Consider the following 72,089-nt stretch of genomic DNA (forward strand, 5'->3'; position numbering starts at 1 on the left):
ATGTCTATGGATATTCTTGTTTGTTCCTTGTGGGACTAACCCATGTAGGTATTGAAAGTGCAACTCACTCCAAAGGATTGCTTCAAATGATCTACATCAACATTGAGCATCCACATCTTCAACACCTACATGAAGTCATCATCGACAAAACTCAAGGTTAGTTCATCCCTCTAAGGGGGGATCTCACATCTAGGGGGAGCTTAACTCTAAGAATTGAGTCAAAGCAACTCTAATGATGTGAACACATCAATGCATTATGTAAAAGTGGTAACCCCACTTAAGATTAAACGATGAGTATGACCTATGATCAAATGTTCTCATTTGACTCCTAAGTCAATATACTCATATATAGATGACTTAGTCATCGCCAATTGTTTGATAGATGCTAGAATTGGTTGTGCATGCTTTTCCACATATTTCATTTGCCATTTTATTGTGTGAGCATGTTGGTTGCATATTTTACTCATTCGAGGACATCCACTTGTTGTTTTGATTGATTGGTTTCTTTTTCTTTTGCCAAGTGGATGGACAAGAATGCCTAACCTTCTCTAGCTATATATGATTTTCTCGTCATAAACTCTATTCATGCTACATCACAAAATTTGATCAAGTCAGATTCGAACCACTCTATGTGAGGATCACTCGGAGTCCCCGATTCGTCATAGACTTAAACTTCCAAAACTTCTTTGTGCTTTTCAGTCTGACCGATTCTTCCATTTCGGTCATACCGAGATCACTAAGTCGATCTAGGTTTTCAATCTCGGTGCAACCGATTTGAATTTTTCGGTCAGACCGAGTTGCTGTAACTGTCAACAGTTATGCATCTCGGTGCCACCGAGTCGTTCCACTCGGTCACACCGACAGTGTCGGGCTATATATTCACACGGGCAAAAATTTGGAAACCTTTCTCCAAACCTCTTCACCCGCGCATAGCTCGCTCTGCCTTCTAGGTCTCCGGATCATCGACTTCATCGCCAGCCGCCTCCTGTCGCTGGTCTCCGCCGCCGTCAACGGATTTCATCTCCGCCGCTGCCGCCGTAGCGAGTTCATCGCCGAACTAGGGTATGAACTCGATCACAGTGCTATCCTCGTCTGATTCTCAACACATTGTGTTCATTATGATTCTTGCCATGATTGAAACACCTCTATCCAGTCAAAACAATCCTTAGAATAGATGCGATTTGAAAATTTAGGGTTAGGTTTCCGCCGAAACCATCTCGGACCCACCGAGTTGAAAAACTCGGTCCCACCGATTCGGCTAACGCCATTGCATTAGTAACTCTCGGTCTGACCAAGAATTGCTAATCGATGTGACCGATTTTAGAACTTTGTGAAACCCTAGCAGTCTCGGTGCCACCGAACTGTGACTCGGTCTGACCGGGTTCACTAGTTAGGTTCCAAAACTGCTTCGGTATCACCGAGTTTGAAAATCGGTTGATACGAAATGCTTTCTGTGGAAAACTAGAACCAAGTTTTTGAATCATTCTTTTGCAAAAATCTCTGCATTTTGTGATGCTCATCCACTCTATCTCATCTATAACTATTCACAGGGTTAGCAGTCAGTGTTTGCAGCATGTCAGACCAAAGTGACAGCCAGAACAAGTCAGAAGAGCAGATTCACATGAGTGAGGGCACTAGTCCCTCTAGCACTTCAGATGATGGCAGCAGAAGCACTCCTAGCAATTTGCCTAAAGCAGCCACAAGAGCCAGAAGGAAGAAAACCTCAGAATCTGAGGATGAAGACTATGTGGCAGTAGAGGATGATGCCACTTCCAAGAAGAAGGTGGTCAAGAAAGAATATGGTTCAGCTGCAGCTACTAAGCCAGTAGTGCAGAAGAAGGCACCTGCAAGAAGGATTCCCACTTCCATACCCAGGAAGGTTGCCACAGGAGAAACCATGAAGTTTACTATTGAGTCAGAAGATGAAGCTGCTGGTCAAGACAAAAAGAAAAAGAGAGTCAGGACCACTACTGCCAAAGTTCTTGGTAATCCCTCTATGAGGAGAGACTCTGAAGAAGAGGAAGAAGAGTTTGTTGCACCAGCACCCAAGGCACAAAAGCTGATGGGTGATGCTATAAAGTCAGGGGCTGCAACGTCAAAGCCCAAAGTAGCACCCAAAGCTGCCCCCAAGCCCAAGAATGCACCTAAGAGGAATAGCAGGATTATACCAGCTGCTGAGAAGAACAAGGCCCCAGTGCCTAAATTTGCTGCTGAGGAAGATGATGAAGGACAAGTCCCGAGGAAGCTCAAACCCAAGATTCCAGACCACAATGATGCTCATCATGTGGCTGAGAACATGAAGATCAGGAGAGACTCAGGGTTGAGGCTATGGAGAGAGTCAGATCCATATGCCACCAGGAGAAGGACTGTTGTTGATTACAGGTTTTACACAAAGGAACAACAGGATTTCTATGAGACAATCTTGTTGGACAAGAAGCCTATAGTGTGTGATATGAGGTGGGTCGACTGGACCTACATGAAGGAGAATGAAGAACATTATCATGGAGTGTATGATAGCTCTCGTGCATGTGGAGTTGCAGACTTTGTTGGGAAGAAGCTCACAAACTGGAATGATGAGCTCATTATGCAATTCTACTCCACAGCACATTTCTATCCAGAAGGCAGGATAGTTTGGATGTCTGAAGGTACGAGATACCAATAAACTATTGAGGAATGGGCCAATCTGATCAATGCCCCAAAGGAGAGTGAAGATGACTTGGACATTTATGCCAAGAAAAAGATGGATCACAATTCTATGTCACATATGTACAAGGAGATCCCACACAAAGCTCTTGAGACTTTCAAGTTTGGGTCAGTCCATTTTCTTCTGTCAGGGATGCCAACGATCAACTGGATCCTAAGGCACACTCTTTTGCCCAAGTTAGGTGACCACAACATGATTAGAGGGAATGCAATTAATTTGCTACACATATTTGATGTGCCACAGAAATTCAAGGTCATGAGCCTCATGGTTGAGACTATCAAGAGGACAGCAGCAGACCAAAAGAGAAGTTGTAGATGTTGGGGAACGTTGCAGAAAACAAAAAAATTTCCTACTCGTTTCACCAAGATCATCTAGGAGTTCATCTAGCAACGAGTGATTAGATGCATCTACATACCTTTGTAGATCGCGAGCGGAAGCGTTCAAAAGAACGGTGATGATGTAGTCGTACTCGACGTGATCCAAATCACCGATGACCAGCGCCGAACGGACGGCACCTCCGCGTTCAACACACGTACGGAACAGCCACGTCTCCTCCTTCTTGATCCAGCAAGGGAGGGAGGAGAGGTTGAGGGAGATGGCACCAGCAGCAGCACGACGGCATGGTGTTGATGGAGCTGCAGTACTCCGGCAGAGCTTCGCTAAGCACTATGGAGGTGGAGGAGGTGTTGGGGAGGGAGAAGGAGGCAACCAAAGGCCAAGGCGTTCAGGTATGAAGTCCCTCCTCTCCCCCACTATATATAGGGGTGCCAAGGGGGGGTGGCCGGCCCTAGGAGATCCAATCTCCTAGGGGGTGCGGCGGCCAAGGGGGGTTTCCCTCCCCCCCAAGGCACCTAGGAGGTGCCTTACCCTCCTAGGACTCTTGCCCCCTTAAACCCTAGGCGCATGGGCCTATGTGGGGCTGGTGCCCTTGGCCCATTAGGCCAAGGCGCACCCCCTTACAGCCCATGTGGCCCCCCGGGACAGGTGGACCCACCCGGTGGACCCCCGGGACCCTTCCGGTGGTCCCGGTACAATACCGATAACCCCGAAACTTGTCCCGATGCCCGAAACAGGACTTCCCATATATAAATCTTTACCTCCGGACCATTCCGGAACTCCTCGTGACGTCCGGGATCTCATCCGGGACTCCGAACAACATTCGGGTTACTGCATATACATATCCCTACAACCCTAGCGTAACCGAACCTTAAGTGTGTAGACCCTACGGGTTCGGGAGACAAGCAGACATGACCGAGACGACTCTCCGGTCAATAACCAACAGCGGGATCTGGATACCCATGTTGGCTCCCACATGCTCCACGATGATCTCATCGGATGAACCACGATGTCGAGGATTCAATCAACCCCGTACGCTATTCCCTTTGTCTATCGATATGTTACTTGCCCGAGATTCGATCGTCGGTATCCCAATACCTCGTTCAATCTCGTTACCGGCAAGTCACTTTACTCGTACCGTAATGCATGATCCCGTGACCAGACACTTGGTCACTCTGAGCTCATTATGATGATGCATTACCGAGTGGGCCCAGTGATACCTCTCCGTCATACGGAGTGACAAATCCCAGTCTTGATCCATGTCACCCAACAGACACTTTCGGAGATACCCGTAGTCTACCTTTATAGTCACCCAGTTACGTTGTGACGTTTGGCATACCCAAAGCACTCCTACGGTATCCGGGAGTTACACGATCTCATGGTCTAAGGAAAAGATACTTGACATTGGAAAACTCTAGCAAACGAACTATACGATCTTGTGCTATGTTTAGGATTGGGTCTTGTCCATCACATCATTCTCCTAATGATGTGATCTCGTTATCAATGACATCCAGTGTCCATAGTCAGGAAACCATGACTATCTGTTGATCAACGAGCTAGTCAACTAGAGGCTCACTAGGGACATGTTGGTGTCTGTTATTCACACATGTATTACGATTTCCGGATAACACAATTATAGCATGAATAAAGACAATTATCATGAACAAGGAAATATAATAATAATGCTTTTATTATTGCCTCTAGGGCATATTTCCAACAGTCTCCCACTTGCACTAGAGTCAATAATCTAGTTACATTGTGATGAATCGAACACCCATGGAATTCTGGTGTTGATCATGTTTTGCTCTAGGGAGAGGTTTAGTCAACGGATCTGCTACATTCAGGTCCGTATGTACTTTACAAATCTCTATGTCTCCATCTTGAACATTTTCACGAATGGAGTTGAAGCGACGCTTGATGTGCCTTGTCTTCTTGTGAAACCTGGGCTCCTTGGCAAGTGCAATAGCTCCAGTGTTGTCACAGAAGAGCTTGATCGGCCCCGACGCATTGGGTATGACTCCTAGGTCGGTGATGAACTCCTTCACCCATATTGCTTCATGTGCTGCCTCCGAGGCTGCCATGTACTCCGCTTCACATGTAGATCCCGCCACGACGCTTTGCTTGCAACTGCACCAGCTTACTGCCCCACCATTCAAAATATACACGTATCCGGTTTGTGACTTAGAGTCATCCAGATCTGTGTCGAAGCTAGCGTCGACGTAACCCTTTACGACGAGCTCTTCGTCACCTCCATAAACGAGAAACATTTCCTTAGTCCTTTTCAGGTACTTCAGGATATTCTTGACCGCTGTCCAGTGTTCCTTGCCGGGATTACTTTGGTACCTTCCTACCAAACTTACGGCAAGGTTTACATCAGGTCTGGTACACAGCATGGCATACATAATAGAACCTATGGCTGAGGCATAGGGGATGACGCTCATCTCTTCTATATCTTCTGCCGTGGTCGGACATTGAGCTGAGCTCAATTTCATACCTTGCAACACAGGCAAGAACCCCTTCTTGGATTGATCCATATTGAACTTCTTCAATATCTTATCAAGGTATGTGCTTTGTGAAAGACCTATGAGGCGTCTCGATCTATCTCTATAGATTTTGATGCCTAATATATAAGCAGCTTCTCCAAGGTCCTTCATTGAAAAACTTTTATTCAAGTAGGCCTTGATGCTGTCCAAGAGTTCTATATCATTTCCCATCAAAAGTATGTCATCTACATATAATATGAGAAATGCTACAGAGCTCCCACTCACTTTCTTGTAAACGCAGGCTTCTCCATAAGTCTGTGTAAACCCAAACGCTTTGATCATCTCATCAAAGCGAATGTTCCAACTCCGAGATGCTTGCACCAGCCCATAAATCGAGCGTTGGAGCTTGCACACTTTGTCAGCATTCTTAGGATCGACAAAACCTTCCGGCTGCATCATATACAATTCTTCCTTAAGGAAACCATTAAGGAATGCCGTTTTGACGTCCATTTGCCATATTTCGTAATCATAGAATGCGGCAATTGCTAACATGATTCGGACGGACTTCAGCTTCGCTACCGGTGAGAAAGTCTCATCGTAGTCAACCCCTTGAACTTGTCGATAACCCTTAGCGACAAGCCGAGCTTTATAGATGGTCACATTACCATCCGCGTCTGTCTTCTTCTTAAAGATCCATTTATTTTCTATGGCTCGCCGCTCAACGGGCAAGTCAGTCAAAGTCCATACTTTGTTTTCATACATGGATCCTATCTCGGATTTCATGGCTTCTAGCCATTTGTCGGAATCCGGGCCCGCCATCGCTTCTTCATAGTTCGAAGGTTCACCGTTGTCTAACAGCATGATTTCCAAGACAGGGTTGCCGTACCACTCTGGTGCGGAACGTGTCCTTGTGGACCTTCGAATTTCAGTAGGAGCTTGATCAGAAGTATCTTGATCATTATCATTAACTTCCTCTCTAGTCGGTGCTGGCACCTCAGGAACATTTTCTTGAGTTGCGCCATTTTCCGGTTCAAGAGGCAATACTTCATCAAGCTCTACTTTCCTCCCACTTACTTCTTTCGAGAGAAACTCTTTCTCCAGAAAGGACCCATTCTTGGCAACAAAGATCTTGCCTTCGGATCTGAGGTAGAAGGTGTACCCAATAGTTTCTTTTGGGTACCCTATGAAGACGCATTTTTCCGATTTGGGTTCGAGCTTTTCAGGTTGAAGTTTCTTGACATAAGCATCGCATCCCCAAACTTTTAGAAACGACAGCTTAGGTTTCTTCCCAAACCATAATTCATACGGTGTCGTCTCAACGGATTTCGACGGAGCCCTATTTAAAGTGAATGCGGCAGTCTCTAAAGCATAGCCCCAAAAAGAAAGCGGTAAATCGGTAAGAGACATCATAGATCGCACCATATCTAACAGAGTGCGATTACGACGTTCGGACACACCATTACGCTGAGGTGTTCCAGGCGGCGTGAGTTGTGAAACTATTCCACATTTTCTTAAGTGTGCCCCAAACTCGTGACTCAAGTATTCTCCTCCACGATCTGATCGCAGAAACTTGATTTTCCTGTCACGTTGATTTTCAACCTCACTCTGAAATTCCTTGAACTTTTCAAAGGTTTCAGACTTGTGTTTCATTAAGTAGATATACCCATACCTACTTAAATCATCAGTGAGGGTGAGAACATAACGATAGCCACCGCGAGCCTCAACACTCATTGGACCGCACACATCGGTATGTATGATTTCCAATAAGTCGGTTGCTCGCTCCATTGTTCCTGAGAACGGAGTCTTGGTCATTTTACCCATAAGGCATGGTTCGCACGTGTCAAATGATTCATAATCAAGAGACTCTAAAAGTCCATCAGCATGGAGCTTCTTCATGCGTTTGACACCTATGTGACCAAGGCGGCAGTGCCACAAGTATGTGGGACTATCATTATCAACCTTACTTCTTTTGGTACTCACATTATGAACATGTGTAGCATCACGTTCGAGATTCATAAAGAATAAACCATTCACCATAGGAGCATGACCATAAAACATATCTCTCATAAAAATGGAACAACCATTATTCTCAGATTTAAAAGAGTAGCCATCTCGAATTAAACGAGATCCCGATACAATGTTCATGCTCAAAGCTGGCACTAAATAACAATTATTAAGGTTTAAAACTAATCCCGAAGGGAGATGCAGAGGTAGCGTGCCGACGGCGATCACATTGACCTTGGAACCATTCCCGACGCGCATCGTCACCTCGTCCTTTGCCAGTTTCCGCTTATTCCGCAGCCCCTGCTTTGAGTTACAAATGTGAGCAACTGCACCGGTATCAAATACCCAGGAGCCACTACGGGCACTAGTAAGGTACACATCAATTACATGTATATCACATATACCTTTTGTTTTGCCGGCCTTCTTATCCGCTAAGTACTTAGGGCAGTTCCGCTTCCAGTGACCGCTTCCCTTGCAATAAAAGCACTCAGTCTCGGGCTTGGGTCCATTCTTTGGCTTCTTCCCGGCAGCTTGCTTGCCGGGCGCGGCAACCTCCTTGCCGTCCTTCTTGAAGTTCTTTTTACCCTTGCCTTTCTTGAACTTAGTGGTTTTATTGACCATCAACACTTGATGTTCCTTCCTGACTTCTACCTCTGCTGATTTCAGCATAGCAAATACTTCAGGAATGGTCTTTTCCATCCCCTGCATATTGAAGTTCATCACAAAGCTCTTGTAGCTTGGTGGAAGCGACTGGAGGATTCTGTCAATGACCGCATCATCCGGGAGATTAACTCCCAGCTGAGTCAAGCGGTTATGCAACCCAGACATAGTGAGTATGTGCTCACTGACAGAACTGTTTTCCTCCATCTTACAGCTGAAGAATTTGTCGGAGACTTCATATCTCTCGACCCGGGCATGAGCTTGGAAAACCATTTTCAGCTCTTCGAACATCTCATATGCTCCATGTCTCTCAAAACGCTTTTGGAGCCCCGGCTCTAGGCTGTAAAGCATGCCGCACTGAACGAGGGAGTAGTCATCGAAACGTGCCTGCCAAGCGTTCATAACGTCTTGTTCCGCAGGGAGAACGGGTGCGTCACCAAGCGGTGCTTGTAGGACATAATCTTTCTTGGCAGCTATGAGGATGATCCTCAGGTTCCGGACCCAGTCCGTATAGTTGCTGCCATCGTCTTTCAGCTTAGTTTTCTCTAGGAACGCGTTGAAGTTGAGGACTACGTTGGCCATTTGATCTACAAGACATATTGCAAAGATTTTAGACTAAGTTCATGATAATTAAGTTCAACTAATCAAATTATTAGTGAACTCCCACTTAGATTAGACATCCCTCTAGTCATCTAAGTATTACATGATCCGAGTTAAACTAGACCGTGTCCGATCATCACGTGAGACGGACTAGTCAACATCGGTGAACATCTTCATGTTGATCGTATCTTCTATACGACTCATGCTCGACCTTTCGGTCTTCTGTGTTCCGAGGCCATGTCTGTACATGCTAGGCTCGTCAAGTCAACCTAAGTGTTTGCATGTGTAAATCTGTCTTACACCCGTTGTATGTGAACGTCTGAATAAAACACCCGATCATCACGTGGTGTTTTGAAACAGCGAACTGTCGCAACGGTGCACAGTTAGGGGGAACACTTCTTGAATTTATTGTGAGGGATCATCTTATTTACTACCGTCGTTCTAAGTAAACAAGATGCAAAACATGATAAACATCACATGCAATCAAATAATAAACGTGACATGATATGGCCAATATCACATAGCTCCTTTGATCTCCATCTTGGGGCTCCATGATCATCTTGTCACCGGCTTGACACCATGATCTCCATCATCATGATCTCCATCATCGTGTCTCCATGAAGTTGCTCGCCAACTATTACTTCTACTACTATGGCTAACGCGTTTAGCAATAAAGTAAAGTAATTTACATGGCGTTTCTTGATGACACGCAGGTCATATAAAAGAATAAAGACAACTCCTATGGCTCCTGCCGGTTGTCATACTCATCGACATGCAAGTCGTGATTCCTATTACAATAGCATGAACATCTCATACATCACATATAGATCATTCATCATTCATCACAACTTTGGCCATATCATATCACAAACCACTTGCTGCAAAAACAAGTTAGACGTCCTCTAATTGTTGTTGCAAGTTTTACGTGGCTGAATTAGGGTTCTAGCAAGAACGTTTTCTTACCTACGTTAAAGCCACAACGTGATTTGTCAACTTCTATTTACCCTTCATAAGGACCCTGTTCATCGATTCCGCTCCAACTAAAGTAGGAGAGACAGACACCCGCCAGCCACCTTATGCAACTAGTGCATGTTAGTCGGTGGAACCGGTCTCACGTAAGCGTACGTGTAAGGTTGGTCCGGGCCGCTTCATCCCACAATACCGCTGAAGCAAGAAAGGACTAGTAACGGCAAGAAAGTTGACAAATCTACGCCCACAACAAATTGTGTTCTACTCGCGCAAGAAGAACTACGCATAGACCTAGCTCATGATGCCACTGTTGGGGAACGTTGCAGAAAACAAAAAATTTCCTACTCGTTTCACCAAGATCATCTAGGAGTTCATCTAGCAACGAGTGATTAGATGCATCTACATACCTTTGTAGATCGCGAGCGGAAGCGTTCAAAAGAACGGTGATGATGTAGTCGTACTCGACGTGATCCAAATCACCGATGACCAGCGCCGAACGGACGGCACCTCCGCGTTCAACACACGTACGGAACAGCCACGTCTCCTCCTTCTTGATCCAGCAAGGGAGGGAGGAGAGGTTGAGGGAGATGGCACCAGCAGCAGCACGACGGCGTGGTGTTGATGGAGCTGCAGTACTCCGGCAGAGCTTCGCTAAGCACTATGGAGGTGGAGGAGGTGTTGGGGAGGGAGAAGGAGGCAACCAAAGGCCAAGGCGTTCAGGTATGAAGTCCCTCCTCTCCCCCACTATATATAGGGGTGCCAAGGGGGGGTGGCCGGCCCTAGGAGATCCAATCTCCTAGGGGGTGCGGCGGCCAAGGGGGGTTTCCCTCCCCCCCCAAGGCACCTAGGAGGTGCCTTACCCTCCTAGGACTCTTGCCCCCTTAAACCCTAGGCGCATGGGCCTATGTGGGGCTGGTGCCCTTGGCCCATTAGGCCAAGGCGCACCCCCTTACAGCCCATGTGGCCCCCCGGGACAGGTGGACCCACCCGGTGGACCCCCGGGACCCTTCCGGTGGTCCCGGTACAATACCGATAACCCCGAAACTTGTCCCGATGCCCGAAACAGGACTTCCCATATATAAATCTTTACCTCCGGACCATTCCGGAACTCCTCGTGACGTCCGGGATCTCATCCGGGACTCCGAACAACATTCGGGTTACTGCATATACATATCCCTACAACCCTAGCGTAACCGAACCTTAAGTGTGTAGACCCTACGGGTTCGGGAGACAAGCAGACATGACCGAGACGACTCTCCGGTCAATAACCAACAGCGGGATCTGGATACCCATGTTGGCTCCCACATGCTCCACGATGATCTCATCGGATGAACCACGATGTCGAGGATTCAATCAACCCCGTACGCTATTCCCTTTGTCTATCGATATGTTACTTGCCCGAGATTCGATCGTCGGTATCCCAATACCTCGTTCAATCTCGTTACCGGCAAGTCACTTTACTCGTACCGTAATGCATGATCCCGTGACCAGACACTTGGTCACTCTGAGCTCATTATGATGATGCATTACCGAGTGGGCCCAGTGATACCTCTCCGTCATACGGAGTGACAAATCCCAGTCTTGATCCATGTCACCCAACAGACACTTTCGGAGATACCCGTAGTCTACCTTTATAGTCACCCAGTTACGTTGTGACGTTTGGCATACCCAAAGCACTCCTACGGTATCCGGGAGTTACACGATCTCATGGTCTAAGGAAAAGATACTTGACATTGGAAAACTCTAGCAAACGAACTATACGATCTTGTGCTATGTTTAGGATTGGGTCTTGTCCATCACATCATTCTCCTAATGATGTGATCTCGTTATCAATGACATCCAGTGTCCATAGTCAGGAAACCATGACTATCTGTTGATCAACGAGCTAGTCAACTAGAGGCTCACTAGGGACACGTTGGTGTCTGTTATTCACACATGTATTACGATTTCCGGATAACACAATTATAGCATGAATAAAGACAATTATCATGAACAAGGAAATATAATAATAATGCTTTTATTATTGCCTCTAGGGCATATTTCCAACAGTAGATATGCCCCACAAATTTAGGAGTTGATTAACTCAAAGATGGGCACAGGAAAATACCTGTTGGATAAGGAACACTTTGTTCTCTATCCAGACTCTGAGAACAATCAAGTTGTGATGAATGAGAATGAACCATCATCAGTACAAGCTCAAGAGAAGAAAGAGAAAGCAAAGAAAGAGAAGGCTGCCAAGATGCCAACTCAAGAGGAGGCATCTGAGTACTTTTTGAAGAACAAGAAGGACCAGCTTGGTTACTTGATAGCATCAACTCTGAGGATTGAGAAAGGGTTGGCCATCCTAGCTCAAAACCAGGAGAGCCTGGAAAGAATCATGGAACAAAAATTCTATGATTTAGATGTCAAAGTAACTGAGATTCAGTCAGTTGTGGAGCAGCTACAGGATGACATGCAGGAGAGGAAGGGCAGGACAACTACAGATGCATTTGCCAGAGTGCCTCGAGCTCAGAGATCAGCTGCAGAGCTAGTAACAGACACTAGAGTCACTTCATCTGCACCAGCTATAGCTCCAGTGCAACCAGCTCCAGCACCAACTCCTTCAGCTCCATCCACATCAACTGAAGTCTTCGTCCAAGGAGCCATCTCTACACCACCAACTGAAGACCAAGCCTGAGAGACGATATAGTACTATGCATTTTCTAGGAACTTTTTGGTAAGTTGTAGCCAAAGGGGGAGAAAAATGTATAGATCATAGGCTGAGAGAGAGAGAGAGAGAGTTTGCTTTTGTTCTCTCTTGTCTTCTTGGTTGAACTTTGTTTGCTTTTGATTGCTTGAGATACTATGCTATTATCTGTGAGACATTGTTGATCATGTGTTTGATCATAAGCTACACTTATGCTTGTTAGATGATATTATCTTACTTATCCTTATGTGATCATTCACTTTGCTGGGTGATGAGTGCATGTATTCAATCTTTATTATTTTGAGCGCTCCACCAAGATGTATGTGACATGGAAGAGTAACCCATGAGCCTAATTCCTTGTGCATTTGCATTCCAAAGCAAATCTTAAACTATGCACAAATTTAGGGGGAGCTCTTGCTTATCACATACTTCTCAAAGCGACGATGTTTTTCAATCTTATTATCATTTGTCGAAGCTTTGATCTATATGTTGTCATATTTACCAAAAAGGGGGAGATTGAAAGTGCAACTATCCCTAGGTGGTTTTGGTAATTCATAACAACATATAGCTCATTGAGCTAATGCTATTCCAAGACAAATATTTCAGGAAAGCTCAATGAATGGCATGGCATGGATGATGAAAGTGGATCCCTCAAAATATTAAGGACAAAGGATTGGCTCAAGCTCAAAAGCTCAAGACTCTACATTTTACATTTTAGTGATCCAAGATCACATTGAGTCTATAGGAAAAGCCAATACTATCAAGGAGGGATGAGGTGTTGCTTAATGAGCCTCTTGCTTCAAGTGCTTAGTGATATGCTCCAAAAACCCTCAACTACTTTCTCACATCCACATATGACCTAAACCCAAAGTCAAAATCAGTCCTACCGATTCTTTCTATCCGGCGCCACCGAGTTCAGATGTCATAGCCCTAGGCAAATCCTAGGCAAATCCTAGCCACTGCCACAAACCCTAGGCAAATCGGTCTCACCGATAGGGATCTCGGTCTCACCGAGATGGGATTGTAATCTCTCCGTTTCCCTTCGTAACGTTTCGGTCTAACCAAAGTGAGCTATCGGTCCCACCGAGATTGCAATGTAAACTCTCTGTTTCCCTTTCGTAACATTTTGGTCTCACCGAAAAGAGCGAATCGGTCCCACCGAGTTTACCTGACCAACTCTCTGGTTAGCTAATTACCAAAATCGGTCTCACCGAGTTTGTGTAACTGGTCTCACCGAGATTACGTTATGCCCTAACCCTAACCATATCGGTCTCACCGAGTTGCATGTCGGTCCCACCGAAAACCCTAACGGTCACTAGATTTAATAAATCGGTCCGACCGAGTTTGTTGATTCGGCCCCACCGAGTTTGGTAAATTGTATGTAACGGTTAGATTTTGTGTGGAGGCTATATATACCCCTCCACCTCCTCTTCATTCGTGGAGAGAGCCATCAGAACAAACCTACACTTCCAACTTACCAGTTCCGAGAGAGAACTACCTACTCATGTGTTGAGGCCAAGATATTCCATTCCTACCATATGAATCCTGATTTCTAGCCTTCCCCAAGTTGCTTTCCACTCAAATCTTCTTTCCACCAGATCCAAATCCTATGAGAGAGAGTTGAGTGTTGGGGAGACTATCATTTGAAGCACAAGAGCAAGGAGTTCATCACCACCACACCATTTGTTACTTCTTGGAGAGTGGTGTCTCCTAGATTGGCTAGGTATCACTTGGGAGCCTCCGACAAGATTGTGGAGTTGAACCAAGGAGTTTGTAAGGGCAAGGAGATCGCCTACTTCATGAAGATCTACCGCTAGTGAGGCAAGTCCTTCATGGGCGACGGCCATGGTGGGATAGACAAGGTTGCTTCTTCGTGGACACTTCATGGGTGGAGCCCTCCGTGGACTCGCGCAACCGTTACCCTTCGTGGGTTGAAGTCTCCATCAACGTGGATGTACGATAGCACCACCTATCGGAACCACGACAAAAACATCCGTGTCTCCAATCGTGTTTGAATCCTCCAAACCCTTCCCTTTACATTCTTGCAAGTTGCATGCTTTAAATTCTGCTGCTCATATACTCTTTGCATGCTTGCTTGAATTGTTTGAAGATTGTTTGACTTGTGCAAAGTAAAATCTGCCAAAGTCTAAAATTGGGAAAAGATTAAGTTTTTAATTGGTCAAGTAGTCTAATCAACCCCCCCCCCCCTCTAGACATACTTCAAGGTCCTACAGCATGACGAGGAGTCTCGAAATGGTCGAAACGTAAAGATCGATATATTGGACGACTATATTCGGACTTTGGAAAGGTTCCGAGTGATTCGGGTATTTTTCGGAGTACCGGAGAGTTACGGGAATTTGCCAGGGAGTATATGGGCCTTATTGGGCCATACGGGAATAGAGGAGAGAGGCCAAAAGGAAGGAGGCTTGCACCCCCCTCTGGTCCGAATTAGACAAGGGATGCAGCCCCCTTTTCCTTCTCCCTCTCCCCCTCTTTCCTTCTCTCCTAATCCAACAAGGAAAGGAGGAGTCCTACTCCTGGTGGGAGTAGGACTCCCCCCTTGGCGCACCCTCCTCCTTGGTCGGTCGCCTCCCCCCTTGCTCCTTTATATACGGAGGCAGGGGCACCCCATAGACACAACAATTGATCTCTTGATCTCTTAGCCGTGTGCGGTGCCCCCCTCCACCATAGTCCTCGATAATATTGTAGCAGTGCTTAGGCGAAGCCCTACGATGGTAGAACATCAAGATCGTCACCACGCCGTCATGCTGACGGAACTCTTCCCCGACATTCTGCTAGATCGGAGTACGGGGATCGTCATCGAGCTGAACGTGTGCTAGAACTCGGAGGTGCCGTAGTTTCGGTGCTTGATCGGTCGGGCCGTGAAGACGTATGACTACATCTACCGCGTTGTTCTAACACTTCCGCTTTCGGTCTACGAGGGTACGTGGACAACACTCTCCCCTCTTGTTGCTATGCATCACCACGATCTTGCGTGTGCGTAGGAAATTTTTGAAATTACTCCGTTCCCAACAGATGGTTTAGGGATTATAAATTTAGAAATGATGAATATAGCTCTGCTTGCCAAATGGTTTCGGAAAATGGAGACTGAAGAGGGATTATGGCAAGATGTGATAAAAAGAAAATATGAGGGAAATAAATGCCTGTCCAGGAGTACTAAAAAACCTGGAGATTCTCTGTTTTGGTCTAGTCTGCTGAAGATCAAAGAAACCTTCTATAAATTTGTCAAGAAGGAATTGGGAAATGGGGAGAACACCAGGTTTTGGGAAGATATATGGGCTGATGACAAAAGCCTGAAAGATGCCTGCCCTAGGTTATATGATTTATGTTTTGATCATAATATAATAGTTTCTAAGGCCATCCAAAAAGGGTGGAGAGATTTTAGATACAGAAGGACCCTGCATGGGGAGACTTTAGAGATTTGGAACAATTTAAAAAGAAGATGTGAGGAAATTGAAATGAAAGGGGGGCAAGGATAAAATTATATGGTCTCTTAATGCCAATGGCAAATTTACTGTTAAATCACTGTATAGGAAACTGGTAGTTGATGGGCTCAGATCCCACAGAAATTCTTGTGGAAAATCAAAATCCCAGTAAAAATTAAGGTTTTTCTTTGGCTTAGCATTAGAAAAAGCATACTTATGAGAGATGCGTTGTTGAAAAGAGGATGCAAAGGGAAAAACTGTGTATTTTGTGGAAAAGATGAAATAGCTGATCACCTGTTTTTTACCTGCTCAGCTGCCTCCTTGATTTGGAGCTTAATCAAATGTGCTTTTGGTTTGAGGCAAACTCCATTGTCAATGCAAGAGTGCCTTGGATCTTGGTTAGATTCTTTTGGGAAAGAGGATAGAAAACTTGTGCTGGTTGGGATTTCTTCTATTTGTTGGGCTTTATGGAAATCTAGAGATGGAGTTATTTTTCAGAATAAAAGAATCTCTGATCCCATGTCTATAATTAAAACAATGACACATTGGATGGTGGATTGGTCTATTTTGAAGATAAAGGAGCAACAAAAAAAGGTGCTGGAGTTGGGGGCAAGATTGCTAGAATGGGTAGCAAGTGAAGTCTACGCGCCCTCTCAAGGGTGGAGAATAAACATGCCGAGGCTGGAGGGAAAGTATCTGGTGATACCATGTCTTAGGTGCTCCCATGATACGAGCTTATGGTCCATTGGATCTCAGATCCAATGACTCCTAGGAGGTTCTGAAGACTACCGTACTTGTTCATAATTTTTAGACTTCAAAATGTCTTTTTTGCAAAATGTTCAAAGCCCCTCGGGAGCCGTTGGATCTCAGATCCAGCGGCTCCTAGGAGCTCGTATCATGGGAGCATGCAAGCCTCTGTAGCACCAGATACTTTCCCCGAAGCTGGAATGAAGAAGATCTCTTCCCTGGAGGACGAAGACTGCGTTGCTTCTTGTTTCTTTGTTTTCTTTTGCCCTCTCTTTTGCTTAGTTTGGTGCCTTAATGCCTTTAGAATTCCTGGATGACTGTCATAACTTGGTTTGTGTGGATGTTAGCTCTAGAGAACTTGTTTTGGCCAGGGGTGATTCAGCTTGGCTGATGGCACACCCTCCCCGCCTATCTTTTGGTTTATGTTCAGTCGGTGTCATGTAGCTCTTGAACGCGTTAGTTTTCGTTAATGAAAATCGGAGGGGTGCGAGCCCTTCTTTTATTCAAAAAAAAGACTGGTCATAGAGAACCGCCACACACTGTCGGCCCATTCTATCAAAGAAATGATTGTTTTTTATTGTGGCACGTCGTGATATGACATGTGCGTTCGCTGGTATTCTGTAATTTTGTCATTGTAACACTATGAAAGATTTGAAATGATGTCATCGATTTCGTCTCCTTTTCTGTGCCTTAGCACTTTTATGGTTTTACCTGTGCACCTAATTGCTTGCTTATTGCATGCAATTGATTGCACTACTCTTTGCATGCATTTTATTAGCATCACACCATGATTCACAACAAATAGATGCGTCTTTTATTTCTTCGTGTGGAAGAAAAGAAAGGTGAACATGTGGCTAGGGTTTCATTTGCACCCCTTGTTAGAGATACGACAGGCAAATCATTCGATGAACAGTGGCGAAGCCATGCATGAGTTGTAAAGTCATTTGACTACACAACATTTTGGTGGAAAAAAGGAATTCAACCAGTAGAAATAATGTATTAGAATTTATAAATACATATATGTGACTACACAACTTGGAATTGACTACACTTGGGAGAATTCATGACACCGCCACTGACGACGAAGAACGAAATCAACACAGGGAGACACAAGATTTTAACGTCGAAAACCTATCCAACATGAAGGAGAAAAAATCACGTGCGCCAGCTAGCTAATTTCACTATATCAGGAGAGGTTACAAATGCCAGGGGTTTACAACTGATCAACTTATCCCGTGTGGCTACTTATAATGGATATATATAGTAGAGGTGACCGAGGTTAATACTGATCTGCTCCACTCCGGCCCAAGCCTCCCGGCGACCAGCCGGAGCTGGGAGGCTCGGGTCGGCACTATGCTCCTTTTGTCGGAAGTTAGCCTTTATCTTGGTATATGAATTTGGATCATAAAAAACAAATTTCACTTTGAGGAAATTTCATCTTGTTGCATAAAATGAGAAACTTCTCCCTAACAACAAAGAAAACACTATCGGCGCCAAACAGCCGCTAGGGCTAATGAGTTGTTCCAACTAAGCCTGAGCAAAAAGCTCAAACTTAGCAACAGGTACTGGCTTTGTCCACATATCAGCAGGAATATCATGAATACTGACCTTTGCATACCATCATCTTACCTTAATCAACAATGTCTTGAACATAATGGTATTTGACATCAATGTGCGGTTTTCTCTCATGAAACATCTGATCCTTACTAAAGCTATATGACACTCTGATTGTCACAAAATAGATCAATGCAAGAATTATCTCCACAAAGCTCAGCATACGAACCTTTTAGCGAAACTGATTCTTTACATGCTTCTGTAATAGCTATGTATTCTGCTTCAATGGTAGATTGAGCAACTACTGATTGCAATGTTGCCCTTGAACTCACGATACAACCACCAACAGTGAACACATAACCTGTAAAGGACCTCTTCTTGTCCAAATCGCTGAAAGCAAAATCTGAATCCACATAGCCCGCTTGTCCCTCAACAGTCCTGCCAAATTTCAAACAAGCATTGGAAGTGTCATGAAGGTATATGAAAATCCACTCAACAACCTTTCAATGTTCTTTACCAGAGTTAGCCGCCCAAGCCTCCCCATGATGGGCCGGAGCTCTACTTCGCTCGTCAGAAGTTAACCTTTGTCTTTATATATGAATTTGGATCATAACATAACACCCATATATAGGCGCCGCCGACGGTCCGCCTTGTCTCCGGTGGCCTTAGGCCCATGGAACGCGAGGGGGAGTGGGGAGGGTCCTGCTTCATTTTTAGCTTTTCTTGAGTTCGATTAGGGCTTATGTCCCGCTTACGAAGGCGTGGAAGCGGCTTCCTGAAGATGAAATAAGATTCTCCCCGCCTAACCCTCTCGTCCCGGCAGTGCATCTAGTGTCATCAAAGGGCGTGTGGAGGTGTGTCGCCGGCGCACCTCACATGATCTGGTCGGTGTTGGTCTTCGGAAAATCCCCTTTATCCAGGATTTGTTCACGGGTCTACAGGTTGAATTCTTCTGATCTATACTTCTCTTCATTGGCGCCGGTTGTTATTCCAATGTGTTAGTCACGTGGGACTTTAGCATGATGACTTCCCGACTGTCCACTACAACAAGTTTTGCTCAACTCATCGAAAGAGGGGCAATGACAATGACATGGATTCGGCTCGCTCCAGTGCTCGTAGTCGTTGTTAGGTGATGGATGCATTTTTGTTACTGCTGTTTTTATAGTCTCATGACAAATGATTAGATCGGAAGTTTTCAAAAGAAAAAAATCAGACAATCGCGCGTGTGAGCTAGTGTGCGTACGTGCATGTCTTACTCTTTCCAAACAATCAAGCATAATCTGTCATCTGCCCGCTGTAAGCTGGGATGCAGAAACTAATGAAGAATCAATTGCCGTCATGAATGTCGCGACGGGCATCTTTGCTGGAAAGCTTGGTAGAGGCGCCTCAAATCGTAGCACGTTGACCGCTTGCTTGATGGACGGCCTCAGGGTCCTATCAGGGTGCGCGCACCAGAGCCCGACGACCATCACACACTCCATCTCCCGTTCGTCAAACTCCAGGTTGAGCTGCGCATCAGCCGCTTCAAGGGTCCTTCTACTTTCCCATGAATCCCAAACCCATTGCACCAGATGAATGATGTCCTCTTGCCCCCGAGCAACCGCGGGCCGCTTGCCGCAGGCGATCTCGAGCATGACGACGCCAAAGCTGTAGACATCAGACTCGACGCTGGTCCTTCCGGTGACCACACACTCAGGATCCATGTAGCCCATAGTTCCTGCAAGACCTGTTGTGTATGGTCCTCGGCCGTGGTCGACAAGCCGGGCAAGCCCAAAATCACCAAGTTTGGCACAGAAGGATGCATCTAACATGATGTTGCTTGGCTTGATGTCACGATGCAGAACACATTGCTCCCAATCTTGATGCAGGTACAGAAGTGCCGACCCAAGCCCCAACACAATCTCATATCTAAAAGCAGCATCAAACAAAATAACCTAAAACATATTAGTCCAGAGTCCGGAGGGACAAGCTAGAGGCATAGTCAATAACATGCGCACCTGAATGGCCACAATAATGTGGCGTTTGAACAATAAAGGTGAGTATCTAGGCTGCCGTGGGGCATAAGATCGTACACAAGCAAGAGCTCGCCGCCACCATGGCACCAACCAATAAGCTGTACGATGTTTCGATGCCTCAAACGACTTATGATCTTCACCTCTGACATGTACTCCTTCCTCCCCTGCTTGGAGGTCTTGGACACTTTTTTTATAGCCACCTCTACTTTAAGCTCCTTCAAAAATCCTTTGTACACGGAACCAAAACCACCTTCACCCAGCTTCATCTGGTCGGAGAAGTTGCTGGTGGCGACGGCAAGATCGCTATAGCGAAACCACCTGGGCCCTGTCCCTTTCTCGAATTCCTCTTTCAATGGATCATCGTCAAAATTATCTACTTGTGTCGCCATGCGATTTCGCCTCCGGCGGAGCAAAAGGAAAAAAACCAAGAGACTCGAGGAGATGACGAAGACGACACCGGCAGACACGCCGGCCACCAGCGGCGTCCTGCTGCTAGTACGCTCGGTGGCAAGTGGCGGAGCTTCTCAATGGAAAAACACACACACACACACTACCATCAATTACTGGGAGAATGTCACGTGATGTACGTTTTATCTTCGGCAATTGGTGTGAGAGAGCAGAGAACCAGTAAAAAAATTTCGGAAAAGGAAGTAATAGCACTAAGTTACTAACCTCCTGCCCCTGGTGGGAGATTGGACGGCGGTGGCTGTGCACCTGGTGGGAGATTGGGCGGTGGAATAGTGGCACGGAGAAACTCGCCGTCGCCGATGGCGTATATGGCGTAGCAGCTGTAGCCCTTGATGCTACCACCGGTGTTGTTAGGGAAAACACTCGAGAGGTTTGCCACGAATTTGGTAAGGCACCTGCTGCACTCGCTCGCGTTCAGATTCCTCGTGCACTGCACCAGACCGTGCATGGTCGTCGGCGACTGCGAGCTGGCCGCGTACGGCACGCTCCCGTTCGCGAGCCGCAGCGGCGAACGTGCCGCCTCCGCCGCTAACCGGGTGAGCAGATCCCACCTCGTGTCGAAAACATGTTTTCCACCTCGTGTTGTTCATGCTGGCCGGATAGTCCACCTTGTTGTAGTCCCACGAGTAGATGGCGACGGTGAGGTCCGCGACGGAGACGAAGGACTCGTTGGAGTAGCGGAGAAGGCACGGGCCGTAGGCGGCCTTCATCTGCCGGCTGAATGGGCACACGTACTCTGTCTCGGGGGCTGCGGCGTAGAGGCAGTCGTGGCACTGGGTCCAGTTGCCGTCCGCATAGCACGAGATGAGGCCGAACACCTCGTCCGGCGATTCGCCGGCCGTGCCGTTGTAGTAGCCACGGTTGTCGATGCCACGCATCTGGAGGTCACTCAAGAGGGCAAGAAGATTCCGCCGGTACTGGCTATTCCATGTGTAGTTACCCGTGGTCGAGCAGTTAGGATTAAATGGCCAGTGTGTCTGTCCCTCTGCTACAGCGACGCCGACGCCGGAGGAGGACATGACAACGGCGAGGAGAAGCAGCAGAAGGCGCCGTAGAGCAGCTGCCATCGATCGAGGTGAGCTAGCTAGGCGTACAGTCAATTGAGGTGCGCAACGCGTAGGTGACTAGGTATATGTAATCACATCGTCCTTCCTGCGACAAATAATGGCGAAGATATAAACAATTTCAGTTGAACACTGATTCAAACGATGCGACCAGAGACGGGATACGAAGCCTACATACGTGTGAAGACATGAGGATAGTCCATGGATCCTGCAGGAGCATTTCCTTGTCACAGACAAGTGACAACACCACAAATTCATTCAGAACCTAGGTTTGGCCGAACGTTACAACAAACGTGTGGACTCTGGAGCCTAGACTCTAACTGGTCACACAGAACTGCCGGCCCCGGCCGGCCCGTTCTATCAGAGAAATGATTGTTTATTATTATTATTGTCTATATGATTTTTGTATTTGGCTAACAACATGTTTTTGCGTCCGATATGAACGAATCAGTTTGAACAGTAAAGGTGAGTATCTAGGCTGCCATGGGGCATAAGATCGTACACAAGCAAGAGCTCGCCGCCACCATGGCACCAACCAATAAGCTGTACGATGTTTCGATGCCTCAGCCGACTTATGATCTTCACCTCTAACATGTACTCCTTCCTCCCCTGCTTGGAGGTCTTGGACACCCTTTTTATAGCCACCTCTACTTTAAGCTCCTTCAAGAATCCTATCTACACGGGGCGCCCCTCGCCCCTCGCCCCTCGCGTCGCCCCCGCGGGCGACCCGAGGGGGAAAACCCTAGCCGCCGCCCCTCGAGTCTCATCCTTCCCTCCCCCTCCTCGCCGTCATCCATAGCGCCGCCGGACGAATCCTGGCCGGCTGGACGGCGGCGGGGCTTCTCCCCATCCTCTCTGTCCTGGCTGGCGCGGGACAACGGGATCCAGAGGAACGCCGGAACGTGGGGTCCGGCGGCGCGGCGGACGGGTCTCCCATCGGCGTCGTGCGCGGCGTGGCGGTTGCGACCTGTGGGTCGTGAGGTGGTGGCTGCGTTGGCCTGACCGGTGGTCGCGGGTGCCGCCGGATTCAAGTCGGATCCATCTGGTTCCTTTCTTCGGACTCCGTCGGCCGCCGCGGGGTGGTGATGATCGTCGCTGGCCACGTCGGCGTCTGGAGATCTACAAGGAGTTCTTCTCGATCCTCCTTTCTGGTGGGTTGAGACCCATGGCTCTTTCATCTTCGCGGGTTTCGGATCGTGGCTTGCCGGATCCGGAGTACACGGTGGTTTGGTGGCATAGGATGGGGACCGGAGGAAACTTTGGTCGGTGTGTTCAGCCTGGCATCGGCGACGTCACTTGACGCCATTACCCTTCCTGGAGGTGAAGCCGAGCCCCCCCCCCCCCTATCCACCCCCGAACCCCTCCCGGACGAAAGTCCAAAATTCAGTCTGGATTGGGCGGCGGCGGCGTCCTGCACGTCGTATCCTCCATGGAGGCGCCGTCTTGGGAGGAACTGCTGTTCGGGGGAGAGATGTTGTGGATGGTGGGCTCCGATTAGCTCCAGCAGTGGCGATGGTGTGGAGGTTGCCAGGTGGTGCGGCGTTGTATCTACCGCGTCATTGACGACGAGTGGTGGCGGCATGGTGCAACTGCATATCGACGACGGATGCGGCTGGATGGACGAGCGCAGGGTGGCCGAGCTGTCTGGCGCCATGGTGGCGTCGACGGCAGGCCTGGCAAGGTCTGTGCGTCAGTACCTGCTCTGGAGATGGATCGGTGGAAGAAGGCGGCGGCAGCCTCGGTGAGTGTGCCTGACCGGCGTGTGACCCAGTCCCGGTATGTGGCTAGGATGGGGCATCCGGCATTACATGTTAGGATTTGGTGCGATGTCTGTTTGGTATTAGGCTCGGACATTCGGCACCACTGCATCAAGGGGATAGGAGTAGCGACAGATGTTGCCTAGATGGTGGCTTCAGGCTTACTGATGTACTACTTTGTAAGGTCTTTTATGCTTAATAATTAATAAAGTGGCCGTATGCATCGTCCAGGTGCAGAGGCCGGGGATGCTTCCTCCTTTTAAAAAAAATGAACGAATCAGATTCGTTTTGAACCGTGCGCCCCACGTCGCTCAACCACGTCGAATAGCAGTTCCTGCAGCGCGACGCTTTGTTCTATCTCTATGATGCGTGGGTCCAAAGGTGTCCAAAGCTGTGTCGTCGAATCGCCTTGCCCCCATCCCCCCGCCCCGCGCGCTTTCACCATCTCCCCCACTACTCCACTCATTCATTCATTCCAAGATGTGGATGTTCGAATTCGTTATCTGCGCCATGCTCGTCAGACTGGCCACAATGAAGAGTAACATACACATATCCCTAGATTATGTTATTACCTCAATAGTGGGTAGTAACATAAGTGTGGTAACATGCAAAACTTCATTTATTAGGTTATAGACTCATATTGCATTAGGACATGTGATGTTACAGTAACTAGCTAAGTTACTAGTACAACATATCTCCTCATTAACTTATTGCCACATAAGCAATTTGCTGAGTTGTACTCGATGTTACTATCGAAGTTACTCCCACTGTGGCTAGTCTCATTCTCCTCTCCTTGGGTCTTCAACAAATCCACCGCATGACAGTTTTTGGAAATCGGTTTTGATTTCAATCACGGCGGATGGCGGTGAGCTTGCATTCCGTCCTCCCTCCCTCACACCCCCGCGCTCTCTGTGTTTTGCATTCGTCGGTGGTAGTTTTTCCCATATTCGCGGCCATTAGTTTTTGTATAGCGGCGGTTTGAATTGACAGTAGCGGTGTTTGCGTACGCGGCGGTCGGCAGTGAGCTGCATTCCCACCCACTGTGATATATGTTTGCGCCGCTAACACCTAGTGGTGGGTGAGTTGGTATTTCTCCTCCCCTGCTCTATGTTTCGCGGAATACGGGGATTCACTCGTATTATGATTTTTAGGAGGTGGCGGTTGATGGGGTCACCTACTCCGGGTAGGGTCATTGACCTAACATATGTGGAGTGCATAGCTCTAGATGAAGGGACGGCTACCGGCACCTCAACGAGCGATCAACAGATGTCGAGTGCATTTTGGAAGCTGAATGTCGTACCCAAGGTGAGAGTGTTTTGGTGGAGGGTTTTGCGTGGCAATACTCCCAGATGAACAAAGACTACGGGCACGGCATATTAGTGATTTGAGCAGATGCAAAATCTGCCACGTGATGGAGGAAGACCTCAAGCATGCCTTAATTCACGGTGCTCATGCTAATCGTTTCTGGAACGAGGCTTTGCGTTGGTTTGACCTCCGGCTACCTCAACTTCACCCAGTTTCATGGGCCAAGGAAATTATGTGTGATCCTCGCTTCTCGTACAAGGACAGGCCACTGATCATCACCATCATGTGGTCTATTTGGCACTCTTGTAACAAGTTAAAGCACGAGAAGGAGGGGTCGGATCCAACAACTTGTATGCGTGTGACTAGGGAGGCATTTGCACTACTTGAGTTACCACGGAAAAAACCATGCCGGGTCATGGCTGGAGACCACCTGAAGCGGGGTTAGTCAAGATCAATACAGATGGTGCAATATCTATTGACACAACTACTGCTGGTGTAGGTGGAGTTGCAAGGTCTAATAATAAGTTGCTGGGTGCATGGTGCAAACCATACACTAGTATTATGGATCCTCTTATCGCCGAGGCAATGGCGCTGCGTGATGGTGTGCTTTTCGCCAAACTTCGAGGTTACACACATGCGATAATGAAGGTGGACTGCCTGGAGATGGTTAATCTCTGGAATAATCGCCACAACTCTCGTTTGATTGTGGCTCCTATCTTAGTTGAAATTGGAGAGCTTGTTAGTTATTTTTCTCTTTTTGTAATCCAACATGTAATAAGGTCAGCAAACGTTCCAGCACATCTATGTGCCAAGCGTGCTTGCACATTAAATGTGATGGAAAGCTGGCTCGAAGACAACCCCGGTTTCCTCCTGACCAGCTTATTGGCTGATTGTCGAGAGAATGCCTTCGTTTGAATAAAGCTCTCTACATTGCCAGCCAAAAAAAAGACCTGACATCTAAGGCCCACTTAGGGCCCCCACCATCATTAGAAGGTCTCAGGATCACAAGCGCATTCGGATGCGCACCCCCGGAAACCATCTCTGGTGAAACAAGAGAAGAGTAAGCATGCAAATTTCAGTCAGGGCATTATGAGTGGTTAACACTTATAATTATTCTGCTGTACGAAAAGATACACTTATAATTATTCACTAGTCCAGAAGACTTCGTTGCAACATTGACTTGTGTCAACTGCACATGTAAGCAGTTATGCTGGTCTGCTCATGTTGGGTAAGGTTATTCACATTCCCATATGCTCATCATAATTTCTTAGCACGCCATCAGATTGAGCTGTTTCTGAGCAGGACCTGCTAAAATTCAGAATTTTAGATCTGACTTACAAAGGTAGTATTGTAGCCATGGAAATATGTTTTGCTTTTCCTGTGCCGCCATAAGAGATCAACGTGTAGCAAAATATGGATGTGGAAGTGGGAAGGAGAATTGTAAATGCTTGAGTTGCGTGAATTGTTCTATTTGTGCGCTTTAACAACTAAAGTAATTGAACATACGTTTAGTTAGTTTTGTTTCACTTTAGCTATATATCAGATGACTGAGTTTTCATTTTTGGGTCAGTCAAAGTTGTAGCCCTTGATTCAAGGTGCTTTGTGATACGTGTGGAAGCTTAAACATGGATTTGACTGACCAGTTTATTTGTTCAGTCGATTTCTTGTCTTTTCTTGTTGAGTGTGTGATGTCCTCTTCAAGCATGCAGTTTGATTCGTGTCCACAACGGGTGACGCCTGGCCTAGGGGCTGCCTGGAATTTCCTGCTGCATGTTTGGTTGATGTCCAAAAAAAGAGGAAGTACGCCTGGCCTTGACAACGAAACAGCATAGTTAGCCTGGTGGAAAACGAGGCAAGATGATTAGCCTGGTCCCAGGCGTCCTTTTTTGGATGCCTGGGCATGCCTGGTACATCAGCCTGGAAGTAATTGCATATATTAATTGATGTGGTGCAGAAAACGAGGCAAACAGGGAGCAAACAGCGACGGGTTAGAATCCATCAGGCCAGGCTATGAACCAAACACTCCTTCCATATGCTAGCCTGACCAGGCAACTTTTTTTAGATTCTCACGCATGGCCAGGCAGTAAAATTTCCCAGGCATGGGGTTCAGGACATGAACCAAACTGCCACAGAATGCATGTCAATTTTAATCTCTGTGTGTGCATGCTTTTTCTTTCCCTTGTGTTTTATGTCTGTTTCATTTTTGTTTTTTAGTTGGGTTTTTTCTTTATGTGTATTTTTGGGTGTTGAGTGTGTGTAAATATGTACGCACAACTACTATACAAATATGTGTACAAATTATACTATAGTGCAGAAATGTCACTATTTATATGTTTATTTTGTGTATTTTTTTGTGCTAAATGTGTGGAAGTTTTTGTTGTATGTTTTTTTTATTTTCTTTCATCTTTATTGGTAATACCAAGACAATTAATTTATTTTTCTTAGAAAATGTCATTTATTTATTATTATTATTGTTTGTAAATATGCACACATGTACTGAATGAATATGTGTGTAAATTATACTAGATTCTGAAAATTGCACTATTATATATGTATTCATAGCATATTACAAAAAGTGCAATTTTAGTGCAAAGTTGTGCGCATGTGTTTTCTTTTCTTTGTTCTTAAAGGGTAATACCAATCACACTAATGCCACAATTCATTTCTTTGTAGAAAAACTTCATTATTGTTTTGGTTTAATTTTCATTTCATTTTATTTCTTTTTAAGTGGTAAACCGGTGCCACTAATTAATTCCTTCTTAGTAAACTTCTTTTTCTTTCAAAAAATTCACTATTTATATGATTATTCTTGCATATTATAAAAAAGCATAATTTCTGTATAAATTACATGCAATTCTTGAAGCCCTTTACCCATTGGCTTTTTTTCTTATGTTTGTATTCAATTTTTATTTGTTTTTCCTTTTTCTTTTTTGGTTTTTATATGGGTATTTTGTGTGGTGTTGGGTGAGTGTATATGTATACAAACAAACTATATAATATGACTCCTTTGTTATATTCTTACTCTTTATATATTACAAAAAAAATGTAATTTCAATGTAAAGACGTGTCCATGTTTTTAAAAGATTTTTTCATTTTCTTTCTTCCTAAAGGGTAATACCAATGTCACTAATACATCTTGCTTAGAAAAATTAATGATTTTGATTTAGCTTATTTTAATTTTGTTTTCTTACTTCTTTAAAGGTAATACTAATGCCACCAATTTATTTCTTCTTTGTTTCTTTTGGAGAATTCAACTATTATATGCTTATTCTTGCATATTATAAAAACGCAGAATTTCTATGCAAATTGCGTGCAATTTATTATCATTATTTTTGTTTCATTTCTTCTTTAAGGGTGATATATACCAATGTCTCTAATTCATTTTCCTTATAAGACTTCATTATTTTGATTTTATTATTTTATTTTTCTATTTAAGGGTAATACCAATACCACTAATTTATTTGTTCTCGGAAATCTTCAAAAAAAAACTGCAAACCTTCCACTAGTATATGTTTACTTTGCATATTATGAGAATGTGCAATGTCTGTGTAAATTACGTGCAATTTTTTTCATAATTTTTAAATCTTTTCTTAGAAAACTTCATATTTTCTTGTTTGACTTTAGCTTTTTCCATCTATTCTTTAAGGTGACACCATAGCAAATCCAAACTTTAGACGACCATCCCTTTTTCTTCTTTTGATTATTGGTTAACAAAAAAAATATGTACCTAGCGAGGAATCAACGGAGCTACGTCCGACGAGGCAGACTGCATGCACATGATGGATCGTCGGACAGCTCTCCGCATTGCACTGATCCGGGACGGTCAGCTCTTCCAACCTAGCGTCTCACCGCTGCTGAAGATGTACGGTTATCGACTGAAGCAATTTTATGGCCAGTCGACTGATCCAAATTATATTTTCAGTCGACTGGCCTCTAGCCTGTCCCGTTTTGTTTTCCTTTTCATTCTTCGGTTGGATGATGAGTGCGTTTATTTCTAATTTCTCGTTTCCCTTCTTGATCTTTTAGTTCCCAAACATAATCATTCTCTGACATCTGTATCCCCCAAATATTGGAGAATATATACCAGTTGTCTCCCGTGAGGAAGGCCCGATGAGAGCTTTGTGACATCTGACCACAATGAAGTAAACGGAGTCATATGAATTAGAAAAAGGCAGTCATTACAGAAGGGCAGAATTCAGAAAACAGATTTAGCTTTATAGGTCAATCCTCTTGGTAGTACAATTCAGAAAACAGATTTGTACAATTTTTCATTAGCTTTCTTTTAAAAAATGGAGGAGGACCCCGGACTCTGCATCTGAATGATGCATGCAGCTCCTTTATTAATTATTCACACAAGATCTTACAAAGTCATACAACAGTAAGATTAAAGCCACCATCTAGGCAACAAAAGTATGGCCACTCCTATCAAATTGATGAAGGGATGCTGATAGTCTGGCCCAGTACCAAACAGACCTCACAGCCAAACCTAACATCTAAGACCTGAGGTCCTAACCAGGACGCCTGCCGGGTATGGGCACCCACCAGTCCGGCGTGCTCCTCAACCAGGACGCCTGCCGGGTATGAGGATGCCGCAGCCACCTGCCACCAATCCATCTTCAGAGTTGTACTGTTGCATGAACGTTGCCCGGTCTAGCTGCCGCCGACGCCACCACGACACCAGACAGCATCGACCTCTTGCGCGAGTCCATCATCGCACATCAGACACTGGTGGAAAAAGGGCCTTTGGTCGCGGTTCGCAACTGCCATTAGTCGCGGTTGCGCAACCGCGACAGACCGGGCGCGACTAAAGGCCCCCCCCCCTTTAGTCGCGGTTGCTTAAGAACCGCGACTAAAGGCCCGTCCACGTGGGCGCCAGGTGGCCGTCGGGGCGGAGGACCTTTAGTCGCGGTTCTTCTGGCCAACCGCGACTAAAGGCCGCCGCAGGTTTAGGGTTTTAGCCCCCCCCCCCCTTAAACCTGTTTTCTGTCTAATTTGTATTGTTTTATTTCTTTTGTGCTTTATTTTAATTTTGAAGGAGTTTCATATATTCTACGGTACTACATACATGCATATGAATGTACAATTTCAAATAAATTTGAAATTAGAACCAAAAAGAATTCAAGAGGAATATACAATATATATTCAATATCATCGGATGACCATATACAATTTTGAACAAGTTTCCATACATGATTTAATGCATATAAAGTTCTACGTCCTCGTAATAGTGTTCTCCTTTAGGATGGAGGACTTCCCTGCTGAACCATCCAGCTAGTTCCTCTTGAAGTGGTCGGAAGCGAGCTTCTGGACTAAGCATCCACCGGAGGTTATTCCTCTGAGCATTGGTATCACTCGGAACCCGCTCAGAGGTGTATCTCCGGATCATCTCACAGACATAGTATCCACATAGATTGGTCTCCGGTGGCTGAATATCCCCAGCATTCTTAGCCTTTAACATTTTGAATTCTAGCTCTTTTTTGAATTCACCGACCTTTGTATCTACGAACCGTCTCCAAACCCTACGAGGCAAAGAAAATTAAATGAACAAGAGAGTTATTAATTAGTTACTTGATATTAGGAAATGAACGAAATAGGCCGATCGATATAGAGCGCAAATGAATGAAAATAATTACTTCTGCAGCATTCTTCTCATGCCGCCCCAAAGCTTTGGATCCATATTCACAGAGTCGTGGACGAGACATTCTGAGGTGTTAACTTTAATTACTAGCAGAATCCAGTGGAACCTGCGGACACGATACATGCACAGTACGTCATGCATAACTCATCGATTAGCCGGCCACATACCATGCATGGAGTAAACAAAAGAGAATGTGCTCAAGACAGAAACACTCACTCAAAATGGTAAGGAAATAGAATATCACTTTTGAGTTCCTGCTTTGTAAGAAACTGCCACAGGTCTGCCTCCACGTCGGCGGGGTAACGCTCCAACACATGTCCATTAACGATGTGTGGGTCAATGAACCCAACATCATGGATGTTCCTTACTCTGCATTCCTTAATCTTCATTCTACATGTATAATAGCGGACACAACAATATAGTTAGGACATATATATAGTGCAGGCAATATGAACGAGATGGGGTAGAAATTAATAAATCACTTACAGAACGTAGCAACTGATGATAGATTTATCGAGCTCGCGCAGATTGAAAAGCTGGAACAATTCACTCAGTTCAATTTGTACATAGTAATGTTTGAAGTGATGCTCATGTCTAACTTCCGCATAAATATATTCTTTGGCGTTTTTATTTTTTATGTAACCCTTGTACCATTTCAGCAGACCTTTCATTTGTGGAGGTAGATCCTTTTCCTGCGCAGGCTCGACGAGAGGCCCATTCTTGACATATGTAATTACTACCTCCTTCACTGGCGCCTCATCAAGGCCTAACAGTTCACGAAGAGTAATACCTAAGTTGGCTGCTTGTTCTCTGGCACTCGTTACAGTCAATCCCTGTGCTGCCGCAGCTTGTATGATCTCGGGGTCATCCGGACAGAAGGCTTCCACTATAAGCGGGGCAATCGATTGTTTACTTTGTTCCCCGAGCTGGGCAACTTGTTTCCCGCTTTTTTTACTTTCGGCCTTCTCCCGCTCTTTGTTCTCCTTGAACATGAGTGCCTGCCTGCGAAGTTCACGTGCATAGTCGTTAGGCAGATTCTTCGCGGCTTGGGACGGTGTGCTCAAAAATGACTTAGCCCACTTCTTTTGCTCATCAGAAAATACTGGCTTGGGCTCGGGCTCTCTTTTCTTCTTGCAGTCCGCCTTCCATTTCTCCAAATCAGCAGCCGCGGCCGCGTCGACTTCCTCGGCACTACGTTCCCAAGGCCTTGTGGGGAGAGGCTTCAGTGATGGCTCCGGTACCTTTGTGGTCTTAGGTACATAAGGGTCCGGGTTAATAATCCAGGACTGCTTCTGCTTCTTTGCCGGAGGTGGATTGGGGGGCGGCGTCTGATCACCCGCCGGACGAGGACTGGGGGGCGGCGGCTGATCACCCGCCGGACGTTGTGGACTGGGGGGCGGCGTCGGCTGACGTGACGGAGGTGTAGGTGAACCGCCACCACCACCACCACCACCACCACCACCACCACCGCCACCGCCACCACCACCACCGTAGGGGGGTGGACTTGTTGTCCTTGGCGCCTCGCCTGGAAACTTGATAAACTTCTTTTGCCATAGAATGAAATGGCGCTTGACATCTCCAAGTCTTTTCTCCCCTTCAGGTGTAGCAATGTCAATCTCCAGGTCCTCAAACCCTTGGACTATGTCCTCCACCGTGACACGAGCATAGCCATCTTGAATGGGGTTGTTGTGGTGGAGTGCTCCAGGTAAACATGGTAAAGCACTGCCGATGGCTACCTTCATGGACATGTTCCCGATAGGATAATACAGATGACATTCTTTCATCTCCTTTATATCGTCCACGGGGTAGCGAGGATGCTCCGGTGAAGTAATTTCGACCACCAGAGGCTCCGGTGCAGTAATTTGGACCACCAGAGGCTCCGGTGCAGTAATTTCGATCGTCGGTGCATCTGCACCAGCCGGTGGGGCCTCCGTGGAAGCCACGCTGCTTCTCCGCTGCTGGCTTCCGAGATCCGCTGGATGATCTTCATGCTGCACCCGAGCTGCATCTCTTTCGGCTACTAGTACACTCATGGTTTTCTTCATCACATCCATTTCCGATGCCAACCGCGCCACAACATCTGCTTCCCGATCCATCTTTCTCTTACGGCTTCTGTAACCGTACGGGTCATCGTTCTGGGGGAACCCTATTTTCCACGGAATGTGCCCCATGCCTCGTACACGTCCTCCGTGTTCAGGATTCCCGAGGGCTTTTGTCAGCGCGTCGTTCTCTCTGTTGAACTTGATCTTCCCCTGTTGAGCATCCCTCATTGCGTTAATAAGGGCTTGGGTGGGTTTAATTAATTTGCCCCGGTAAACACACTCCCCTGTCTCCGGGTTCAGCGTTCCCCCATGCCCGTACCACCAGCTTTTGGCCCTTGGGTCCCATCCCTCCGTACCTGGACGGATTCCTCGCGCCCTCAGCTCGTTCTCCATCTTCTCCCACCTAGGCTCCCAAAGGCGATACCCTCCTGGCCCCATAACATGATTGTACTCCTTCTTAGCCGCATTTTCCTTATTTTTTTCGATATTTGAATGAACTGCTCCGATTTCTTTTGCTTCACAAATTCTGGCCAATCATCTTTCAGTTTCTCATATTGTCCTTTGAAATCCGGAGTCTTGTTCTGCTTGACAAAGTCATGGGCTAGATTTTGCTTGAATTTCCGGAATGCGTCGGCCATCTTATGAAGAGCGAACTGTTTGACTAGCCTCCTCCTCTCCTTGTTTTCCTCAATCTTGTTACCCTCCTCATCGAATTTGTTGTATTCCGGAGGTAGAACGAAATGTTCCATAAGCTTCTTGAAGCAATCTTTTTTTGTTCTCTTATCGACAAAAGTGAAACCATCAATTCGTGCCTTCTTTGGCTCATTCCACTCCTGGACGGTGATCGAGACGTTGTCTCTAACAATGGCTCCGCATTGGCTGACAAACTTGGTGGCGTTCTTGCGGGGCTCCAGCGGCCTGCCGGTTGCACTGTCGACAACCTCGATGGTGCATGTTTCTCCTTGTTTCATCGTCTTGGTTGCGCCACGCTTTGACGACGTACTCGATTGTTTCGACGATCCGGCCGAGGGCTAAAATAAGAAAGAGCGCCGTCAATGTATTTATTCAAATCAGTTAGTTTGTATCACCAGAGGCTCAATGTATATATATACCTCGGCGCCGGAGGTGGTTGCTACTTCCATTTGAAGATCGTCGTTTATCGACGTTTGTTCGGCATCATCTTGCTGACGGCGCCCTTCATCTTCACCGTCAAGGTTCAGATAAGAAGAGATATCATCTTCTTCTTCTCCGGTCGGCACATATAGAATATCGCCGTTTATGATGCCGAACATATGTGCTTCACCGTCCGGATCATAGTTGTCCATAATCGGGTCAGCTCTATCGTCCGCCATTATGTCAGTCCTGAAAACATGTAGTAAAAACAAATTAATTAAGTGAAGAAGGGGGGCGGTGGCGGTGGCGGTGGCGAAAGGGCGGTGGCGAAAGGAGGGGGCGAGGAAGGGGTGGGAGAGGGTGTCGCGGTAGAGCGCGAGACGGGGCGGCAGACGACGGCGTCACGGAGAGGGGAGGCAAGGACAACACATTTATAACCCTCGCCGTCCCCTCTCGATCCCTAAAAAAACACCGCGCGCATCGCCGCCCCCCTCGCCGCCCCTCTCCGTATAAACAAATTGTCCGAACAGAGCTTGGAGTAGACTGGCTAGGGTTTGGCCAGGGATGCGGATGGAGACGAATATATGTGGGGTCGGGATGGCCCATGTGCAGGGCGGGGGGTGCTGGCCACACTCTTTTTTCTTTTCTTTTTCATTTCATTTCATTTTTTCTTTTCCTGTTTTTATCCTTTTTTTCTTTTCTTTTTCATTTCATTTTTTCTTTTTCATTTCATTTCATTTTTTCGTGTATTTCAAAAAATTGATTTTATTAGACACAAAAAAATTCATCAAAACAAAAAATATTAATGAATTCCAAAACATATTCTTTCTTCTTTCTTTCTTCTTTCTTTTTTTCTTCTTCCTTTTTTTTCTTCTTTCTTTTTTCTTCTGTTGTTTTCTTCCTTTTTCTTTTTTTCTTCCTTTTTCCTTTTTTCTTCCTTTTTCTTGTTTTTCTTCTGTTTTTCTTTTGTTTTCTTCTTCCTTCCTTCTTCTTCTTCTTCTTCTTTCTTCTTCTTCTTCTTTCTTCCTGCAGGGCGGGCGGCAGGGCGGCGGGCGGCGGGCAGGGCACGGGCGGAGGCGGGCAGGGCACGGGCGGAGGCGGCGGGCAGGGCACGGGCGGAGGCGGGCAGGGCACGGGCGGAGGCGGGCAGGGCACGGGCGGAGGCGGGCAGGGCACGGGCGGCGGGCAGGGCACGGGCGGAGGCGGCGCTCACTGGGGACGGGGGCGGCGGCGCGCAGGGCTTCGGCGTCGGCGTCGGCGTCGGGGCAGGGCTTCGGCGTCGGCGTCGGCGTCGGGGCAGGGCTTCGGCGTCGGCGTCGGCCGGGGCAGCGCTTCGGCGTCGAGAGAGAGCAGAATGGGAAGTGGCAAAACTGCTAAGTGCAGTATTTATGGACGCACCTTTAGTCGCGGTTGGAGAGGCGGACCGCGACTAAAGGTACCCTTTAGTCGCGGCCCGCCACCCCAACCGCGACTAAAGGGTGCCCTTTAGTCGCGGTCCGCCTCCCCAACCGCGACTAAAGGGTTTTGGCGCCGCCTCCGTTCCCGCGCAGAAAGACCCTTTAGTCGCGGCCCGCCACCCCAACCGCGACTAAAGGGTTTTGGCGCCGCCTCCGTTCCCGCGCAGAAAGACCCTTTAGTCGCGGCCCGCCACCCCAACCGCGACTAAAGGTATCCTTTAGTCGCGGTCCGCCTCCCCAACCGCGACTAAAGGGCTGTGCTAGAACTGGCGCGGTGCGGTGGGATGTTTAGTCCCACCTCGCTAGCCGAGAGGCTTCGACAGTGGTTTATAAGCGCGGCTGCGCTTACCACTTCGAGCTCCTCTCAAATGCAGGCTTACGGGCCTATTCTGTCACTGTGTGCCTGTGGGCCTACTGGGCCTTCTGCGGGCCTGAATCCTGGCCCTTTAATGGGTTTCTAGTCGTATTCAGGCCGTGGTGGCCCAGTAGGTGGCATATTTTCTTTTTTTCTTCCTTTTTTCCTTTTTCCTTTTTTCTTCTGTTTTTTTCTTATGTTTTTCTTCTGTTTGTTTTTTTCTTCTGTTTTTCCTTTTTTCTTCTGTTTTTTTCTTCTCTTTTTTCTTCTGTTTTTTCTTCCTTTTTCTTCTGTTTTTTTCTTCTGTTTTTTTCTTCCTTTTTTCTTCTGTTTTTTTCTTCTGTTTTTTTCTTCTGTTTTTCCTTTTTTCTTATGTTTTTCTTCTGTTTGCTTTTTTCTTCTGTTTTTTCTTCTGTTTTTTCTTCTGTTTTTTTCTTCATTTTCAAATCTTAAAAATACAATTATATATCAAAAAAATCAGAAAAATAAAACTAATTCATTTTAAAACCCCTTGAAGGTTTGACAAAAGGTTTGATACAATAAATTATTACACATCATTTCTTCCCTTGTGTCCCTGCTTGCTTACGATTGTGCCGTATCCATGGAGCATCCTCATCATTTAACTTAATGCTTGGGTCGGTGTTCACTTTGAAGGGCGGAATTTCAGCAAACATATTATAATCTTCTGACATGTCTGTCTTGTCCTCCACTCCCACGATGTTTCTTTTCCCTGAAAGAACAATGTGGCGCTTTGGATCATCGCATGATGCACTGATCGTTTTCTTATCTTTCCGTTTCCTCGGTTTGCTACTCATGTCCTTCACATAGAAAACCTGAGCGACATCTTTCGCTAGGACGAATGGTTCGTCAAGGTAACCAAGATTGTTGAAATCCACCATTGTCATTCCGTATTGCTGGTCCACCTTTACCCCACCTCCTGTTAGCTTGAACCATTTGCACCGGAACAAAGGGACCTTAAAGGAGGGTCCATAGTCAAGTTCCCATATCTCCTCTATGTAACCATAATATGTGACCTTTTGCCCATTCTCGGTTGCTGCATCAAAGCGGACACCACTGTTTTGGTTGGTGCTCTTTTTATCTTGGGCGATCGTGTAAAATGTATTCCCATTTATCTCGTACCCTTGGAAAGTCGTTATAGTCGAAGATGGTGTCTTGGCCAACATGTACAGCTGATCTACAACATCATTGTCATTCATTAAATGTTTTTTCAACCAACTGCCGAAAGTCTCCATGTGGGCCTTCCTAATCCAGGATTCAGGCTTCCCCGGGTTGTCCGAGCGTAAAATATTCTTGTGTTTCTCAAAGTACGGAGCCACCAAGCTGGAATTGGTCAGTACAGTGTGGTGTGCTTCAGTCAGAGAATGGCCGTCCATACATATCGTTGATTTCCTTCCGATCGTGCCTTTTCCACTTAGTCTCCCCTCGTGCCGCGATCGAGGAAGACCAATCGGCTTAAGGTCAGGAACAAAGTCAACACAAAACTCAATTACCTCCTCATTTCCATAGCCCTTGGCGATGCTTCCTTCTGGCCTAGCACGGTTACGAACATATTTCTTTAATACTCCCATGAACCTCTCGAAGGGGAACATATTGTGTAGAAATACAGGACCGAGAACGAAAATCTCTTCGACTAGGTGAACCAGGAGGTGCGTCATAATATTGAAGAAGGATGGCGGGAACACCAACTCGAAACTGACAAGACATTGGATCACATCGTTCTGTAACCGTGGTAGAACTTCTGGATTGATTACCTTCTGAGAGATTGCATTGAGGAATGCACATAGCTTCACAATGGCTACTCGAACATTTTCCGGCAGGAGCCCCCTCAAAGCAATCGGAAGCAATTGCGTCATAATCACGTGGCAGTCGTGAGACTTCAGGTTTTGGAACTTTTTCTCCGCCATGTTTATTATTCCCTTTATATTGGACGAGAATCCAGACGGGACCTTCATACTGCTCAGGCATTCAAAAAAGATGACCTTCTCTTCTTTGGTCAGAGCGTAGCTGGCACGACCTTGAAACCATTCCGGATGCCGGTCATCAGGGTCTTTCAAACGTTGCTGGTCCTGCCGTGCTTCCTTTGTATCATTTGTCTTCCCATACACGCCCAAGAAGCTTAGGAGGTTCACGCAAATATTCTTCGTAACGTGCATCACGTCGATTGCAGAGCGGACATCTAGGACTTTCCAATATTCTAGCTCCCAGAATATAGATTTCTTCTTCCACATGGCTGCGTGCCCGTCAGCTCCCTTCGGAACTGATTGTCCGCCAGGACCCTTTCCAAAGATGACTTTCAAATCCTTGACCATATCAAATACCTCAGCACCAGTGCGTTCCGCAGGCTTCGGCCGGTGATCTGCCTTGCCGTTGTAATGCTTGCCTTTCTTTCTTACTGGATGAATTTTCGGAAGAAATCGACGATGCCCAAGGTACACGTTCTTCTTACAATTTGGCAAATGTACACTTTCAGTCTCATGTAAGCAGTGCGTGCATGCATTGTATCCCTTATTTGACAGTCCCGAAAGGTTACTAAGAGCAGGCCAATCGTTGATGGTTACGAAAAGCAACGCTCGTAGGTCAAATTCCTCTTGTTTGTGCTCATCCCACACACGGACACCACCCCACAGCTGTAAAAGTTCATCAACTAATGGCCTTAGGTACACATCGATGTCGTTGCCGGGTTGCTTCGGACCTTGGATGAGCACTGGCATCATAATGAACTTCCGCTTCATGCACAACCAAGGAGGAAGGTTGTAGATGCATAGAGTCACGGGCCAGGTGCTATGGCTGGAGCTCTGCTCGCCAAAAGGATTCATGCCATCCGTACTTAGAGCAAATCTTATGTTCCTTGCGTCAGCTGCAAAATCTTTGAACCATCTGTCGATCTTTCTCCATTGCGTTCCATCTGCGGTGTGTCTCAACTCCCCGTCCGACTTACGGTCCTCTTTGTGCCATCGCAACAACTTGGCATGCTCTTTGTTCCTGAACAGACGTTTCAACCGTGGTATTATAGGAGCATACCACATCACCTTGGCGGGAACCCTCTTCCTGGGTTTCTGGCCCTCAACATCGTCACCAGGGTCATCGCCTCTGATCTTATAACGCAATGCAGTGCATACCGGGCATTCATTCAAATTCTCGTATTCACCGCGGTAGAGGATGCAGTCGTTGATGCATGCATGTATCTTCAGAACCTCTAAACCTAGAGGGCAGACAACCTTCTTTGCTTCGTACGTACTGGCGGGCAACTCGTTATCCTTTGGAAACATATTCTTCAACATTTTCAGCAAGTTTTCAAATGCCGAGTCAGCTACACCTGCCTCTGCCTTCCATTTCAGCAAATCCAGTGTGCAGCCCAGCTTTTTCAGACCATCATCGCATCCGGGGTACAGCGCCTTTCTGTGATCCTCTAACATGCGATCCAAATTCTCCCTCTCCTTTTCAGTTTCGCAGCGTCTCCGTGCATCAGCAATGGTCCGACCAAGATCATCAACGGGATCATCACGTGCCTCTTCTTCACCTTCCCCTTCACCTTCAGCATCCTCCATGAAAGTATCACCGAAATGAGCAAGATAGCTTTCATCGATGAAATCATCCCCTTCTTCATCTTCTTCCATTATAACCCCTCTTTCTCCATGCTTGGTCCAACAATTATAGCTTGGCATGAAACCGTGCCGAAGCAGATGCATGTGAACATCTCTTGAGGAAGAGTAACCCTTCTGATTCTTACAGATAACACATGGACAGATAACAAAACCCCCCTGCTTGTTCGCATTAGCCACTACGAGGAAATCTTTCAAACCCGTAGTGAACTCGCCGGAGAGTCGGTTACCGTACATCCATTGCCGATTCATCTGCATTATTATAATATAAAATATATAATTAACCATCATGCATTTGTTAAACTAACTAGCTACAAACAATATAAATTAAACAATGAACTGCACACATGCATATTTTATCAATGACACACATGCATGAAAGGTTCAAGTTGCTAACCGCGATCGAGGAGGAAAAAATAAATGAGGAACCTCAAGTGTGGCTCCAACACTTCATATCATGTTTGTTTCACCCTCTTAGGGTATTTCATCAAACACCTTGTGTGCATAAGAGGAACCAAAAGCAAACCTACACCCCCTTGTGAAGCTTGTGAAGAGAAGTGGCACCAAATGGCTAAGTGAGTGTGCTGAACTGGTATATATAGGGGAGGAGCTTTAGTCGCGGTTGGCCTGGACAACCGCGACTAAAGGCCTTTGCGCACCTTTAGTCGCGGTTGGCCTGGCCAACCGCGACTAAAGCCCCTCACGTGCACCAGCTGGCCACCGAGCGCCCTGGGCCCAGGCCTTTGGTCGCGGTTCGTCTGCCGAACCGCGACTAAAGACTTCATTAGTCGCGGTTCCTACAGTTTCGCGACTAATGGGGCTGGACGGAAGCCTCTTTTTCTACCAGTGAGACGCATAATCTCCAGAGCGTCATGCCATCGAGATCCGACCCCATCAATGTGTGTGATGAAGCACCGCTCCTCCTCTTGTCACCTCCAGCCATCACTTGCTCCAAAACGATGCCCCCATGAGGGAAAGCGCTGCTAAGAACGCCATCATCGTCCGATCCGGAAGATCCAGATCTAGGGTTTCCCCCGAAGCATCCCGAGCCTGATGACGCCAACTGCAACGACGATGCCTTGACAAGGAAACGACATCAAAGACGCCGCCATCATCCGCCATGACCGTAGTCGGCGCGATTTTCATCGGTAGTTGCGCCGCCTAGCGTATGCCGCCGGCCTCGCTGGTTCCTTTGACCGTAGCAAACTCCAAAACGATGCCCTGAAGAGGGATTACGACGCAAGAGCACCGCCATCGCTCGATCCCATGGAGATCTAGGGTTTCCTCCGGAGTTCCTTCAAGGCGAGCATGTGAGCCCCTCGTCTTCTCAAACTGCTCTGGTCTTTCTCCAAGTGCATGGCAGCGATGGCTACTTCCCATCCGTAGCCACCAGCACTACCACACACGATGTTCCAACGCAGCATCCGCCGTTGGAACCGCGCCATCGCCGGCTGCATAGCAGCATGCGCCGTCGTCGCCGCTGCATCGTAGCAAGCTTCCGCCGTCGCCGCGTGCTGCATAGGAGCATGCGCCATCGCCGCCGCGTGCTGTCGTTGCATCCGCCGTCGCCGCCGCGTGCTGTCGCTGCATCCGCCGTCGCCGCGTGCTGCTGAGGAGCCGGAGCAGCGACAAAGCATTGTCGGGCTTGCCGGTTGATACGACCGTGTGTTCTGTCACTACCAGCGTTACTGCTATTTCACCTTATCCTAAGGATGTATATGCACCATATATATCAAGGTACCTGCCTATCATTTACGGAGATGCAGAACAATACTTTGTCTCGAGCCCGATTGCTAATTTGTATTGTACTGATGAGAGCAAGATGCACGTCAAGGAATGAGTTAGCCACATGTTACCAAGTTATGTATGCATGCAACCATTAACGTGTAGAACTAGAATTGAGCAAACAAAAGAATCTGCATGCAACATTGATGCGTCAGAGATAAGCAAGGTCACGTGCATGCATGGGAAATTATTCCATTATGTAGCTAAAATACAGGAAAGAGTCCTGACCAAATACAGGTTCCATCAGGTGCGGCCACCCGATCAGGAATTGTACTCCGTGACGTACATGAAGGCTAAAGATTTGCTTTCTTTGAAAGGAACCAGGTGGGGTCCACCTGCAAACTACACGAGAAGCCTCATCACCAACCAAACAAGTCATCGTTATTTTTGTTTCCTTAGATTAAATCAAGTCGGTTGTTATCTTTTGGTAGGAAAAGTTTGTTTTTCCTTTGAATTAGAGGTGTGCCTAGTGTGTTGGTCAAACCATGGAAGGGTCGGCTATACTAGTATAAATAGCCAGAGTATGGTCATTGTAAAGACAGGTTATATTTTTATGAAATAGACCCGATGTGTTTTTTTTTGGGTAGACATCCGTATCAAGTTTTGGATAGATCTTTAGAAAACCTCTGTGTTGCGATTTCTCTTCGTGGAAATTGTTTTGCGCGTGAGTACCTTCGTCGAGATTGGTTTTCTCGTTCTGGGCCGCAAGGTTCAAACCCTCTACTTCGTGTACATCGCGTGCGCGAGTGAGAGATTGCTGCTATTGGTGATGGAGTGTTGTGAAAGATCGAACCGCAACAACAGATCGGATCTCGCCACGAGGTTCGGTCTATCTCACCGGTGCTGCGATGAAGCATTGCCGAGGCGCCAGAGCAGCGACAAAGCATCGTCGGGCGATGAAGCATTGTCGAGGCGTTGGAGTTGCGACGAAGCATAGTCGAGGCGTGGGAGCTGCAAGAAAGCATCGTCGGGTTCGTCGGTGCTGCGATGAAGCATTGCCGAGGCGCCGGAGCTGCGACGAAGCATCGCCGGGTTCGCCGGTGCTGCGGCGAAGTATTGCCAGGTTCGCCGGTGCTGCGATGAAGCATTTGTCGAGGCTCCGGTGCTGCGTTGGAGCATCGCCGGGCGGATCCAGCAAACGATAGCGCTTCAGTTTGCCTGCTGAGGAGGGGCTGCTGCTTCCAACGACTGAGCACCGCGAGAGAAGAATGCGAAGGAAGAAGAGGAAGACGCGTTGTTGGGAGCCTACCATCTAACGGCCACCTACCCCTAAATCAGACGGCTGCGCAGGCGGCTGATCTTTTCTAAGATCAGCCGGCTTACGCCTAGTAGCCACCATTTTTTATGGGATAATTAATTTGATGCCCTAGTTGGATCTCACTCGGCAGTTTTGCCTCTAGTTTCGAAAAACCCTTGGTCTTGCCCAAATGCGTTTGGTATCTTTATGCTTTTGCCCTTCCGGCCCAATTCTGTCCAGTCAAAGGCGTTTGACCGTTAGTCAGACATTTTTCTAGACAATTTTGCCCTTCCCCTCTCCCTCTCTCAGTGTGCATCACCTATCTCTTTGCGTGCCCGCCTCCCATCTCTCTCATTGTGTGTAGCAGGAGCCGCCGCCGCCCTGGTAGTTCTCTGCCGACGGCCGTTTCGAGCGCCACCGCGAGCAGCCGTGCCAGATCCGCCAACAACTCCTCCGGATCGGCGCGACCACAACCACCTCGCCCCGCCTGCTGGAATCTGTCGCCGTTGACCTCCAGCGCCGCCACATTCCCCGCTCGCGTTCGTGCACCCGGTCCGGCGCTGCAGCCCAACATCAACAGCTGCCATGGCGCTGCCCGCAACGAGCAGCAGGACACTGCCGCCCTTCTTCTTCCTTTCTCCCTCTGTTTCTTCTTGTCTGAGCCCCATCGCCGTTCTCTCGCAGGTTCACGCCACCATGGCCATGGCGCCCTGTGCCCGGAGACGAGCAGCTCCTGCCCATGTGCCCTGTCGCTGGCCGCCAGTGCCTCCCCGACCTCCATCCTGGCCGAATCCGGTCCAGCCCGAGCATCCCGCAGATGGATCCATTGTCTCTGTCGCGCCCCCCATGCCCCGCATCGATCTCGGACTCCCCGGCATCGCGCCGCCGCCCCTTGCAGGGTTGACCTCGCCTGACACCTCCTCGCTCAATCGCTGTCGTGGGTGGCCTCGCGCCCTCCGGTGGCGATTCCTCGCCGTTGTTGTTGTTGCATTCCCGGTAGCAGAGAGAGTGAGAGAGGAAAAAGAGAGATTGATTTTTCTTTTTGGCTTTTCCCCCTTTTCTATGTGACTGGGGCCCACTTGTAAGTGTCACATTTCTTCTTTTCTTTTTTTTGACCGGAGTTGAAAGGAGGGGTAAATTGGTCCAGAGAAATATCTCTCTAGCGGTCAAACGCCTTTGACCGGACGGAATTAGGACGGAAGGGCAAAAGCATAAGGAGACCAAACGCACTTGGGCAAGACCAAGGGTTTTTCGAAATTAGGGGCAAAACTGCCGAGTGTGACACAACTAGGGGTATAAATTTGATTATCCCATTTTTTATCCGTTTAGCGTTTGGACCGTCCTATATATTTCCAGCGCAAACTTGCGCCTGGTTTACGTCCAGATGGCAAATGGACGCCCACGTGCCTGCTCTGCGTCTGCCCCGGGCCCGCGTGGCAGCCACCCACCAGGGCCGGTCCTGAGACATCGGAGGCCCGGGGCGAACCTAGAACCCGGGGCCCCTCAATACAACATCGAAATAATAATAAGCATGCCTAAATTCCATTTAACAGCTATGTATAGGATCATTAATTTGTCAAGAAACTTAAGTTACTTACTCCAAGAAATAAGTTGCATAGATGTTTCATATTAGACGAAAGGTAAATTTGATTTTCACACACCTATTGTGAAATCAGACACAATCACACAAGTAAAACTTCATATATTAGGTGGGCAAGAAGTTGTCTATCCACCAATAACCTATCCTCCTATAACCATCCACGAACAAACAAAAAAATTGACGGCATGAGAAAATTCCATCGCATAAAATGTACAACCGGCCATATGACAATTACGATCAGCCTATGCAAAAAGAAAATTAGGACTAGAGAAGGATCCTGAAAATTTTATACTAAATTATAGTGATAAAATAATCAGCTGTAACTTATAACATAAATTTGGACGCCATAAAAAGCAGGGAAAACAAAAATACCTACGGTGCGGCACCTCTGTTTCGCTATCACCACGATGTGCGCCCAGGCGGGAAGCCTCGTTGCTCGTGCGTGCAGTTCGTAGATCACCGCCGTTTATTTTACTTTGCTAGGGTTTGGCTCGGTGTGCTTTGGCTTTTCGGCCGCCGCAAGGAAACGAGGAAGGTATATATCAATCGATCGCCTCAATCTTTCAAAACAGGATCGCTATTTTGTGCTAAAAAAGGCCCTGAGACAACCAGCCCACCACCACGTAACTCACGTTATAATACTAATAAAGAAATAAAGGCCCAAGGCCCATTGCGCTAGAGCATAAACATAACGTATCGTCTTTCTTCTTCGTTGAGACACAGAACAGCAGTTGGAGCGCCTCCAATGGCTGAATTCAAGGTACCAATGCTCATACATATACCTGGAGGGGGGGCCCTTGGCTTGGGGGGCCCGGGCGACCGCCCTCCTGCCCCCCCTCAGGGCCGGCCCTGCCACCCACCCACCTCCCACCACCCACATTTACGGCGCACGACTGTCAGCCACCCAACCGCCCGGTCGTCGTCCTTCTTAATGTGGAAGCCGTGGACCGGGCAGTCCACAGCTTCCACTTCTGAGCCCGGCTGCCTCCTCGAGCCCCGACACGAGTGAGCAGCTGCTCTTCCACTTCCTCTCATTCACCTCCTCGCCGGCAGCCATGGGGTGGCATTGGATCAGCACGACCATGAGGCCGGGTCGTCCTTCTGTCGCCGCCGCTCCACCAGTTCTGCGCCACCCGTGTTTGCCATCGCGCCGCCACCGGCCCCGTAGCGCAGAGGACCCTATGTCGAAGCCGACATTTGCCGGCACTACTGGGAGACTGCAACACCCCTCCCGTGGAGCGATGCCCACCTCCCGAATAACTGGCATCTCTCCGTAGATCGGGTGCCCATCCCATCGGTCCCGGTGAGCGACCGTGCCCGCTTACCACCATATCTGTTGTACGACCACAGGTACACCATAGATTAGCCGTTGTGGGAACGTGGCTCTGCGACGAGCACGACCTGCGGCGGCAATCTTTTTTTGTCGGTCGTCCTCCGAGCCCGCGGCTGCGCGTCCTGTTCGCCAAGAGCGTGCTCTGAGCTCGCCCCAAACCCGCGGGCGTACGCGGGTGCGCGTCCTCATGCCGACACCTTCTCCATCCCTATCCCCGCCACCACCTCCTCCCATGACCGACGAGGAGGAGGCCGAGCTAATGAGGCGGGTCATGGAGGACTCCATGAACACCCACAGCGAATGCCAATGGGAGGGCCTCGAAACCCAGTTAGCCCTCTCTGCGGTCAATGACGTGGCCATTCCGAAGCTGGACATGGCTGTCAAGGAGGAGGTGGTGGAGGAGCCCCCATCGCCGGGTGGAACCCACGCTTGGTGGGCCAGCGGTGGAGGTGGTCGTCCATGACGGCGGAGATGGCCGACGCGGTGGGTGTCGGGCCATGGTCACCCACGCCGCCACGGTCACCAGAGCAGGAGCCGTCCCCGCCACGGGAGGAGGTGGTGCAGGTGCCTCCAGCCTGGCAGCCACCACAGGGGCCACCGGCCCAGTTCTGGCAGCCACTATTGTACGTCGACCTCACCATGGGCGACGACGAGGAGGGATGCGCGTGAAGACGACGACGACATCCAAGACGACCATGGCGGCGGCGTCTCATCTATCTTTTTTTATGTTTTTTAGTTTAAGTTAGGTTTAAATGTGCTCCCGAGACTAGTTTGAACATTTTTAAATTTATGTTAATGTTTAATTATGTTTTATGTGTGTTTTTTAAAATATGTGGCTGCTTTTTTTTTCAAAATGTTCAGATGCGATGTGAACAAGTTGCCACGGCCGCGCGTTAGGTACACTGACCGGATAGGCAAAACCGTCCCAAATGGACGAAATCTAGACAAAACGAACGTCCGTTGAGGTCAATGGTTAGAGTGGGCCTTATTCCCCATTTGTACAGTGATGAGGCAGCCCTCGCAGGGGGTGAGTCCTCGATCATAGTGCGTTCATCGATTTTAGGTTCTCATGTGAGCTCCCTTTTGAGGCTAGTCAAGTGCTTGCATGTTTGGTCTTCTACGACTTCTTCACTAGTTGTCTGGAGAAAAGTCGAGATATAAGATATGGATCCTCTACAGAAAAAATCCTATACGACCTCATCTACTACGGAGGATTTTAATGCATCTTTTAAACTTTTATCATGGCCCTTTATTTTTCTATTCTTGATCTAATGTATTTTGTGCAGTTAATCAATAAACAATCATTTCTCCGATAGAACGGGCCGGCCGGGGCCGGCAGTTCTCCTAAGACTCCAGAGTCGACACGTTGAAACGTTCGGCCAAACCTGGTTCTGAATTGATTTGTGATGTTGTCTATGACGATGATCCATGGACAATCTCCATGTTCTCACACATGTGTAGACTTGGTATATCCTTGTCTCTCTCCGGTCGCATCGTTTGAACCAGTGTGCTCAACTGAAATTGTTTATCTTCGCCATTATTTGTCAGGACTGACGATGTAGTTACATTACATATACCTACGCGTCGCGCCTTGACTGTACAGCCAGCTAGCTTAGCGTCGACCGATGGCAACTGCTCCGCGGCGCCTTCTCCTGCTTCTCCTCGCCGCCGTTGCCATGTCCTCCTCTTGCGTCGGCGTCGCTGTAGCAGAGGGACAGACATACTGGCCATTTAATCCTTACTGCTCGACCACGGGCAACTACACAGGGGATAGCCGGTACCGGCTGAATCTTCTGGCTCTCGTGGCCGACCTCCCGGCGCGTGCCATCGACAATCGCTTCTACTACAACGGCACGGCCGGCGAATCGCCGGACGAGGTGTTCGGTCTCATCGCGTGCTATGCCGACCGCAGCTGGAACCAGTGCCACGACTGCCTCTACGCCGCGGTTTCCGGGATACAGCAGTCGTGCCCGTTCAGCCGGCAGATGAAGGGCGCCTACGACTCGTGCCTTCTCCGCTACTCCAACGAATCCTTCGTCTCCGTCGCCGACCTCACCGTCGCCTTCTACTCGTGGGACTACACCAAGGTGGACTATCCGGCCAGCATGAACAACACGAGGTGGGATCTGCTCACCCGGCTAGCGGCGGAGGCCGCGCGTTCGCCGCTGCGGCTCGCCAACGGTAGCGTGCCGTATGCGGCCAGCTCGCAGTCGCCGACGAGCATCCACGGTCTGGTGCAGTGCACGAGGGACCTGAACGCAAGCGAGTGCAGCAGGTGCCTTACCAAATTCGTGTCAAACCTCTCGAGTGTGTTCCCTAACAACACCGGTGGTTTGATAAAGGGCTACAGCTGCTACGCCATATACAACATCGGCGACGGCGAGTTCCTCCGTGTCACTCTTCCACCGCCACTTGCACAGCCACCGCCGTCCAATATCTCACCAGGTGCACAGCCACCGCCGTCCAATCTCCCACCAGGAGCAGGAGGTTAGCAACTTCGGTGCTATTATTACTTCCTTCGATTTTTTTACTGGTTCTCTGCTCTCTCGCCCCAACTGCCGAAGATATCTCATTGATGGTAATGTGGTGTTTTTCTCATTCAGAAGCTCCGCCACTTGCCACCGGCCGGACTAGGAGCAGGAAGCAGCTGGTGGCCGGCGTGTCTGCTGGTGTCGTCGTTGGGTTCGTCATCTCATCAAGTCTCTTGATTTGTTTCCTTTTGCGCTGTCGGAGGCGAAATCGCATGGCGAGTCAAGTAGATACTTTTGATGATGATCCATTGGGAGATGAGTTCGAGAAAGGGACCGGGCCCAAGCGGTTTCGGTATAATGATCTTGCCGCCGCCACTAGCAACTTCTCTGACGAGAAGAAGCTAGGTGAAGGTGGCTTCGGTTCCGTGTACAAAGGATTCTTGAAGGAGCTTAAAGTTGAGGTGGCTATAAAAAGAGTGTCCAAAACCTCCAAGCAGGGGAGGAAGGAGTACATCTCAGAGGTGAAAATCATAAGCCGGCTGAGACATCGAAACCTCGTACAACTCATTGGCTGGTGCCATGGCGGCGGCGAGCTCTTGCTTGTTTACGATCTTATGCCCCACGGCAGCCTAGACACTCACCTTTACAGTTCAAACGCCACATTATCGTGGCCACTCAGGTGCGTATAACATACTACCAGTATGTGTAAATATTGCTCATCTCCGGCCTCTAACTTGTCTCTCCAAACTAATATGTTTTAAGTTATTTTGTTTTGTGTTGTTCTTAGGTATGAGATCGTGTTGGGGTTAGGGTCGGCACTTTTGTACCTGCATCAGGACTGGGAGCAATGTGTTCTGCACCGTGACATCAAGCCAAGCAACATCATGTTAGACGCGTCTTTCTGTGCCAAACTTGGCGATTTTGGGCTCGCGCGGCTTGTCGACCACGGCCGAGGACCATACACAACAGGTCTTGCAGGAACAATGGGCTACATGGACCCTGAGTGCGTGGTCACCGGAAGGACCAGCGCAGAGTCTGATGTCTACAGCTTCGGCGTTGTCATGCTCGAGATCGCGTGCGGGAAGCGGCCCGCGGTTGCTCGGGGACGAGAGGATGTTATCCATCTAGTGCAATGGGTCTGGGATTCATGGGAACGCGGAAGGACCCTTGATGCGGCCGATGCGCAGCTCAACCTAGAGTTCGACGACCGGGAGATGGAGTGCATGGTGGTGGTAGGGCTCTGGTGCGCGCACCCTGACCGGAGCCTGAGGCCGTCCATCAAGCAAGCTATGAACGTGCTACGATTTGAGGCGCCTCTGCCAAGCCTTCCAGCAAAGATGCCCGTCGCGACATTTACAACGGCAATTGATTCTACATTAGTTTCCGCATCTGAGCTTTCAGGCGGCAGATGACAGATTATGCATGATTGTTTGAGAAAGAGGAAAACATGCACATCTGCCCACAAGCTCCCGAGCACACGATCAATGACACCATGTGATGCTAATAAAATGCATGCAAAAGAAAGAGTAGTGCAATCAACTGCATGCAATAAGCAAATAACTAGATGCACATGTGGCGCGGGAAGAAGGAATGAACGGAGAACTGGATCCAAGAGAGGAAGAACAAGGAGAAGGACGGGAAGGGCTCGGGAGTCGAGTCCGCCTATCTAGTGGCTTCTCGGTACAATGCTCCGCGGAGAACGCCCAAGAAGGACAACGAGCTAATGTAACATGAGGGACCGTTGTTGGAAATATTCCCTAGAGGCAATGATAAATTGGTTATTATCATATTTCCTTGTTCATGATAATCATTTATTTTCCATGCTAGAATTTTATTGATCGGAAACTCAGATACATGTGTGGATACATAGACAACAACGTGTCCCTAGTAAGCCTCTACCGGACTAGCACGTTGATCAAAGATGGCTATGGTTTCCTAGCCATGGACATGCGTTACCATTTGATAACGGGATCACATCATTAGGAGAATGATGTGATGGACAAGACCCAAACTATGAATGTAGCATATGATCATATCAAGTTTATTGCTATCGCTTTTCTACATGTCAAGCATATGTTCCTATGACCATGAGATCATGCAACTCACTGACACCGGAGGAGTGCCTTGTGTGTACCAAACGTCGCAACGTAACTGGGTGACTATAAAGGTGCTCTACAGGTATCTCGGAGGGTGTCTGTTGAGTTGGCATGGATCAAGACTGGGATTTGTCACTCCGTATGACGGAGAGGTATCTCAGGCCCAGTCGATAATACAACATCACAATAAGCTTGCAAGCAATATGACCAATGAGTTAGTCACAGGATCTTGTATTCTAGAACGAGTAAGAGACTTGCCGGTAACGAGATTGAACTAGGTATGGAGATACCGACGATCGAATCTCGGGCAAGTAACATAACGATAGACAAAGGGAACTACATATGGGATTAGCTGAATCCTTGACATCAAGGTTCGACCGATAAGATCTTCGTAGAATATGTAGGAACCAATATGGGCATCCAGGTCCCGCTATTGGTTATTGACCGTAGAGGTGTCTCGGTCATGTCTGCATAGTTCTCGAACCCGCAGGGTCTACACACTTAACGCTTGATGACGATATAAGTATAGTTGAGTCATTATGGTGGTTACCGAAGGTTGTTCGGAGTCCCGGATGAGATCTTGGACGTGACGAGGGACTCCAAAATGGTCCGAAGGTAAAGATCGATATATTGAACGAAAGGTATTGGAGTCCGGAATTGTTCCGGGGGTACCGGATGATGACCAGCGTCACCGAAAGGGGTTTCGGGGGGCCCCGACAAGTGTTAGGGGGCCCCATGGGCAAGGGGACGGGGCAAACCATCCCACTAAGGGGATGAGCGCCCCCCTCACCCCATCTCACGTAACCAGGAGGGTTGGGAGCGCCCCCTAGGGCTTCCCACCTCCCGGCTTGGGGGACAAGTCACCCTAGGGGAAATCCCATCTGCCTTGGCCGCCATTCCTAGATGATCTAGAGCGCCTCCTCCTCCTCCCATCCCCCTATATATAGAGAGGTGGAGAGAGGGCAGCCGCACCCCAGAGCACATCTCCACGCCACGGCGCTGCCTCTCCTCTCCCTTGCATCTCTCTTCCTCTCCGTAGTGCTTAGCGAAGCTCTGCGGAGATTCTGCCACCACCACCGCCACCATGCCGTCATGCTGCCGGAGCACTCGAGCCACTACTTCACCATCGCTCGCTCGATCAAGGAGGTGAAGGAGTCATCAAGCCGCACGTGTGTTGAACGCGGAGGTGTCGTCTGTTCGGCACTTGGATCTGGAGTTCGCGGGACGGATCGTGATTGGATCGCGAAGACGTTTGACTACATCAACCATGTTTCTTAACGCTTCCGCTTAGCGATCTACAAGGGTATGTAGATCCAATCTCTCCTCTCGTAGATGGTCATCTCCTAGATTGGAACTTGATGAGCGTAGGAAATTTTTTGTTTCCCATGCAACATTCCCCAACACCCGCCATATATAAGGTGGACCCAGGACCCCCCCCTTGGAGGGAGAAAAGAAACACTAGGACATACCCTCTTTCCAAAACTACATCCTCCGCCGCCAGGCACAGGACTATAATCACGAGAACAAATCTCGCTGGTGGTCCCTTAGGTCCCAGTGACCACCGCGATAATAAAGACAACATGGCAAGAGTAGGGTCATACCTCCACGGAGAGCCTGAACCTGGGTAAACCCAATGTGTCTTCGTCCTGACCCTCGATCGTCCTTGTCCATCTGTACCAAAAAAATAGTTGTCTCCCGCCAATACTGCCGCATGAAACTCCGATAGTTGGTCGTCGGGTAGAGGATGGTACGCGCACATCCGACCAACCAGATCGAAATGGCGTTTTCGGCTTATAAGGCCCACGGCATACGACCAAATAAGACCCAACCCTCGGTTGTCTTCAGTTCCACTCCAAGGGGGAAAAGAATCACTTCCAGGACATCACCTTCACCGACAGGCAGATCTTCTATTTTGGGTGCTTGAATTTCAAAGTGGATACCACTGGCAAACTACGCGTGTACGAAGACCACCAGAGCTCGGCAAGTACCCATAACCCTACTTCCATTCGCCGATAAAAGGGCCATGCATGGGACAAAGTACCTCTGAGGTCCCTAAAGAACCATGGACCTCGCCAACAGAGATGGCCACTCTCTCACCATGAAGGGGAAGCTCAAGGAAGAACATAACCCCATGACCCCCCACAAAAATTTTTGCCATGAAACTTGAGAGGGGCTACTAATGGAGGCCACGTACAATGCTACGACAAGGCAAAACCTCTTGGCAATCCCAATTTCAAAGAGGTTGCGCCCCGTCGCAACATTGTACTCGGCCCCAATTGGGCTACTAATAGGGGCCTTGTGCAACGCTGGGACAAGGCGCAACCTCTTGGCAACCCTAGAAACTCAATCTCATCGAGATGACATTCAGTCCCACCAAAGTGCACCGGCAAACCTTCTATAACATATTTGTTTCATCTCCAAATTTCTAAGTGAAATGGATCGGTATCACCTGATGTCTACTACACAATCTTCTTCTTGTAGACATTGTTGGGCCTCCAAGTGCAGAGGTTTGTAGGACAGTAGCAAATTTCCCTCAAGTGGATGACATAAGGTTTATCAATCCGTGGGAGGCGTAGGATGAAGATGGTCTCTCTCAAACAACCCTGCAACCAAATAACACGGAGTCTCTTGTGTCCCCAACACACCCAATACAATGGTAAATTGTATAGGTGCACTAGTTCGGCGAAGATATGGTGATACAAGTGCAATATGGATGGTAGATATAGGTTTTTGTAATCCGAAAATATAAAAACAACAAGGTAACTAATGATAAAAGTGAGCACAAACAGTATTGCAATGCTTCGAAACAAGGCCTAGGGTTCATACTTCACTAGTGCAAGTTCTCTCAACAAGGATAACATAATTAGATCATATAACTATCCCTCAACATGCAACAAAGAGTCACTCCAAAGTCACTAATAGCGGAGAAAAAGCGAAGAGATTACTGTAGGATACGAAACCACCTCAAAATTATTCTTTTCGATCAATCCATTGGGCTATTCCTATAAGTATTACAAACAGCCCTAGAGTTCGTAGTAAAATAACATCTTAAGACACAAATCAACAAAAACCCTAATGTCACCTAGATACTCCAATGTCACCTCAAGTATCCGTGGGTATGATTATACGATATGCATCACACAAACTCAGATTCATGTATTCAACAAACACAAAGAACTTCAAAGAGTGCCCCAAAATTTCTACCGGAGAGTCAAGACGAAAACGTGTGCCAACCCCCATGCATAGATTCCCAAGGTCATGGAACCCGCAAGTTGATCACCAAAACATACATCAAGTGAATCAATAGAATACCCCATTGTCACCACGGGTATCCCACGCAAGACATACATCAAGTGCTCTCAAATCCTTAAAGACTCAATCTAATAAGATAACTTCAAAGGGAAAACTCAATCCATTACAAGAAGGTAGAGGGGGAGAAACATCATAAGATCCAACTATAGTAGCAAAGATCGCGGTGCATCAAGATCGTGCCAAATCAAGAACACGAGAGAGAGAGAGAGATCAAACACATAGCTACCGGTACATACCCTCAGCGCCGAGGGTGAACTACTCCCTCCTCGTCATGGAGAGCGCCGGGATGATGAAGATGGCCACCGGTGATGATTCGCCCCTCCGGTAGGGTGCCGGAACAGGGTCCTGATTGGTTTTTGGTGGCTATAGAGACTTGCGGCGGCGGAACTCCCGATCTAGGTTTCTTTTCGGGGGGGTTCTGTATTTATAGGAATTTTTGGCGTCGGTCTCACGTCAGGGGGGGGTCTCCAGGTCATCCGCGAGGCAGGGGGTGCACGCAGGGGGTAGGGCGCGCCCTCCACCCTCATGGATGGCTCGAGACTCTCCTGGCCCAACTATTTTACTCCTGGTGCTTTTTTTGGTCCATAAACAATCATCAAAAATTGGCATGTCAATTGGACTCCGTTTGGTATTCCTTTTTTGTAAAACTCAAAAACAAGGAAAAAACAGAAACTGGCACTGGGCTCTAGGTTAATAGGTTAGTCCCAAAAATCATATAAATAGCATATAAATGCATATAAAACATCCTAGATGGATAATATAATAGCATGTAACAATCAAAAATTATAGATACTTTGGAGACGTATCATCAGCGAAGCGTCAAAAGTGCTCAGGTCATCTTCAATCTGTCCCACTGGGTGGATTCATCCGATCTCACCAAAATACATAAAGTTCAAACCCTTTGCATTGATCGGTCTCATCGAGTGTTTCACCCGGTCCCACCGAGTTGTGCATAAAGATGTCTAACGATTAGATTTTTAGTGAAGGCTATATATACCCCACCCACACCACCTACTCTCAAAGAGAGCACCCAGGATGAAGCCACCACTTTCCATATCCATTTTAAGTGAGAGAACCACCTATATTTGTTTGAAATCAATGGATTCCACTCCAACCATTTGATCCTTGATTTCTAGCCCACTCAAGTTTCTTTCCACTTCAATCCTTCTCCTACCACCATGCCAAATCTTTGAGAGATTGATTGAGTGTTGAGGAGACCATCTTTTGAAGCACAAGAGCAAGGAGTTCATCATCAAAAACAACATCTATTTACTTTTGGAGAGTGTTGTCTCCTAGATTGGTTAGGTGTCACTTGGGATAGTGGTGTATTCAAGTATGAACATCCCCTATTTATATCAAGATAATTGGCAAATGTACAAGTCCAGAAATGGACCACCGGAAAGGTCGTTGAGAAGTCTTCAGTACATGCAAGGCAATAAAGTTCGCATGCTCACTAATAAGATGTTTGGTAACGTCGATATCGTAGATTATTCAAACATTATTTTGGTGAGGTGCGTGGATAATAATAATTCCATGTCATGTTACATCCACACCCTCGTCAATGGAGTTTTGTCGTGGAAAAGCTCCAAATTAACAATCATAGCATCACTAATGATCTAAACAAATATGTGGCATGATAAGAGGCTAACAAGCAGGTTGTATGTCGAAAGAATGTTTGTCCTGAATTTGAAAGTGGTAGACAACATTACTAAACCACTTACTTCGATTACAAACACGCAGTTCTCTATGAGAGGAACAACAAGTCATTCCGTGTAGCCAAAATCCTTGACAATATGTTTCATGTTGTGAAAGATAGAATGATATACTATAAGCGATAAACCCATTTTTCAGTCATGATTTTTTGTCATAGAAGTAGGAGCCCACCACATCTATGATGATACGTGTTTTTGTCACAATTATCGTCATAGAAGTGTCATAACCATGACAGAAACAGATTTTGTTTGGGCCATAATGTCAGGGATGTGTCTTTTTTTGTAGTGTACGATCTACACCGACATGTTCTTCTTTCATTGCAACTTGATGACGGTAATGATCATGAACCCAACCTGTTATTCATCTTCATATTGATCTTGAGTGATCGTAGGTGCCAACTTTTTTGTTTTCAACTACGTTTAGCAACACTCCCGCCCCTACACGACTACATCACCATGGCCCCACCCTTCTTCATGCCTGCATCAAGCAGGCGAGGGATTTTCCTCAGTCTTCGTGTTGGGAGACATAGTAGAAAAATATCGCCCTACGGTCACCCAGGAATAATATGAAGGTGCATATAAGGTTTGGATCACGATCGTTACCGACTCTGGAGTACAGCAGAAGTAGAAGAGTCAGTGTAGATCATACTTGGAGTCCCTCAAACCATAGATGAATGATCCTGCAAACCGCCCCTGAACGATCACTCGAACAGAAGACCGAGAGCATGGCCTCTCTACTTGGTTGCAAGCGTACGGTCTTCATGATCCGGCAACGCTTCATTGTCCAGAGTTAATCATCACCAGAGAATTAGAGGGAGGAGATTAGAACCACATTGGGCTTCTAATTATGAGGATTAGAGGAACTAGGTCTATCTGTAATTAGATCAACTAGGATCAACTTGAACTGGAACTAGATGAACTAGAGGAGGCTCCAAAACTTGTATCTTCAAAATGTCTAAATCCTCTATTATATATAGGTTGGAGAGGGGAGAGGAGGCGCCACACAAGGGGGGAAAGTCCCCCTCCCCCTTGGCTGGCCAACAGGAGAGGAAAACTTCCTCTAATTCGGCATCCCGTTCCATCTTAAGGGGGGAGGGGCACCACCTCCTAATTGGGCCCATGTGCCCCAAGTAGCTTTCTGCCCTTGGCCTTTTAAGGCCCGTTTACATTTAATTAAATATAAAAGCATCCTAACAATCACTAGAGTCTTTTATTATTAATTTAACACCGTTGTAGACATTTTCCACCTATATATTATTTATCGGAAATACCCGGTATTGCCCGATAAACTCTGAAACTCTTCCGGTGACCCCGAAACACTTTCGGTTCCTCTTGAAACTATTGCAAATATTAATGAAACGATTCCAGAAATATAACCTTGATACGCACATCCTACTAACACTCAGAAGATCGTGGTTACCTTAAGCTTGTGATCCCGTAGGTTCGGTAAATCATAGACATGAACGAAACTCCTTCGTTCAATGAGTGGTAGCGGAACTATGGACGTCCATATCAATCCCTATGATTACACGAATGACATTAGAGTGAACCTTTGGTTCTCATGTGATGTTACCTTTGCTTTGCGATACTTTACAAAACCCGAGGTGAGATGTATCGGTATCCTCTTGAGCCATATGCATGCTCACTATATCGGTCTCCTCGTTGCTGGTTATGTTCTTCTTTCTCATTGACATGTTATAGCATCCTCGTGACGTAGTCTCACCTGTCACTTGCCACACAATGATGGATGCCATCACACCTAGAGGGCCCTGAATATCCCTCCATCATCAGAGGAGCTGAAGGAAATATGCCCTAGAGGCAATAATAAAGTTGTTATTTATATTTCCTTATGTCATGATAAATGTTTATTGTTCATGCTAGAATTGTATTAACCGGAAACTTAGTGCATGTGTGAATACATAGACAAACAGAGTGTCACTAGTATGCCTCTACTTGACTAGCTCATTAATCAAAGATGGTTAAGTTTCCTAACCATAGACATGAGTTGTCATTTGATTAACGGGATCACATCATTAGAGAATTATGTGGTTGACAATACCCATCCGTTAGCTTAGAACGATGATCGTTTAGTTTGTTGCTATTGCTTTGTTCATGACTTATACATGTTCCTATGGCTATGAGATTATGCAACTCCCAAATACCGGAGGAACACTTAGTGTGCTATCAAACATCACAACATAACTGAGTGATTATAAAGATGCTCTACAGGTGTCTTTGATGGTGTTTGTTGAGTTGGCATAGATCAAGATTAGGATTTGTCACTACGATTGTCGGAGAGGTATCTTTGGGCCCTCTCGGTGATACACATCACTATAAGTGTCGGTGGGAAACGACACCTATGGGATCACAAGAATCCCTACTACGGTTGCGGGGCGCGGGATCGTGAGAAGAGCGGGACTAGTAGATAGCACAGGGGGGATTTACCCATGTTCGGGCCGCAAATATGCGTCAAACCCTACGATCCTGCTTTGGTGGATGTATTTAGTGTTCTTGAGCTCTTGAACTAGCTCTGGGTATTGCCAGGTTCGAAAGAGCCGAATCCTTCTCCAATGCGCCATGGGCCTCCTTTTATAGGCGAAAGGGGCTGCCACAGTGGCACACAGGAGGTGGAAAGTGCTATAGTGTTGCGAGCTTATCACTGGTATTACAGGACAAAGCGCATTCAATGTGAGGCTTAGGTGTCCCTTCACTTTATCAGGGATGGGGGCGAGGCCCATCCCGTCCGTCGCCGCCCCTCCTTGCTTTAACATGTGCCCTGACCAGCGATGCATGCGGTGCCATGTAGGCAGGCAGGCAGGAGGTGGCGCGGTGGTGGAGCCTCCACGAAGGGCTGCATGTTGCCACGCAGGTGCCTGCCCAGCTGGTTGGGTCGGCAGCTGCGTGTGAACGACGGCAGAGACTCGGCTGGTGTGGGCCTCGCAGTGGCCCTGCTGGCGCCCTTGACAAGGGCCTTGCCGGGTGGCCCGGCAAGGGTTTTGCCGCGGTACGCTGTCGTCCTCAGCAAGAACCTTGCCGGGGGTCTTGTGGGCTTCCTCAGCAAGAAACCTGCCGAGGAGCGTTGCCTTCCAATCCTCACCTGATCTTGAATATTCCTTGTCTTCACAAAGATCTGCATGCCACCACGAAGGTACCTCCCGAGCCCTGTCCCAATGTGTTTGTTTAACGTTGGTGGGATCGAAGGTGGCTCACTCCCTTGGTGTGGGCGAGCTGCCCCGGCAAGGGTCTTGCCGGGGCTGCTGAGGCTGCCCCGGCAAGTGTCCTTGCTGGGGAAACCTGCTTCGTCCACCCGATCTTTGTGGCCTTGGTCTTTGTCGTTGCTTTGCTTGTTTGTCTTGTGCCTTCGGCTTCTCTCCGGCTCCCCTCTCCTGCCCCGTTATGCATGGCCGTGGCAGGTGGCTCCGACTGCCCATGCACAAGTAAAGGGGTCAAAAGCAGAGCCCCTACTTTTGTACACTGATAGGAGCCCCCGGGCCTGGGCCATACATATGCGTGACACGTTGTTGCGCCAGGCCCAGAACGGTGCGCGGGCAGTTGGGGCAGACTTTTACTGCGGTAACTGTTCTGTCTGCTGCGCTTCCCCCACAACCCGCGTCGAACACGTGGCGTCAGGTCGTGCGGGCGTGTGTGACCGAAGCATGCTGGCGTCATCTTGCGGTGGACAGTAAAGAGGTGGCTTGTGTGCCTCTTCGAGACCACAGGCTCCTGCCCATTAACTGCCCTTATTCGGGAACCGCCACGCCACGCGTCCCATTGCGCCCGTCCTTTGCGTCACGTTCGTTGCATGCATGATGCAGAGTGAATGACAGGCGCGCGGGATACGGGAAGTCGCGCGCGTGCAGGCCGATTCCCACATGCCTTCAATTAAGCGGGGAGGGCGGTCGATGTCCCCTCCCGTGGTCACTTCAACGGGCCGGACTAGTCGAGAGGGGCGGCCGAGCCTCGCCCTCGCCCATTTATAAAGAGCGGAGCGGGAGGAACGACACCTCTCAATCCTCCGTCATCTGCTTCTCCCCATTCTTGCTTTCTCCTTCTTCCCGCCATGGCGAGGGGACATGGCGACGCTTCATCGGTGGCGGCGAGGGTCTCAGCTCGACAGCGTAGTGCTCCCTCCCAAGAGCCCATGGCGGAGGAGCCAATTGTGAGGGGAAGAGGGAGAGGACGGGGCCGAGGCCGCCGCGGTGCTCGGGGGAGAGGAGGACGGGGCGATGCGTCGGCCTCGCCTCAGCCAGCGGCCCTTCCCCCCATGGAGGGCCATGTCGGGGACAACCCCTTCGAGTTCTTCGTCAGACTGCACCGGCCGGCGCGCCGTCGTCTCCGTCTCCCGACCCCGTTTGCTCGGGCCATGGAGCTGGATCCACTGCAGGCGTTGCGGCTGCATATGAGGGGTTGTGTGAACAGCGGCATATGGGCCGATGTTGAGTTCCCCGCCCCTCACGTCATGTACCTTCGTCAAGGATGGAAGACCTTCGTCCGCGTCCACAGCCTGACGCCAGGGCTCGTCCTTCTCTTCAAGTTGATGGAGGACAGCCTGCTCTCCATCAAGGTTTTTGGAGACCTTGGCACTCGTCTAAAGTGATGTGTGGAGAGCTCCTCCGACGACGAAGATTCCTCCTCGAACGAGAGTGACGAGGGGGACAACGGCAGCGATGACGAGGGTAGCGGGCGGCAGGATGACGGGTCCGACTAGGCGTCGGGCGCATCGCCCCGGGGCTGCACCGGCGACTCCATCGTCCGTGTCGCCGGGTCCTTGAACTTCTCGGGGTCGCCTCCTTGGGCGGCTGGCGTTGGGAGGTTGTGGAAGAGGAAGAGGGCGGGCGGCAAGGCTGTCAAGCCGGAGTATGCGGGCACCGACGCCTTCGTAGCGTATTGACGGTCCTGCTGCCTCGTCTTCCAGCTCTTCTACCGTCATCATCATCACCAGCCTCCCTTCGGGGTGGCCACCGGGATGTTCTCCCGGCGCCTTCTGCTGCTCGTACCTCGCCTAGGCGCCCCTTTTGCCCCTTTGCCTTCTTGTTCCATTTCCTCAGTAGAGGGACAAGAAAGGGATCACGGGCACTGTCGGGGATATACCCCGCGGTATGACACGGCTGGAGTCGTAAACCGGCCGGGACTTGGTAAACCGGCGGATGGTAAACCGGCAGACAGTTAAGACAGATGGGTAAGTCAGACGGTAAACTGGCAGGGTCAAACCGGCAGATGCCTAAGACAGACGGTAAGCCGGCAAGTGTTAAACCGGCAGAGTTAAGACAGATGGTAGCACCGGCAGACATTGTTAAACTGGCAGACATTGTTAAACCGGCAGACATTGTTAAACCGGCAGACAATGTTAAACCGGCAGACGTTGTTAAACTGGCAGACAATGTTAAACCGACAGACGTTAAGAAGCCCAGGAAAGGAAGTCAAAATAGTTTAAGTCTTAGTCCGAGATGGACTCTACATGTAACCCGCCCCTTTAACTTATATAAGGAGGGGCAGGGCTCCCCAAAGAGGGACAAGCAAGAAACAATCTCTAGGGCTAGACACAACTAGAGGAGAGCCGGTTTACGGCGACTCCCTCGTTATGATAATGAGATCTAGCCTCAAACAGCATGTAGGGTTTTTACCGGATGATGTTTCCCGGGACCCAAAGCTGTCTAAACCCTTGCCTTGTGTTGCGTCTCTCGATTCCACTCAACCCCTCTCAAGCTACCACATAGATACGCAGCCTCATGACTAAGTCCTCACCCTAGGACATCTGACGTGTTAATTCCATGACAGTTGGCGCCCACCGTGGGGCTTGCGCATGGTGGTGAGGAGTTCTTGGAGGGATTACTTTTTAGGGATTGAGCAAGTTCTCAGTTTTTTGGATGAAGGAGAATTTGTTTGAAAGGAAGAATTGGGGTTGTACTCAACTCCGCTCGGCCGCTATACCAGAAGTCGCCGGGGCTGATGGTTATCTCGTCGTGGTCAAACATCGATTTAGCAGAGGGCTCAAGACTTGCATCTAAACCGCCCAGAGCAAAAGGAAAAATTAATCCGGATGGAGGTCCCAGCTTGTGGATGTTTTCGGAGATTAAAGATCAAAGATTGCCGGTCCATGACCCGGAAAAGAAGTGCCTCGCTGGGTCAGCGCTGCTGAGGACACGATGATGAGCAAGACGGGAGTTCGGATTATCCACGTGCCGTGGTCCTGTTTATACTTATCCCCTTCTTTGACACGGCCACGCGCCAGCCTAAACCGCCTCTCGCTCACCCGATCTCCACAAGTCGCCATCTCGCCGTGTTTAAACCGCCGTAGCCAGATCGACTTCTGCCAGACAGCAGGCTGCTATAACCTTTACATCGCCACAAATCGCCAGATCAGGATTGCTCGCACATCGCCATGGTTCAGATCGAGTTGCCAGCTACGGACGTAAACCCGTCTTGCCGAATCCAAGTGAGATCCGCCGAGTCTGCCTGCGGGGGATGAGGGCATGGACTCAGACTCCGCCTTTGCCACAAATCGCCGCGGATCCGAGCCACTGTTTCCAGGCTGGTTTCGGCCTCGTCTTGATCTCTACTGAGGGTTGTCTCCGCCGGTGAGCTACCTCCGCCGGCGTCCGCCTGGAGCCGCCGTGTTTTGAGCCACCACCCCGCAGCCGCGCTGAACCGGCCACGGCCGCGCCTTTCCAATTTGCCGCTGTAATGGACGCCTTGAGTCGCCGGGGGGGGGGGCTCCTCACCCATAGCCGCATTGAATTGGCGCGGCTGAACCGTTTGCCTTCGTCTCCAGTTCCTCTACTGTAGACCGCAACTCTGCGTCAAAACCGCCGTCGCCACTTTGACGAGTCGCCGGTGCCCCTCTCGCAAACCGGCTGGGGAGCGTGTGGGATAAAAGGCCCCTACCTACCGACCGGATGGCCCTCGCCGTTTCCAAGTCACCACGCCACTTGCCTCTGCCGACCGCCGCCGCGGGGCTGTGCCCGCATGCCTGTCGCCTCGAGCCGCTGCTGCCGGTTCACCGGCGCACAGCCGTTTCTCACGGCCGTGGTTCCGCCTCTGCTTGTACGACCCGGAAGAGGATGGGGTCAGGGGTACAGATTCCGTCACTGCTCGGGGTAGGTTCTCGCCTCGCGCCTCCGCCTCCGGCCGGTCGTTGCTCCGGACTAGCTCCCGCGTCTCTGCCTGCCTCCGCCGGTATGGCTCTTCAAGCTGGCGCCTCGCTTGGCCGGTGCCCCCTCGCGCCAAGCCGTTGTTCCTGAGTCGCTGCTGAGCTCACTTTTACCTTGCTACGACGAGCCACCCGCACCAAACCGGCCGGCTACCGCTGCGGACCGTTTCCGCCGTTGTTTCACCGAGCGGCCGCAGCTCTCCTCAGCGCACCTCGCCGGTCCACTACCAGTAAACGCAGCCACGTCGTGAACCGCCAGTCGCCAAGCGCCTGCGAACCACTGTCGAGCCTTGTCTCGCTGTCGTCCGGACCATGCTAAATCGCCCCGTCATCGCGAGTCCGCTCCGTCTCCCGCGCTTTATCAATCCGCCGCTTCAAGACGCCATCGTCCAGGCCATGACCCGCCTCTGCATTAACGGCCTTGACCGGTCGGCATGCCACTCGAAATCACCCTCAAGCCGGAGTCACTCTGCCACCGCTGTGACCGTTTTTGATCTGCCCACGCCATGAATCGCCGTTCCGCTTCAATTGTTCTCGGGTGCTGCGGTTAAATCGCAGAGTTCTCCACCACTGTGTGCCAGCCGGTTTACTTCAACCTCGCTTGAAGGATTCAGATTCTACGGTTATCTCAAAATCGCACTGAGCCACCAGAGACCTTGGGCTGCCGCGCGCCCCCACCGGGTTGCGTTCCCGCCTGGTCGCCTTGTGCTCCCGGGCACTCCCGCAGTTCGGTCTGTCCTCATGGAGTCACTGCAGTGGATTTCGCTTCCGGCCGCCCTCATCGAAACACCGCGCCTCGCCGGTTTTGCCTCTATGTTGAGCCGACGCCGGATCACCATCACCACTATAAACCGCGGCGGCTTTGTTCCCTCTAACATCAACTATGCCAGGCCGCCGCAGGTTCTTCGCGTTATGGAGCTGCAAGTAACAAGAAACAGGCTCTGTTGTTGGAAAAGTCAAAGGTCCGCCACCAGACCCGTGTGTTAGTAGAATAACTACTACAAGTATAAGTGTTGTGCTGGTTTGCCATCATACAAAAGAGCATGGGATACAGTATAATGAACACATCAGACATCTAATATGTCTTGATTACGGTATCGATGAAAAAAAGGGGGTCACGTGGATGGTATGCTACATCACATCAGCGGAGCGCGACGGGCATATTCAGTGTTATATGGCACCAGCATCAACAGTTACTACCTTTGGAAAAAAAATCAGGTGATATCCATCCGGTTTGTTTCATAGCACATATTAATTTTTGTGTGAACAATTACTTTGGCATATGATGTTTTTTGACACAGGACAATTGTTCATTACAAATGAGGCGTTATATTACGGGCACGGAGCACACGTTAGCAATGTTCTGCACTGGCGTTTTGTCCGTGTCATACCACCCGGTGAATGAATGTGAGCAAGTCGCCATCTCTGTGGCCCGGTTTACATCAGCTTGCTGGGACTGCACCTGCGATTAACTCGCCCGTCCATGCCGGTTTACGACACTGGTGCCGATTTTCCCTGTCCGCACCGGCTTACAATGCCGCGGCCGACTCATCCGTCCGAGCTGCCTCTGATATTGCGTTCATCCTTGTTGTCCGTCTCTCGCGGCCTGGTCTACATCAACACACTAGGCCACACTTGTCTGCGTGAGCTACTTCTTGATTATGAGCAAGTCACTGCTTGGGTAGCCCGGTTTTCTTCCAACAAATTGGAGGCAAATTATCATCAATCGCCGTCTGCACTGGATGGATCGATGGACATGCGCACAAATCGTTGCCACTACAGTTAAGCTAAATTTTAAACGGCCAGTTGGAAGGAACCATTGGCCGAGTTGTTGACACGGCTCATACGGGATCATTTATAACCCGCCGCAGTCATCTCAACTTTCTGTGGATTTACATCGCGTTATCAAACCAATGATATATACCTTCTGCTATGGTCAAGTACGGAGAATCTCAAGACAACTCCTTGAGTCATCTTAAGACTCGGGGGCTATGATGATATGACTCAGCAAATCTTGCCAGTTTCAGCAAATTCAAGTGCCCAAGGATGTTGAAGGGAAAGATAACCCGGTCCTGGAGGCTATTGTTATATTGATGAAAATTTAAAAGCCGTCAGAGAATTTCCGGCTCAAAAAGTATATGACAAAATCTCTGCTCAATGAAGAAGTTCCGGGTCATCAGAAAGGATTCCGGTTCAATATCCAGTTCGAGAGACATCTTTCTCTCAAAGCTTGAAGCTCTCCAAATATCCGGTTTAGAATCCGGTTCAAGGGAAATTTATCTATCACGAAGCTTTGAAGCTCTCAAATCCGGTTCAAAATCCCGGTTCAAGAAGAATTTATCTCTTGCAAAAAGTTAAAGAATGCCGAAGAGAACCTGTTGCCATGATGCACGGTTCAAACATGGGTATCTCGCCTTATTGGCTTATCATATTATTGGTTACATGGGGGCTTCAGCTGACAAAGCGGAGTGCTATCCATTAATCCGGCTATCATGCCACAACAAAGCTTGGGAGCTTCACACCCAAGGGGCCAAAGAGAGTTTGGATGCTATGCACAACTCAAACATAGGCACCCAATGAGCACAGCTCATCATGTTACTTGGGGGCTCTTTGGTCAAATACCAAGGAGTTTGAATGGACCCTTGTAGCTGGGTATCGACCCACGGCTTGGAAGCCTGGTATATTTACCTAAAACCCCGGGTTAACCTGCCTTCGTCAAGTAAGACACTCCTATCCAGGTCATCCTGGCATGGCCCTCCGAACATTTGACAGTTACTCTCCTTGAGACCCTGCACTTGTCAAAGTTAAAATGGTGATTGGTTAGTTGGAGGTCCATCTTAAAAGGCTTTGTTAAATGGTTCAACTCAGTGGCCTGGCAGCCCACAAAAGCCTCAAATTTGGGCCTGGCAGCCCTCAAAAAGCCTCGACTACATGGTTTTATTTGCCTTTGTCAAGTTTTTTCTCTTTTGATAAATTTTATGTTGAACCGGTGTCTATTGACCCGGTATGACTATTAGTCATCAAATTATCCCGGTGTTCAATAACCCGGCTCGACTTTCAACTACAAGTTGGCAGTACATAATCACTTATAATCTGGTGTTTATTGACCCAGCCTGGCTTTGGACTATAAGTCGCTAGAATATATTTGGATTGCGCCATTGGAATTATGCGCTTATAAATCATTGGGTATGTTATTCAAATAGCCAACATGGCTGGATTTCTATTATGGTTATCAATAACCAGTATTATGATTGAGGTTTTCAAAGTCACTTTAGCGCAATGGCTATCATATTATCAATGGATATGATTTTTGTTCTACAATTGAAGGAATAGTCCCGAGTTGCTGCAGGCTTACAACCCGGCACTTGGGTGCTACACTATTTAAATTGAGATTACATCAAATATGCAAGTCTCATGTCGCTGCAAGCATGCACCATGACACTTGGGGGCTAATGCAAAGTCATTCTTTGTTCATCATATTGAAGACCCGACTCATCACATTATAATGAGCCGGCCCTTGGGGGCTACCAATTGCTCCTGTCAAACAATTCAAGGTACAAAGCTTTTTATTCATTATATTGAAGGGTCCACTGCTCAGTTGGTAAAGCACAAGGCTCTTAACCTTGTGGACGTGAATTCAAGCCCCATGATGGGGGTTACATCATATGATGTTATTTTCATTGAAGTATATATCAAAGTCCCAGCTCAATATTATCTTACTGAGCCGGCCCTTGGGGGCTACACCGTTGCTGTTCAAAGTTTACATGATTATATTTACAAAGTCCTTGCTCATTATTGCATAATGACCCGACCCTTGGGGGCTACACTGGTTGAAGTTTTTATGAACATCAGGAAATTACAAGTCCCAGGTTGCTGCAAGCATGACAACCCGGCACTTGGGGGCTACATATGTGGAATAATCAATTCTGACTAAGTGATTGAGATGAACAAACCTGGGTTTCTTCAAAATTGTGATATTTATATTGAAGAAAGTCTTAAGCTGTTGCTATGCTACCTTCTTAAGATTTGAGGGCTACAAGTGATAGTCATATAAGAGGTATATTTTCAAACTAGATGTTAACTACAAGTATGACCCGGTGCTATCAATATTTATAAACCCGCAAGTTCTACATTCGTAAACTGGCTGAAGATCAGATGAGGATTTCAAGGACCATTATTTTTGTTAAGTCATTGGGAGCTGAGTCAAAGAAGTTATTCTTCACAATATTTGTCTGTGACAAACCAATGTCAGCAAATTGATTATGAAGCTGGCCTATTAAATCGGATTTTCTATAAGAAGGAAGTGACAAAGACTTAAGGATGATCTGGATCAGTTTAACATGGATAAATCCAAATTAAACTGGGGGCTAATGTCGGGGATATACCCCGCGGTATGACCCGGCCAGAGTCATAAACCGGCGGATGGTAAACCGGCAGACAGTTAAGATAGATGGCTAAGTCAGACGGTAAACCGGCAGGGTTAAACCAGCAGATGCCTAAGACAGATGGTAAACCGGCAAGTGTTAAACGGGCAGAGTTAAGACAGATGGTAGCACCGGAAGACATTGTTAAACCGACAGACATTGTTAAACCGGCAGACATTGTTAAACCGGCAGACAATGTTAAACCGGCAGACGTTGTTAAACTGGCAGACAATGTTAAACCGGCAGACATTAAGAAGCCCAGGAAAGGAAGTCAAAATAGTTTAAGTCTTAGTCCGAGATGGACTCTACATGTAACCCGCCCCTTTAACTTATATAAGGAGGGGCAGGGCTCCCCAAAGAGGGACAAGCAAGAAACAATCTCTAGGGCTAGACACAACTAGAGGAGAGCCGGTTTACGGCGACTCCCTCGTTATGATAATGAGATCTAGCCTCAAACAACATGTAGGGTTTTTACCAGATGATGTTTCCCGGGGCCCGAAGCTGTCTAAACCCTTGTCTTGTGTTTTGTCTCTCGATTCCGCTCAACCCCTCTCAAGCTACCACATAGATACGCGGCCTCACGACTAAGTCCTCACCCTAGGACATGTGACGTGTTAATTCCACGACAGGCACCTTATCTCTTTTTAGTCTTGTAAGCCTTCGGGCCTTTGTTAGATTTAGGACTAGTAATCCCCCTGTTCATGTTTTTCATTCCGTATGAACCGTACCTGTACGGGATATTTTTAATGAAAAGGGATGTTTGCCGGGCTTTTCGTTCACGGGTGAAACCCACGGCAAGGTGCGAATCCTTGTTGCCATCTAAAGTAAACGTTTTTCGCCTGGCAATAGGCCTCGCCGTTCCCCCACTTTGCTCGACCTTACTCACGCTCTTGGCGGAGGCAGGGATGAGATGAGTTTAGGCTCCACGTTCTATCCCCTTGTTGTCCGACTACGACCAACTTCGGACCCAGGAGGTAATCCTTGGATGCGGAAAGAGGGCAGCACGGTAGCCTAGAGATAAAACGAGCTTTCATATACCCCAGTTCATAACGAAATGCGTGATAGAGGATAAAAGACTTATCTGGACCTGCAGCCCCCGGCAACCTTGGCTTGCCGCGGATGGATCCTTGCATTTGCAGCCCCCGACAACCTTGGCTTGCCGGGGTCGGGGCATCGGTCTGTTCCTTTCTTCCAAGCAGCTCGGTAGAAATACTTACGTGTCTTGTGAACCAAAGAGGACAGGGAAGAAACGGAGAGATGCATACTCGACCTCTAAGCTAGGGGTTAGCCACTGCCAAGCACTATCAACCCTAAACAAGGAGGAGACTCGACCTAGCATGCATGCTATAACTTAGGGCGCCAGCGCTTCAATTCTTAGTGCTCAGGGTCTGCGCCTGGCTTTCTACAAAGGGTTACATGCCTTGCCGGCAAGGCTTGTACAAAAGGGTGGCTTGCCGGGGGGCCCGGCAGCCGCGCCTTATGGGTAAAACTTGCGAAGATGCTCGATGTTCCAGGAGTTGCTCACTGGAATGGCATCTTCGGTCTCCAGGAGGACTGTGTCGGGCCTGATGACTCGTGTTACCCGATAAGGGCCTTCCCACTTTGGCATCAACTTGTTGGAATTCTTGGCTGACTGAACGTGCCAAAGAACAAGGTCGCCTTCCTCAAAGCTCCGGGCATGAACCCTACGACTATGGTAGCGGCGCAAGGCTTGCTGGTAGCATGCTGCTCTCACAGCCGCCCGGAGATGATCTTCCTCAAGGAGCATTGCATCATCCTGTCGCAGTCGCTCTTGCTCAAGCTCATCATAGGCGAGCACTCGAGGTGACCCGTATATGAGTTCCATGGGGTGAACTGCCTCCGCCCTGTAGACCAGGGTGAAGGGTGTCTGGCCGGTGGCTCGATTTGGCGTCGTCCTGATCGACCAAAGAACCTCCGGCAACTCATCAATCCAGCGCCTTCCACTTTTGCGCAGCCTGTCGAAAGTCTTCATTCTTAAGCCTCGCAGAACTTCAGCATTTGCTCTCTCCGCTTGGGCGTTGCTCCGTGGATGTGCCAGGGAAGCAAAACAGACCTTGCTGCCGAGATCCTCAATGTATTGCATGAAGGCATGGCTTGTGAACTGTGTGCCGTTGTCGGTGATGATCCTACTAGGAACCCCAAAACGGCAAACTAGTCCCTTGAAGAACTTGATGGCTGACTGCACCATCACCTTCCTCACTGCTTCCACCTCTGGCCACTTTGTGAACTTGTCGATTGCAACGTACAAGTACTCAAAGCCCCCGACGGCACGGGGGAAGGGGCCCAATATGTCGAGCCCCTAGACCGAGAAGGGCCAGGAGAGAGGGATGGTTTGAAGGGCTTGAGCTGGTTGATGAAGCTTCTTTGAATGGAACTGGCATGCTTCACACTTGGTTACTAGTGTTGTCGCATCTTGGAGGGCGGTGGGCCAGAAGAAACCTTGCCGGAAAGCCTTGCCGGCAAGGGCTCTTGACCCTATGTGGGAGCCACATATGCCTACATGTATCTCCGCCAACAGCTCTAGTCCTTCCTCCCAGGAGATGCACTTCAATTTCACCCCATTTGGTCTCCTTCTGTACAACACGCTGTCAACAAATTGATACAAAGCAGACCGGCGGGCTACTCTTTCCGCTTCTTCCTGCTCCTCAGGAAGCTCTCCTACTTGCAGGAATCGGACAGTGTGCTACGCCCATGTCGGAGCTTGCGGCTCGACAGCAAGGACTAAAGGCATCTCTTCTGCCATGGGAGCGGCCGTCTCTACGGCCATGGCCTCAGGCCCTGCCGGAGTTGGCGGCCCCGCGGCAAGGCTGGCATCCACGGCAGTACCTTCGCCAGCGGCCCCGAGAGGCTCGGAGGGGAAGTACTTGCTGGGGCCTAGCTTCCTCCGCTTGTTCTGCTCGGCTGATGGTTCGACGGATGGTTGGGTCCGCTGAAGCACAAAAGTACCTGGTTCCATAGGTAGCTTGAGGGCAGCGTGCTTTGACAAGTAGTCGGCGATGTCGTTCTCCGCCCGAGAGACGTGCTCCGCTTGTATACCGTCAAAGCACTCCTCTAGCTTCCTCACCTCATCTACGTAGGCCTCCATCAATGGGCTTTGGTAATCTTTGTTGATCTGCCTGACGATGAGTTGCGAGTCGCTCCTGACGATGAGCTTTTTGACTCCGAGATCCGCCCCGATCCTGAGACCGGCAAGCAAACCCCCGTACTCGGCGGTGTTATTGGTTAACATCTCCCAGGAAAAGTGCATTTGGATGACGTACTTGAGGTGCTCTCCGGTGGGTTCTACAAGCAGTACACCAGCACGGCACCTTGCAGTGAAAAGGCCCCATCAAAGTACATGATCCAGTTGCAGCTCGTTTCCTTGCCGGGGAGAGTGGTATCATGTACCTCTTCGTCATGCGTCGAGGTCCATTCGGCAATAAACTCCGCCAAGACTCTGCTCTGAATCGTCGAGGTACTTTCAAACCTTAAACCAAAACTCGAGATCTCTAGGGCCCATTCCAAAATCCTCCCTGTTGCATCTGCGTTATGTAGTATCCGTTGCAACGGGAGGCGGGTGACCACGGTGATCTCGTGTGCTTGGAAGTAATGGTGCAGCTTCCTCAAGGCCATAAGGAGGCCGAAGATCAATTTTTGCACATCTGAGTACCTCGACCTAGCTCCCTGTAAAAGGGAGCTGACGAAGTAAACCGGGTCCTGCATCATCTTCTTCCTTTGCGCCACTTCACCCGCCCGTGCGGGCCTTGGCGCACCGGCATTAGCCCCTGTTGGGGACTCGGTCTTGCTGGGACCGAGCCCTGCCGGGGACTCAATCTCGCCGAGACCGAGCCCTGTTGGGGAGGGTTCTGGCTTGCTAATCATTGACTATGTCGTTGCTGCTGTCTTTTTGTCGACCTCTCTCTACGCCACCAATGCGGTGCTAACCACTTGATTTGTTGCCGCTAGGTATAGCAGTAACGGCTCTTGTGGTTTAGGCGCAACCAGCACCGGGGCAGAGGAGAGGTACTTCTTCAAGTCTTGTAACGCCGCCTCAGCCTCCGGGGTCCATTCCACTGGGCCTGTCTTCTTTAAGATCTTGAAAAAGGGGAGGGCATGCTCCGTGGATTTGGAGATGAACCTGCTCATGGCGGCAACGCAGCCAGTGAGCCGATGCACGTCCTTGATCCGTTTGGGTGCCTCAATCTTCTCGATGGCCCTAATCTTGTCTGGGTTTGCTTCAATCCCGCGCTGTGACACAAAGAACCCGAGAAGCTTGCCGGACAGGACACCAAAGACACACTTCTCAGGGTTCAATTTGAGGTTGATCTTGCGCAGGTTTCCAAACGTTTCCTCCAGATCCCGCACAAGTGTTGCTTTATCCTTGGTTTTGTCCACTATGTCATCCATATAAGCTTCCATATTTCTATGTAGATGGGGTCCAAAACCAATTTGGACTGCTCTTGCAAAGGTCGAGCCAGCACTCATCAACCCGAAAGGCATCCGTAAAAAGAAATACGTACCACATGGGGTGATGAATGCCGTCTTTTCCTCGTCCTCTTTTGTCATGAAGATCTGGTGGTATCCTGAGTAGGCGTCGAGGAATGATAACAGGTCACACCCAGTCGTGGAGTCAACAATCTGGTTGATGTGCGGTAACGGGAAGGGATCCTTTGGACAAGCCTTATTGATGTCTATGTAATCAATACACAGCCTCCACTTCCTGTTTGCCTTGCGCATCACCACCGGATTGGCCAACCACGTCGGATGGAGTACTCCTCTTACCAAGCCTGTCGCCTCTAGCTTCCTGATTTCCTCCGTGATGAATTCTTGCCTTTCCATAGCTTGCTTCCTGACCTTCTGCTTGATGGGCCGCGCAGGAGGACAGACAGCAAGATGGTGCTCAATCACTTCCCTGGGAACGCCGGGGATGTCGGAGGCTTTCCATGCAAACACATCGACACTCGCCCGCAGGAAAGTGACGAGCTCACTTTCCTATTTGCTGTCTAGGGTGGAGCTTATGGTAAAAGCTCCACCCGTTCCGTCCCCCTTGACGGGCACCTTCTTGGTTTCTGGCGGCGCAGCTCTGGACTTCTTGCTCTTGCCGGCGGAGCTCTCTAGCACATCCTCAATGGGAGCGCAATATCCCGAAGAGGTGCGCTTGCTGGAGTGGGTGCGAGGGGTCTCGCCGGTCTTCTTCCCTCCCGGGGCTCCGTTGGCTAGAGCAGGTGCCTTAGTGGCAGTTGCTGCAACTGCCTCCCGGTAGTGTTGGTCGGTGCAAATCAACGCATCTTTCTTGTCGGTGGGGACGGTGATGATGTTCATCGGCCCGGGCATCTTCAGCTTGTTATAGGCATAGTGAGAAGCCGCCATGAACTTGGCTAGTGCCGGGTGGCCGAGGATCCCATTGTAAGGCAAGGGGATCTCGGCTACATCAAAAACAATTCTCTCCGTCCTGTGATTTAGCTCGCCTCCGAAGGTCATGGGGAGCATACTCTTTCCCTTTGGCTGGCTCCTCCCCGGGTTAACCCCTCGGAACGTGCTCGTCTCCTCGAGGTCTCCATCAGGGATCTGCAGCCTCTTGACCACAACAGGCGAGATCAAGTTCAGGCTGGCCCCGCTGTCAACCAACATCTTTGTCACCTTGAGGTTGCGGATCGTTGGTGAAACCAACAAGGGCATGCACCCGACCGCAGTAGTGCGGTCAGGGTGGTCCTCGGTGTCGAAGATGATGGGCATGCTGGACCACTTCAGCCGCTTCCATGCGTTGAACGATGGCTCCACCGCTGTGATCTCATGCGCCCACTGCTTGAGCCGGTGGTGGGATGTATGCAGTGAGGCGCCACCATCAACACACATGGCCTCTGTGGCTTTCTGGAACTCGTGGTCACCGGACTCGTCATCCCCATCATGATCATTGTCTTCCTGCTTCTTGTCGCGGCCCTG

The 72,089-nt window shown here is 48.6% G+C and overlaps 1 protein-coding gene and 1 pseudogene across 1 annotated transcript; one reads left to right on the forward strand and one right to left on the reverse strand.

The window, feature by feature from the left end:
* Positions 1–19,472: 19,472 nt before the first annotated feature.
* On the reverse strand, positions 19,473–21,739 carry LOC123094381 (L-type lectin-domain containing receptor kinase IX.1-like; annotated as a pseudogene).
* A 24,867-nt stretch (positions 21,740–46,606) lies between these two features.
* LOC123094383 (L-type lectin-domain containing receptor kinase IX.1-like) lies at positions 46,607–48,864 on the forward strand. Its single transcript, XM_044516400.1, has 3 exons — positions 46,607–47,468; positions 47,585–48,131; positions 48,240–48,864. The coding sequence occupies exons 1-3, from the start codon at positions 46,607–46,609 to the stop codon at positions 48,862–48,864; spliced, it is 2,034 nt and encodes a 677-aa protein (XP_044372335.1).
* Positions 48,865–72,089: the final 23,225 nt, after the last annotated feature.

Source organism: Triticum aestivum, chromosome 4B, assembly GCF_018294505.1.
Source record: "Triticum aestivum cultivar Chinese Spring chromosome 4B, IWGSC CS RefSeq v2.1, whole genome shotgun sequence".
NCBI classification, from domain to species: Eukaryota; Viridiplantae; Streptophyta; class Magnoliopsida; order Poales; family Poaceae; genus Triticum; species Triticum aestivum.

What these genes read in the sequence shown, in the direction of transcription:
- LOC123094383 (XM_044516400.1), top strand. Translation starts at nt 46,607, where the DNA reads ATGGCAACTGCTCCGCGGCGCCTTCTCCTGCTTCTCCTCGCCGCCGTT. An exon ending in TCTCCCACCAGGAGCAGGAG is followed by an intron (nt 47,469 to 47,584) that starts GTTAGCAACTTC and finishes TTTCTCATTCAG; the next exon opens with AAGCTCCGCCACTTGCCACC. An exon ending in ACATTATCGTGGCCACTCAG is followed by an intron (nt 48,132 to 48,239) that starts GTGCGTATAACA and finishes TGTTGTTCTTAG; the next exon opens with GTATGAGATCGTGTTGGGGT.